At 43.0% G+C, this 72089-nt stretch overlaps 2 protein-coding genes across 13 annotated transcripts in view; both read left to right on the top strand.

Moving 5' to 3' along the window:
• adarb2 (adenosine deaminase RNA specific B2 (inactive)) overlaps positions 1-15493 on the top strand; it is a 240929-nt gene extending 225436 nt beyond the window's left edge. For both annotated transcript variants that reach the window (XM_054765976.1, XM_054765975.1), the window contains exons 8-10: positions 5004-5185; positions 8117-8298; positions 12743-15493. In XM_054765976.1, coding sequence (XP_054621951.1) covers positions 5004-5185; positions 8117-8298; positions 12743-12919 — 541 coding nt within the window. In that variant the 3' untranslated portion in view covers positions 12920-15493. The remainder of the gene's footprint in view (positions 1-5003; positions 5186-8116; positions 8299-12742) is intronic.
• Positions 15494-21327: 5834 nt separating this feature from the next.
• On the top strand, positions 21328-43735 carry pfkpa (phosphofructokinase, platelet a). Of its 11 annotated transcripts, XM_054765594.1 has the most exons (25): positions 21412-21578; positions 23312-23885; positions 24472-24567; positions 25092-25146; positions 25299-25372; positions 26119-26196; positions 27042-27231; positions 27532-27697; positions 27796-27840; positions 27926-28034; positions 29184-29279; positions 30916-31008; positions 31620-31745; positions 31944-32008; positions 32187-32256; positions 32784-32930; positions 34167-34237; positions 34313-34400; positions 36062-36214; positions 37777-37941; positions 38181-38242; positions 38430-38541; positions 39681-39780; positions 41490-41595; positions 42371-42987. In XM_054765594.1, exons 5-25 carry the CDS (start codon positions 25301-25303, stop codon positions 42525-42527), a joined length of 2271 nt encoding a protein of 756 aa, XP_054621569.1. In that variant the 5' UTR covers positions 21412-21578; positions 23312-23885; positions 24472-24567; positions 25092-25146; positions 25299-25300; the 3' UTR covers positions 42528-42987. The 11 variants fall into 11 exon arrangements, with proteins under 11 accessions (XP_054621571.1, XP_054621564.1, XP_054621563.1 ...); XM_054765590.1 differs by lacking the exon at positions 25092-25146 and having other exon boundaries at positions 23312-23881; XM_054765591.1 differs by lacking the exon at positions 25092-25146.
• The last annotated feature ends 28354 nt before the right edge of the window (positions 43736-72089 follow it).

The raw sequence follows: 72089 nt of genomic DNA, 5'->3' as shown, positions 1-72089 counted from the left end.
GGGGTGTTATTTCCTGTCTAGAGGGCTGTAATGATGTTAAAAAGTGTATTTAGAAGGTGCTATACAGGTTTTCTATGCCCTAAGTACCAAAATATTCCATCTATGAATAAGAAATCCTACTTGTGGAAATGGACTTATCACAGTTGGGTTTGGAACCAGTGAATCACAATATGAACCATAATTCTCGGTCTGATATTTATTGTGCCCCCCTACTGAAAAGCAAAAACAGCAAAAATGGAAAAGCAAGCAGAGGAGAAAACGTTTAAAACAATAATAATTGGGGGTGCGTAATCATTATTGGACCAATAATGATTGATGTGAAGGAATTATGATGTCATACCAATAAATCCGATAACATTAAAAATACCTCCAACAACAAATCATTGAAAAACTCTCCGATGAGGTGAGATTACCTGTAATGTGTGGTGAGCAAATCGAGCGCTCCTTTTTTCTCCTGCCTGTGATGTTAACGGCCTGTCGTAACTTCCCCTGAGCTTGGAAACAAACATTACTTTCCAAGGAAGACGTTTTGCATGCTAGTTTTACCAAATGCTCTGCGATGGGGGGGGGGACTTCGAGCACATAAAAAACTTTAGCAGCCACCTGAAACACGAGTGCCGCTGCGTTTGAAAAGTGCAAAAGGTTTGCAGAGACCTCCGTGGCGTCACAGCGGCCGCTCGGAGCGTGTGCCCGAATACAGTGCACCTTGCTGGCCCACAGCAGGTGGCTCCTCCCCCTCTATACTCTGGTTCTCCTGATAGTAGTGATGTCATCATATTTCATTAGGACTAATCAACAAATTAGTTCCAGTCCTTCTTACCTCCAGGTGTGCACTAACTACACTTACATCTCCATTTTTAAAAGTTATCCGTTATGGGCGTCATGCTCTGTGAGTTAGTCTGCATTACAGTTTGGTGAATGCTCTCTTTCATGCCTTACTTCCTGTTTCATGCCTTACTTCCTGCTTCATGCCCTTATTATGGTATTGCCTCCATTTTTGCTCCGTCCTATTTTTTGCTTGCTTTGCCTTTTCCCTGTTGTCTCGCACTTGCTGCTAATTTGTGTTTTGGGGTTATTCAGTTCAGCCGGTAGCGTGAGTTGGCGTCGGCGCATGAAGCGTTGCTGCGTTTGTTACTCCTCGTTGTCGGACCCCTCCTGCTGCACGGCAGCTAGCGTTAAAAAAAGAAACATTTACCTGCATCGAGTCTCATGTCTCTGCATCCAACATGCCGATGCATGAAAATCGTTAGCATATCTACACGGCTTGCTTTACAAATTGTTAGATGTCAAAGTGGCCCCCGTAGCCTTTCATTTTTTCAGTACACGGCCCTCGCTGGGATAAGTGTGGGCACCCCTGGTGTGGAATATTTGTCATATGTCGAGCAAGTGACATCTATGGTGTGAAGTTATTGATAAAAGGACATATGAATGGTGGGGGGGGGTAGCCTCCTCTCGCAGAGCTTCTGTTCATTTTACCAATTTGATCCAGTGGGGGAAGGCTGGAGATGGTGTGATTAAATACACCCAGGTCACTGACAGGGGTGAAAGCAATTACTTTGTTATATATATATATATATATCTGTCAGATATATATAGATAGATCTATTTATATAGATATAAATACGCTATATATACCTGTGTGTGTGTGTGTGTATAGTGACGGAGAAGGGACCCCCTCCTCCTTCCATCATCATCCAGTCTTTGCTGTGCAGCCTGAGCTTTATGTGCTATAAATCATCAGCGTTCATCGTTAAAGCCAGTGGGTCACCAAGGGCCACTTTATCAAGGTCAGAGTGGAGGGTGAGAGGACACACACACACACTTCACTCTTCAAGTGGTCCTGCCCAATGCTCTTCTTGTCCTCTCTAACAAGCATTCTGCACTCCTATTACTTTTTTATCCCCCCTCTTCTGTCAGGACGTGCACTTGATGATGGTTAGTTTAGCCTTGACCGCCGAGGATTGTTGGGATCTTTGCGCTAATGATAAACATTTAACTCACGGTAGCGTGATAGTTAGCGTAGCACCATGACGCTGCCGCACAGACCCTCCTTTTCTAATCACCACCCAAACGCGGACGTGGAGCCGCGTACGAGTCTTCAAAGGTGAAAAAGGCTCGCGTTAAACCAGACCTTCACCGTGATGTCATCATTGTGTCATCACGCTTTGAAAGCCAAAGAAAACAAGCACTGGCGTGGGGTTAGTGGAGTTGGTGTCGTCTCCACTTCTGCTCTGCTTTGGACTTTGGTAGTTTTACATTTTGTTGGGTGAGCCTTTTTTGACAGCACCGGCTGACACGTCTTTGGGGTGGTGCTACAACAGATGATAGCAAATCATAACAAAACCACCTGAAGCAAGATAAGATAAGATAAGATAAGGTAAGGTAAGGTAAGGTAAGGTAAGGTAAGGTAAGGTATGCCTTTATTAGTCCCACAAGGGAATTTGCAGGTGTACAGCAGCAAAAGCACACAAGAGCAGATCAAGTGCAAAGTCAAGGTAATGAAATGAAGGAGTTCCATGCACTGTTTACAGCTGTGCTGTATACATGTTGACCGAGCCACAGCTTTATTGCACGCTTTATTGCAGGGTTAATTGCACAGTTATTGTAGATGGAAGTTTTTGTTAGATGGAAAAGAAAAAGAGTTTTTCAGGTGAAACATAAAAGCTTTCAATGCTAGGCTGGACTCCAAAGGTTCATGAATATCAGGCATTGTTGCCACGTGCTGATAATCACCCAGTTTTGTTTTCTTAAGCAAGGTGGTGAGTTGATGCCCGTTGATGCCCGCTGATGCCCCTGTGCTAATATTTGATTTGACAGCTGGATTTAATTGAGGGTCCTGAACGGCTCTCATATAATGATGATGTCGCCCATCCCGTGGCAGTTTTATGCAGATGATCACATGAGTTTAATAGCTGCGTTTAGCGAGGGTGGGAGGAGAAGGAGAGTGGAGGTGTCCTCGCTCTCTTCACTCTTTAAATTCACACAGCCGAGCCAGATGGCTGCCTTTTCTTGCATGAGATTAGAAGATGTCTCTGATTCACGGTGTCGCTTTCTGGCTAAATTAATATTTCAGGCTGAACCATTTTGGTTTTGGCTGTGTGTGTGTGTGTGTGTGTGTGCGCGCGCGCGCGTGTGTGTGTGTGTGTGTGTGTGTGTGTGTGTGTGGGGGGACAGATTGCAGGTAAAAATGTGGCCACCGCATCGTGAGCCCATTTAGTGATTCCCAGAAAGCCACTAATGTTAATTGACTGCTTAGGAAGTGAAAGGCGCTGTAATGAGTGATTATTAAGGCAGTCAGGGAAGGAAAAAGCCAGTCGTCGCTGTAATTGCAGCCGTGATAAAGCCACGCTGATTAAGCAAAAGACCTGCTAGAAAAACATCTCACATCTCAGCTGCGTGGGTTCCCACCAAAACATACCTGTTAGCTTCATGACAAAGGCTACAGCGGGGCGTCCAAAGCGTGGCCTGGGGGCCATTTGTGCCCGTGGCTGTTTTTTATTGGCCCGTAGCACATTCTAAAAATATTAGTTAATACAATTTAAAAAACAGCAAAAATGGGAAAATAAATAGTAATTTGCTGTAATGTTGCAAGAATAAAGTCAAACTATTAAGGACAAAAAAAAGGACTCTGACATTAAAATGTCCTAATTTTACTAGAATAATGTAATATGAGGAAAAAACATTTTACTTGCATAAAGTTAAACTATTTAAGAAAGATGTTTTTTTTAAGTTGTAATATCAAAAACAAGTTGTTTTTGGTATTACAACTTTTTTTATTAATTGTATAAATTTGTTATTAATTTTTATGACAATTCTTTATTAAGAAAATGTTATTTTAGCAGCATTGTGTTGAAATATTAAAGACAAATATGTTTTTTAAAAATCATAATATGAGAAACAAAACAAAGTTGTCTGTTGGAAAATTAGGTTTAGGAAAAACTTATCTGATGGGAATAAAGATACAATATTATGGGAATAAAGTGGAAATATCATGGGAATAAGTTGTAAATATTTTGGCAATAAAGTGTAAATATTATAGGAATAAATGTAAAATATTATGAGAATAAAGTCCTAATATTATAGGAATAAAGTTAAAATATTATGGGAATAAAGTCATAACATTACAAAAGGTAACTGTATGAACATCATGTAAGAAAAATGTTGAAATATTTAGAAAATTGGAACAAAAACAGCAAACGTGGGGAAAGGAGTGAAGTTGTTTTGTCACCTGCTGAGGTGGAAGATCACGTATAGACTCTCACTTGTTAGCATAGCTCCCTTTTGCAAAGTGGAGAAGTTGCATCCTTTCCTTTTTCCGTGTGGCCCTCGCTGGGAAACGTTAGGACACCCAAGCAAACGTTTGCTGTCGAGAATCCATAAGGATGAGGATAAGCATCATGCTTAGTCCAGGGGGGGCATCGTGACAGGGAATGGTGACTGGTTACCAGGCTAGGGTACTCTTCCAAGATCACCAACTGATCTTAGCAGTTGCTCATTCGTGCCAGCAGGAGGCACCACTGGAGGCTGTTGGGCATCTTCACGCTTCCAAAACCAGAAGAGTGTCACGTCAATTTTGTTCCCCTCATTTCTGTGGAACACCAAACCAAGACAGGACAAACACCCCCACAGGTGATCCCTCCTGCACTGTGCAGTGCATTAACCCCTGCCCCCCTCCCCGGGCACTCACGTATGCACACAATGCTTGTTGGAATCAATACTGATGCACTGTTCTTGTTGGCTGTGCTCCTGGGGGAAATGGTGTGTGTGTGTGTGTGTGTGTGTGTGTGTGTGTGTGTGTGTGTGTGTGTGTGTGTGTTATTCATCACGTCCGACATCAAGATAATGATCAAATTGTCTCTACCCGTCATTGAAGCTTTCAAAATGCTCTCTTTCACTTTCACCCCTCCTCTCCCCCCCAACTGTCACCATCCCTCCCCCCCATCTCGTTCCTCCCTCATCTCCTCCACACCTTCCGCCACATAAAACACTTCCCTTTTGCACAGGTGGAATGTTGTGGGCCTGCAGGGGGCGCTGCTAAGCCACCTGATGGAGCCCGTGTACCTGCACAGCCTCACCGTGGGCAGCCTGCGCCACCCGGGCCACCTGGGCAGAGTCCTCAACCAACGGCAGGAACGTCTGGGCCCGCTCCCTGTCGCATACAGACGCAACCAGCCGCTGCTCAGTGGTACTACGCACGCACGCACGCACGCACGCTAGCAGTACTTGGACCAGCGTGGTTTGCTTTCTGGTTGTCTTGGTTGGTGATCAGTGAAGCTTCGTGCAGCATCAATACTCCAGTAGCACGTATTGATATCCGCAGGGGAGCTAAAGACACACCTCAGGGTCACTGCTCAGGTCAAAAGCCTGGAAATATTAAAATAAGACACTTTTTTGGTATTATTTAAAAAAAAAAAAAAAACGTTTTGATATATTTAAATTGAACACTATTTGTGTTCTATGAAGTGAAAGTGATGAAATAAAAGAGCCTTCAGCCGCTCCTGCTTGGCGCTCAGGCCCTGATTCTGATGATGATGATGATGATATGCTATTAGGCGTAGATTGAGCAGGTGTACTTAATATTGTGGGATATGTTGCTATGATATGTTGCTATGGGCACCGATCCACATATGATACCAGAGTGAGGATGATCATACCTTAGTGCTCATCATGTCTGACTTGACTTGAACGATGACCACAATCACCACCTATGACCTATGACCTATGACCTGCAGTGTAATCTGGTATGGAAGCCATGAGGCGATATCTCCACCTGCTGTGAGAGGTCAGAAGTCAAGGTCACATTATTACGTTGTCTCCTGCACGCGTCCACTTGGACTTGATGACCGAGTGGAGGTCCCAGATCATAGTCGCTATGTTCATGAGATGATGCAACTAACAAGGTCAAAGTTCAGCCTTGAGCAGCAAATGATTGGTGTGATATCACATTGCTGATACCACCCGAGTACCAAGCGGTAGCGGTGTGAAGGCCTGAGGGCTCCTTTTCACGAACACTTCTCCTTTTTCGAGTACTTCACGTCAATTCCAGGATTCGCTGACGCACCACGCCATTTTTGGGGGGGAAGTTGTTCCCAAATGTGTGATAAAAATGAAACAATCCACTCATTCATCTCTGAAACGTTAGTTTGGGAACGGTTGGTGGAAGTCATATTTCATGATATCTGCTGACTTTTGCTCACTTTTTCATCATTGAAGACAGAAAAGTTATTTATTTTTAAATATGTGCTAAAAAAATAAAAAAAAAAATATGCGATAAATTTAGCTATGAAATAAAAAATAAAATGTCTTTTTTGGGTTTAAATCAAGTTGGACATTTTTGGGAGATCTGAGGTTCGCTTTTTCTACCGTTGAAAACCAAAAAAGAATACTTTTTTGAAATGTATGCCGAAAGGAAGAAATATTCATTTAGCTCTGAAAAAGAAAAAAGGGAAAAAATACACCTCCCAAAAAAGGAGACTGGACAAATAAATATATCAAAATAAAAGCATCAGAAAGAAAACATCACTTCTCCTGATGTTATGTTACTCCTACTCAGTACCAGTACTAGTACTAGTACTAGTTGTAGAACTAGTAGTACAAGTACTCCTAACCAGTACCAGTACCAGTACCAGTACTAGTACTAGTAATAGAACTAGTAGTACAAGTACTTCTAACCAGTACCAGTACTAGTACCAGTAGTAGTACTAGTAATAGAACTAGTTGTACAAGTACTCCTAACCAGTACTAGTACCAGTACCAGTACATCATCAAGTACAAGGTACGTTAGCATTATTACGTCTCTCACACCTTTTTACCCCAGAAGCTTCATCACCACCATCATCATCAAGCAACGTGACCTTCCTCTCACCTTCACCTCCTTCCTTTGTGATTCTCATTAACTGAGGAGCGGAGGAGAAGGAGAGGTTAATCTGTGGGATTAGAGGTCACACTTTCAGCATGTCTGCCAACAATCCCTGACGGCAGCGCGTGCGTCAACACGCCCGTAACGCACCCTCACCTCCAACAGGGTGTCCAAAGTGTGGCCTGGGGGCCATTTGTGGCCAAAGCTGTTTTTTTTTTTAATTATTTTAATTTAAAATATCTAACAAGAAAACCAAAATAAATAAAGCAATAAATGGAAACATTTGAAATCTAAGGAGAAAAGCTGGTCCTTTTATTTTGTTAGGATGAGAACATGAACCACATTTTAGTAGCATCAAGCTGAAATATTAAATACACTTTTTTGAAGTCATAATAAACCAAGACAACGGAATAGTTGTCATTTTTGTGGAAAAAGCAGTAATGTTAGCTGCATGAAGTCAAAGGTCACATGAATAAATCATCGTAGTACAAGAAGAACATCTGCAAACAATGTTCCATGTTGATATTATGGGAATAAAGTTAAGTTATTATGGGAATAAAGTTAAGTTATTATGGGAATAAAGTTAAGATATTATGGGAATAAAGTAAAGATATTATGGGAATAAAGTAAAGATATTATGGGAATAAAGTAAAGATATTATGGGAATAAAGTTAAGATATTATGGGAATAAAGTTAAGATATTATGGGAATAAAGTAAAGATATTATGGGAATAAAGTTATGATATTATGGGAATAAAGTAAAGATATTATGGGAATAAAGTTATGATATTATGGGAATAAAGTAAAGATATTATGGGAATAAAGTTATGATATTATGGGAATAAAGTTATGATATTATGGGAATAAAGTAAAGATATTATGGGAATAAAGTTATGATATTATGGGAATAAAGTAAAGATATTATGGGAATAAAGTAAAGATATTATGGGAATAAAGTTATGATATTATGGGAATAAAGTAAAGATATTATGGGAATAAAGTAAAGATATTATGGGAATAAAGTTATGATATTATGGGAATAAAGTAAAGATATTATGGGAATAAAGTAAAGATATTATGGGAATAAAGTTATGATATTATGGGAATAAAGTTATGATATTGGATATTTCTGAAGATGATTGAAGAAGAAAGTAGAATTGTTATTCAAGTGCTGTGTGTGTGTGTGTGTGTGTGTGTGTGTGCGTGTGTGTGCGTGTGTGTGTGTGTGTGCGTGCGTGTGTGCGTGTCGTGCTGCAGGTTTGAGCTGCGTGGAGCACCAGCGTTCGGGGAAGGCGTCGTGCGTCAGCATCAACTGGACGTTGGGCGACACGCAGGTGGAGGTGGTCACCACGGCAACAGGGAGGAGACGCGACTCAGGGATGCCCTCACGCCTCTGCAAACACGCCCTGTTCACCTGCTGGAGACGAGTCCACTGCAAGGTGAGGACGTGACGACGCGTCGCCTTCACGAGGAGAGAAATGTCACGTTTAGTCTGCGCATTGATTTCTTTCTGCTAGCAAGGTTAGATAACGCCTCCGCTGTTTCTCTCAAATCCCATTTTGGGTCCGCATTGTTGTACGTCTGCTTTTATTTCTCCAAACACTGCTGGTGGGAGGTCACTGCGCCATCAAGGTCACCTTGCTGCAAAGTCAACACTTTCTTTCTTTCCATTTTTCTTTTCTCCAATGTCAGAACAAGCAACACTTGTCTAGTAGCAGCACTCGTGCACATTCTCTTACGCTTACGCTGGAACATCACACACACATTTCAACACCGGGGGGGGGCCAAAGTGCGGCCCGGGGGCCGTTCGCACGCCGCAGCTTGTTTTATTGGCCTGTGACCTGACGAGGTCTACACGGCCTGCAATCACACCAAAAACTAAGATAACCTTTCCATGTTCCTCCGAGTACTGTACTGATAGGATAAACCTGCTCAACTAGTCACCTAGTCACCTAGTCACCTAGTCACCTGGCAGCCTGCAGGCCCAACATCAACCACGTCACACTCTACACACACACACACACACACACACACACACACACACACACACACACACAAACAGCCCCAGCATCTTTGGCATATAGAGGATCTTTGACTGGCATGTGTTAGCCATTTCCACATGGAAACGTGTAAAGTGATCAAGTCCAGCCCCCCAGGCCTTATATTTACAGAAAAACACGTGGAATAACCCTGATACAGGACATCCCTAAAGACATATCATATTCATAAAGTACCTGATACAAAAAGTCTTTCATTTCATGATTCATTAGTTAGGAAATCCAACATAAATAGTACATCACATAAATACTATCATAATAACATCAAATATTACAAATACAACTAAATGCTGATTGATATGATGTATTTATATTGTGCATACAGTATATTCAATGGAAGCTGGTGTGTGTGGACACTACGTATCATACGTTCATGTTAATGGACAGTATATTAGTATGACATCATGTGTGTGGACACTACGTATCATACGTTCATGTTAATGGACAGTATATTAGTATGACATCATGTGTGTGGACACTACGTATCATACGTTCATGTTAATGGACAGTATATTAGTATGACATCATGTGTGTGGACACTACGTATCATACGTTCATGTTAATGGACAGTATATTAGTATGACATCATGTGTGTGGACACTACGTATCATACGTTCATGTTAATGGACAGTATATTAGTATGACATCATGTGTGTGGACACTACGTATCATACGTTCATGTTAATGGACAGTATATTAGTATGACATCATGTGTGTGGACACTACGTATCATACGTTCATGTTAATGGACAGTATATTAGTATGACGTCATGTGTGTGTATCATGGAATAGGAAGTGTACGTTCATGCGTGTCATGTTAATGTACCGTATTTTACCATACAACCTCCATTTCACCAAAACATTTTATTATTACCAGAAGATCCATGGCGTCAACACCTTTCTTTCTGCGCTAGATGAAAGTGTTCCCCGGCAGCATAGATCCTTAACAGCAGACCTCTCACTCTCACGTCCATACGGAGACGACGACCATGAAAGTAGAACTATTTGAGCAGCCGACCGAGCCTAAGTGTCCCCTCCGTGATGCGCAGAAGGAGCATGCAAGAGGCGTCCCGTTCATCTCCACAAGAAACTTTTACCTTCTTAACCCCTCCTCACCATCGACCCCACCCAACCCCACCTTTGTCTCTGTGATGATCTTCATTGTTTTGCCGTCAGAGCATAGCAAGCACAGAGGATGTTCAATTGCTTGTGAAATTTAAATGGGGGAGATTACGCAGCTGTTGAAGACACCCCCCACCTCGCCTCCCTCACCTCACAAGCACCTCCCAAATGCATTGGTGCCACCTCATTTGCTTTGTTTCCCTAACTGATGCAACCTTTCCCCTTCCTGCAGCACACATCCTTTTATAACACACCGTTGTTATTATTAGCATGGTTATTATGATTATCATGACTGTTACATTCTTTGGAAGACGTACTATTACAGTATATTATTAGCATGGTTATTATGATTATCATTACTGTTACATTCTTTGGAAGATGTACTATTACAGTATATTATTAGCATGGTTATTATGATTATCATTACTGTTCCATTCTTTGGAAGACGTACTATTATATTATTAGCATGGTTATTATGATTATCATTACTGTTACATTCTTTGGAAGACGTACTATTATATTATTAGCATGGTTATTATGATTATCATTACTGTTACATTCTTTGGAAGACGTACTATTACAGTATATTATTAGCATGGTTATTATGATTATCATGACTGTTACATTCTTTGGAAGACGTACTATTACAGTATATTATTAGCATGGTTATTATGATTATCATTACTGTTACATTCTTTGGAAGACGTACTATTACAGTATATTATTAGCATGGTTATTATGATTATCATTACTGTTCCATTCTTTGGAAGACGTACTATTATATTATTAGCATGGTTATTATGATTATCATTACTGTTACATTCTTTGGAAGACGTACTATTACAGTATATTATTAGCATGGTTATTATGATTATCATGACTGTTACATTCTTTGGAAGACGTACTATTACAGTATATTATTAGCATGGTTATTATGATTATCATTACTGTTACATTCTTTGGAAGACGTACTATTATATTATTAGCATGGTTATTATGATTATCATGACTGTTACATTCTTTGGAAGACGTACTATTATATTATTAGCATGGTTATTATGATTATCATTACTGTTACATTCTTTGGAAGACGTACTATTACAGTATATTATTAGCATGGTTATTATGATTATCATTACTGCTCCATTCTTTGGAAGACGTACTATTATATTATTAGCATGGTTATTATGATTATCATTACTGTTACATTCTTTGGAAGACGTACTATTACAGTATATTATTAGCATGGTTATTATGATTATCATTACTGTTCCATTCTTTGGAAGACGTACTATTACAGTATATTATTAGCATGGTTATTATGATTATAATGACTGTTACATTCTTTGGAAGACGTACTATTACAGTATATTATTAGCATGGTTATTATGATTATCATTACTGTTACATTCTTTGGAAGACGTACTATTATATTATTAGCATGGTTATTATGATTATCATTTCTGTTCCATTCTTTGGAAGACGTACTATTATATTATTAGCATGGTTATTATGATTATCATTACTGTTACATTCTTTGGAAGACGTACTATTATATTATTAGCATGGTTATTATGATTATCATTACTGTTACATTATTTGGAAGACGTACTATTACAGTATATTATTAGCATGGTTATTATGATTATCATTACTGTTCCATTCTTTGGAAGACGTACTATTACAGTATATTATTAGCATGGTTATTATGATTATAATGACTGTTACATTCTTTGGAAGACGTACTATTACAGTATATTATTAGCATGGTTATTATGATTATCATTACTGTTACATTCTTTGGAAGACGTACTATTATATTATTAGCATGGTTATTATGATTATCATTACTGTTACATTCTTTGGAAGACGTACTATTACAGTATATTATTAGCATGGTTATTATGATTATCATTACTGTTCCATTCTTTGGAAGACGTACTATTACAGTATATTATTAGCATGGTTATTATGATTATCATGACTGTTACATTCTTTGGAAGACGTGCTATTACAGTATATTATTAGCATGGTTATTATGATTATCATTACTGTTACATTCTTTGGAAGACGTACTATTATATTATTAGCATGGTTATTATGATTAGCATGACTGTTACATTCTTTGGAAGACGTACTATTATATTATTAGCATGGTTATTATGATTATCATTACTGTTACATTCTTTGGAAGACGTACTATTATATTATTAGCATGGTTATTATGATTATCATGACTGTTACATTCTTTGGAAGACGTACTATTATATTATTAGCATGGTTATTATGATTATCATTACTGCTCCATTCTTTGGAAGACGTACTATTATATTATTAGCATGGTTATTATGATTATCATGACTGTTACATTCTTTGGAAGACGTACTATTATATTATTAGCATGGTTATTATGATTATCATTACTGTTACATTCTTTGGAAGACGTACTATTATATTATTAGCATGGTTATTATGATTATCATGACTGTTCCATTCTTTGGAAGACGTACTATTATATTATTAGCATGGTTATTATGATTATCATTACTGCTCCATTCTTTGGAAGACGTACTATTATATTATTAGCATGGTTATTATGATTATCATGACTGTTACATTCTCCTCGTTAAGCCTGGCATCCTCACTCTCTCTCTTCTTCTCTTTCTCCCTTTTGCTGATTTATTTATTTATTTTTTTTCTCCAGCTGGGGTTCCCGCCGTGCTGCCCAGACGATGGCCATCTTGTTTACTGTCAGGCCAAGATGGCGGCGCGTCCTTACCAGACCGCCAAGCAGCAGTGGTTCCGCTCACTGCAGGAATCGGGCCTTGGCACTTGGGTGAAGAAACCACCTGAGCAAGAACAGTTCCTGCTGTTGGACTAAAGAGTGTGTGTGCGTGTGTGTGTGCGCGTGCGTGTGTGTTAACCTTTATTTTTTTATTAGGGCAAGGTAGGGCCATGATCTTTGCAAACGGCTTTATAACTGCGAGTGAAAGCTGCACACTCACGGCTGTCACCATCATGTGTGTGTGTGTGTGTGTGTGTGTGTGTGTGTGCACGCACGTGGTTCTGAATGGACCACTCCACTCAATAGAAAACCCGGAAGGTCGACTGGACGTGCTGAAAGGAAGAGGAAATAAAAAGAATGGTGTGTTTTTCTTGGTCTCTTTTAAACACGCTTACACACACGCACACGCACACACACACACACCCTCCACCAGCGCCCCCGCCCCTCAGGTGTGGCGTCTGTCAAGAAAGGGTGGGGTAACCTTGAGCGAAGTGAAAGACAGCAGCGGCTATCTTGTCATCAGCTATTTCCGGGCCCCGAGGCTCCCGCAGAGCCGCCGGGAGGAGGAGAGAACGAGACAGAAAGGAAGGAGAGAGAGACGACTGCGTCCAATTACCCGTCCTGTCAGGGTGACGGGTGATAGAGGAAGCGGGGGGGGGCACGTGAGGAAAAAAAGAGAGGGACAGACGATTCGGTGCCATCTCAGGCGACCTTCTTCACCTTTTTCTCGCTTTATCCTTTTGCCCTTTTTCTAAAGATGATGATGGAGGGAACACAAAGAATCACAATAGTATAGAAGGTAAATGTCTCCAAAATATAGAAATACATCCTTATTTGGCACATCACCTGCTCTCACTTTTTAACATCACGACTATTCAACTCAAACTAGATGTTTGCACTCCTCAAAGATCCTCTATATGACAGGACGTCTCTGCTGGTTTTAGGAATCTGTTGGAAAAACACCCGTCAAAGATCCTCGATGACAGAAACAACTGACTTAATCAAAGAAAAACACGTTAAAAAATACTATTTTCTTCACCTCATGAAGGGTTGATAAAACTGTAGGTCACCTGCTTCACCACTAGGTGGAGTAACCATTCTAATTGTGTTCCATTCCCTTCTGCAAAAGATATATATATATATATATATTAAAGAAATATTCTGATTAAATATTTTGGTCTTTACATGGTTTAATGTGCTGACAACAAATTCACACAAAAATTATCAACTGAAATCAAATGTACATTAACCCACGCAGGTCTGGATTTGGAGTCACACTCAAAATTAAAGTGGAAAAAGACACCACCTGTTTATTCCATTTGCTCAACAGCATGTGAAATTGATTGTCAAACTGTGTTGCTTCCAAAGTGGACAGTTTGAATAACGGCGCAGCAGTTTTGACTGAGTGTGAATTGAGTGTTCCCTTTATTTTTTTGAGCAATGTATATATATGTGTGTGTGTGTGTGTGTGTGTGTGTGTGTGTGTATGCATGAGTATTTCCCAGCATTTATGAATACAGGCATACATTTTACAGAAGAGAAATCTCACGCCACCAAACAAAAATGCCACAAAGAGTAGAAATACGTGTGAATGGTTTACGTACTGCCCTCTAGTGGTGGAGCATTGCATTGTTCTGCCTGCCACAGTGTGCTACAGCTAGCTGGACAAGAGATACGTCATTTCTAGTGAATGAATCGTCTTTTTCAGGCCAATGAAGTAAAATTGGATCATTTTCGTTGACCAACTAAACAGAAAAAGTCCCAATTCCAACATTGGGAACCTTGTAATGCGACATTTTTTGCAACATTATGACTTTATTCTCATAGTTTTAGCTGTTTTTGTCTTTTCCTGGGTTGTCTAGCATCAGCTGTACAGCATACGTAACATTAAATGGGATTGGAAACTATATTTTATGTTTATGGAGATGTATACGTACAAATCAGCAGGTGGCTCCAAACTAAATAAATGAAATAAATCCACACAGAGAGCAGGATGGGACACACGTGGAAGGAGAAATGTCAAAAACACTCTGAAACAAAACAAAAAGGCCACAATCATTTCACTTCCCGCTCAGCACGTAAAGTGCACAAATGTTTGCTCAAGAGAACCACGGCAGTGCTCAGGAAAGGAACCGGCATCTCTCTCGCCAAACCAGCATCAACTCTTCATGATTGACAAATAATCTCCATGATCAGTAGCGTTTTATTTCCCGCTTGATGGTTTAAAATTGGCTTGCACTTTGATTGACACCAGCCGGCAGCCAATCAGCTCGGCTCAGCCCATGAGCGAACTAATAGAAGTGGCAACATTGACATCTAGTGGACATTCTATGCTATGACACGTTTACTGAAACTACCGCATTTCATTGCATTCATCAATAAGTCCCAACAGTAGAAGTAATAAAATTCAGATTGGGAATCACTGCTCTTTAGTGTGCCAACAAAACAATATTTTGAATGTAAACCAATCAAGTTTTTTCTTTTTATGTTGATGTCCTGTGCATTCATCATAGCCTTGTACTTGCGTTGAGTGTGTGTATAAAATGTAATATTAGATGTATGAGTGTACATATGTAAATAATGTGTATACGATGTTGGCAAAGAAGAAAGATGAAGTACATCTAGTGTACAGAATATACGCTGAAAGGTGAATGTTTGTACTTGCGTATGTGAATAAAAGCACAGCAGCCTGACTTTTATTCTGCTCTTATTTACCAAATGTAAACAAATGTATTTGACCCCCCCACACCCACCCCAGGAGAGTGTGGGCAGGAAGCATCCTGTTCTCCCCCTCAGGAGAAATTCATCAGGATGGGGAGGTGTATTGTATTGTATTGCAGTGTACTTTATTAATCCCACAGCAGGTAATTCACTTGTTACAGCAGCAAGCAAGATATGCAAGTAAAGAATACAGTGTAAAGAATACATATTGACTACAACATGGTTCAGGTGGTGCAGGTGTTGTAGAGCCTGACAGCGGTCGGTATGAAGGACCTGCGGAACCTCTCCTTCTTACACCGTGGGTGTAACAGTCTGCTGCTGAAGGAGCTGCTAAGGGAACCCACAGTGTCATGTAGCGGGTGAGAGGTGTTGTTCATGATGGATGTCAGCTTAGCCAACATCCTTCTCTCCCCCACTTCTTCCACGGAGTCCAGAGGACCGTCCAGGACAGAGCTCGCTCTCCTGATCAGTCTATTGATCCTGCTCCTGTCCCTGTCCGTGCTGCCCCCTCTCCAGCAGCCCACAGCATAGAAGATGGCTGAGGCCACCACAGAGTCATAAAAGGTCCGTAAAAGAGTCCTGCACACACCAAAGGACCTCAGTCTCCTCAGCAGGTGGAGGCGACTCTGGCCCTTCTTGTAGAGGGCGTGGGTGTTGACGGACCAGTCTAGTTTGTTGTTGAGGTGAACACCCAGGAATTTGTAGCTGTCTACCAACTCTATGTCCGCTCCCTGGATGTTCACCGGTGTGAAGTGAGATGTTTTCCTCTGGAAGTTAATGATCATCTCCTTTGTCTTGCTGGTGTTGAGTTGCAGCTGGTTAAGCTCACTCCAGCTGACAAAGTCCCTGATGACTGTCCTGTATTCCAGATCATTCCCCTCTGAAACACAACCCACAATGGCTGTGTCATTGGAGAACTTCTGGATGTGACACTGTGTGGAGTTGTGTGTGAAGTCCGAGGTGTAGAGGGTGAAGAGGAAAGGGGAGAGCACCGTACCCTGAGGGGCACCTGTGCTGCAGAGTACCATGTCAGACACACATGACGGAGCCTCACATACTGTGGTCTGTTGGTGAGGTAGTCTATAACCCATGCAGTCAGGTGTTGGCCTACTCCCACACTCTCCATCTTCACTCTGAGTAGTGACGGCTGGATGGTGTTAAAGGCACTGGAGAAGTCAAAAAACATGACCCTCACAGCGCTCCCGCTGTCCTCCAGGTGTAGCAGTGATCTGTGCAGCACATAGATCACTGCGTCGTCCACAGATACCAGGCCGGTAAGCAAACTGCAGGGGGTCCAGCTGAGTGCCCACCAGGGGTCGCAGGTGCTGCAGGATAATCCTCTCCATGGCCTTCATCAGGTGAGAGGTCAAGGCAACAGGCCTGAAGTGGTTAGGCTCCTTGGGACGCGGTGTCTTTGGTATCGGGACCACACAGGAGGTCTTCCACAGGGCCGGGACTTTATCCAGGCTCAGGCTGAGATTGAACAAGTGCCTGAAAACTCCAGAGAGCTGGTCAGCACAGTCCTTGAGGATTCTAGGGCTGATGCCGTCCGGTCCCGGGGCCTTCCTTGCCTTACACTTATATACTTATACACACTTATTTGTGGCCAGAAGTAAGCAGTTTCAAACACAAAAATGGTAAAAACCTAAAATAAATACACAGGTGTAACAGTGTGTTGGTGTGTTATTTGCAGTGCGCTTGTATGCTACATTTGTCCTAAAGGCCTTTCCGTAGTCCGGAAGTAGTCACTTGTTATTGAAATGTACAACTTGCCAGTTTTCTTGTGGGGCCTGAGGATGTGTTTGCCTGTAATTACGGCAGTGCATTCTTATGTGTTTTATACATCAACTACAGATGGAAGGATAGAAGCCTCGTTAAGGTTTGAGGCTTTCCTTCAAATTGTGTCGGAACCACTGATCTGTATTATATATCTGGATAGCTCATTGTCGATGACTTGTGAAGCCACGCGGCCGCCATATTGCTACTCACAAGAAACACTTCTCGGACAAGCTTTTGCATTCGTAGTGAACTTCTTTTATTAATTCGGATTGGACACAAATTTTGCCTTAAGATGCCTGCATGTGCAGCTATTAACTGCACAAATCGCCAGTTCAAAGGCTGTGGATGAACATTTCACGTATAAGTATGATTGAAATGTAGATTTATGATTGATCATTTAAGGGTTTTGCACTGTTGATCTCTCAGATATTTTCAATCATGTAAAATTCCTCTGATTAAATGTATGTCCAGAATTGATAGGTTGATATAGGTCTATAATAGCTAAGAGGAAATGTACGTACTTTTTTGTTATATCGTGATATATGTATTTCTTTAAGGGACGAAGGTTGCGTTACTTGAAGGAATGGGAGAATCTCAGTGCTTCCATGATGCTTACCAGGCATTGTATACAGTGCAGTTAGCAAGCCAGTTTGCATACAATTGACCCGGCATGACCCTTCATTTGGATAAACAACCTTTTTTTTTTGCTGCTGAATGACTGACGTAAAAGGATCCATTCATATGATATGTTCTGGAAAATAACATTACTGAACATGCATACCGGTATGTTTGAGATTGCTAACAACGTATTGTCTTACCCAAAGCATATGGTTTTGTTCCAGTGTTGTTGTTTTCTGTGTATGTGTTTATGGTTATTACACATTATGGCTATCACATATTATTCCTCTGGTTTTTGTTCAAATATATTTCTGTATCAGAAAAGAGGTTATTTTTATTTCATAACACAAACAAAAAAAATCATCAAAATGTTAAATGACTTTAAAACTTGATTGATGATTCGTATTTTGCACAGAAGAGAGCATAGTGAATTGTATGAAAGTAAAATAAAAAGTAAAGGATCATGACCATGGATTTTAGTGGAAAAAAGGGATGGGATATGCAGTTCAAATGAAAATCTCTTTCTAGAGGAGTAAAACTATCATTGCTATAGGGGAGTGCTGAGCCAGGGTGCACAGTAGAATTTTGTCCCAAAGGCAATGAGAATTGGAAGGGGAAAAAGTACATTTAATATAGCCAAAAGATAGAGAATAACGTATCAAATGGTTTTTAAGGGACGAAGGTTGCGTTACTTGAAGGAATGGGAGAATCTCCCCGCTTTTTAATGTCAAATATAGATGTTCTGTTAGCCTCTTCATCTGCTTTGTACACTATGTACGCTGTGCCAATGTAGTCAAGATGTGAGTGGTAAGATGGCGTCTCTTTGGCTTCAGTGGCTTGCACTCCGGCGTGCGACGTATGAGCTATCCAGATATATTATACAGATCAGTGGTCGGAACAGATTCGGAGCTTCGGCGCTTCAGTGAAAAACAATATTAGCGACATCTGGTGGCAGAGTGACGTCAAACCAACCTATGTCACGAAACGGAGTGAAGGTTCCTATCCTGGTCACAGCCTTTTATAGCCTTTTTTGAGTGCAAATGCTGCATTTGCACTCAATTCAAGCCAATTCATTGATTACATAGTTGATCAAATATTGCAAATGCTCTTACTGCATTTTTAACAGCACTTACTTGTGATAAATGTACGGAGCCCCGGAGGGGACATGGAGACAAAAATATATGATGGATAAAAAAAAAAAAAAAAAAGAACGAAAGAGACTGTAGTAAACCTGGAAACATATTCAAAATTCCGGGATCAATAACTCCCAAGTGAATGGTTTTAACACAGTAAAACATACCTCTTTCCCACCATGGCAACACAGACAAACAGCTACAACCCAGTTTTTATCAAAACGAGCCGTGTTCTTTGCAGTCTGGCTTGTATTGATCTCTAGGAGAAGCCGGCAGCGACACCGGAGCGCAGGGATCGTCTACAAATGTCTTCTTCATCTGTATTATGGCGGTTGGCATCAATGTTGCCAACTCCTCAGAAAGACAAGTTTCTATTGGCTGTCCTGGAAGGCCATAGATGACGTCGTTGGCTAGTTTGCATGTTTTTTGCAAATTATGTCGTAAGAGATGTAGGATGTAAATATGATAGATTAACATAAGTATGATAGATGAACATAAATATGATAGATTAACAAAGTAAATAAAAACACCTTGATTATGTTAAGAATTACAAAAATGTAAAAGAAGCAACAAGTTGGTGAAAATGGACTTTTACATAATTTACGGCAATTTTTATTAGGTTGTTCATAAGTTCACTTGTGTAACGTGAATGACCACAAAACTCACCTCACACATCAGTGACTCCTTCCTGGTATTACTACAGCAATTAGTTTGGAAAATGTGCTTTTAAATCATTTTTGGAAATTTTCATTAGAATTCTGGTTTGTAAATTCAATTGTGTCACATGTCCGTTCAGTAACTTCACTTCTGTGAAGAGTAAGACCACAACGTTCACCTCACACATCAATGGCCAAGTGAAGCAATGAACGGACATGTTACACAATTGCATTTAATAAAAAAATATTATTTACACAAAATTATTTAAAAGCACATTTTCCCAAAGTCTTTGCTGTCGTGTGAACAGGAGAAGGCCGCTGATGTGTGAGGTGAGTTTTGTGGTCCTACTCTTCACAGAGGTCAATTTATTAACAACCTAATGAAAATTGCCCTAAATTATGCAAAAGTCAATTTTCACAAACTTGTTGCTTCGTAATTATATACTGCTCAAAAAAATTAGAGGAACACTTCAAAAACACATCAGATCTAAACTGGGGGAAAAATGATGTTGAATATGTTTCCTGATAATAAGTGGGTGATGTATTAGTAACAAAATGATGCCACATCATTTGATAGAAATGAAAATGATCACCCTATAGAGGGGGGGAATCAAAAACACCCCAGAAATGAAAGTGAAAAAATGATGCAGCACACTGATCCATTTAGCTAAAATGTCATTGTAGCAACTCAAAATGATTCTCAGTAGTTTGTGTGGCCCCCACGTGCTTGTACGCATGCCTGACAACGTCGGGGCATGCTCCTAATGAGACTACGGATGGTGTCCTGGGGGATCTCCTCCCAGATCTGGACCAGGGCATCAATGAGCTCCTGGACAGTCTGAGGAGCAACCTGGCGGCGCCGGATGGAGCAATGAAAATTAAATTAAATTAAGGATATTGAAGTGGGAGCACAGATTTATAGTCTTGATAGCTTTCTTGTTGTTAGCAGAGGATATTGATTTGAAGTACAGCTTCAGTTTGTTTCCAGCTTTACCACAGTCTCTTTTGCGTTCCCTCGCAAAAGTTTTGCGTTATCTCGCAAACGTTTTGCGAGGGAACGCAAACGTTTTTTTACCCATCATATTTTTTTTTCTCCATGTCCGCTCTGGGGCTCCGTAGATTTATCCCAAGTAAGTGCTGTTAAAAATGCAGTAAGAGCAATTGCGACTGCAATATTTGATCAACTATGTAATCAATGAATTGGCTTGAATTGAGTGCAAATGCAGCATTTCTTTTAACGTTAATGAGTCCTGCCACCTTGTGGTCATACGCTACTACTACACCTAATCTTACATTGGCGTAGAACTGCACTTTATCGAGGATAAGTGTTTCTAATGCTCTGACTCTTTCACGTAAATAAATTGCCACTCGATAATATGTTTGACGTAATAACAATGTATGTGAAATATGACTTTATGGCGGTAATACTAAATGTAAACATGCGAAGTAGTTTCCTGTCAAGGATTCTCAAAGTCATAGCATGCTTGCAGATCCTAAAGACACCGCCCATAACCTCCTCAATCCTTCTTTCTATTGGTTCAGAGACAGTTGCGAATTCTCAATTTCATATCTGATTGGCTGGCGCAAGGGCCTATCACTTCCGCTGTAATTCAATCTATGCAAATGAGCGAATAGATGCGGAACAGAGCGAAGGAGAGCTTAGCAAGACTGCTGCCCTTCACGGTCATTTAGCACAATTTTGTACAGTTTTGTGGCACTTGTGTATAATTGAAGTATACCTATAAGCTGTGAAGATGGCGCAGCCGGACACGAAGAAGATATTCTTTGAGAACCTGTCTGGAGCGGGGAAAGCCATCGCGGTGCTGACGAGCGGAGGTGATGCTCAAGGTAACTGCAGTGACGCTCTATCAAATATCAAATATGACAATGTAGTCAACGCTGTTCAACCACAAACCTCCCAAACCATTCGCCTGTCTCAAATAGCGATGCTTTCATCGAAGTATAACCAAGTGCGTAGCAGTGAAAAGCAAACTAATATTTAACGCATTTGCTGCATTCATTCATTCTGCAAAGCCATCAGCTAGCATGCTAACATGCCAGACAGTATCCTATGTTGCTAATAGCATCACGTCGTCATTTGGGGGCATTTTTGTCGCCTTAAGGGATTTTTAAGGTCGTACTGTGCATTGACACTCCCAAGTGACTACAAATTCCACAAGCAGCCAACCAAGATGTTTGTGTATAGTGGAACATTGACCGGGCCACAGAGCAATGGGTTGTGTTTTTATTGTTTTCAGTGTCAGACAGTGGCAAGTGGATGGGGGGGGGAAAGCTTGTAAACATTTGCATTGTGGGGGATGCCATTTGACGTTTGCAATTCCCGAGTGGGCGAGTGTTGTGGAAAAGTGTATCCTGTGTACGTGATGCGCTGCACGCTATCCTGCTATCCGCCAATGTTGATGACGTCACAGGAAACCCTCATCATCACCAGCTAATTAGCTCTGAATTGGACTCCCAATATTATGCAAATATATAGATGATATTAATAATAGCGACCATTATTACTGAGCCGGTAGTTATAATTTGTGGTGCATGAATTGCCATAAAGGCCTTTTCAGCTCAGGCTGCACACAAAATGTGACTTTGCACATAACTTTAGTACAATATGTACGATGCTTGCTAAACCACATCTGCCAAGTACAAAACCTATTTAAAAATAACGTTGAAATTTTGCGTCTGCCACCATTGGTGAAGCTTTTTTTCCACACTGTGCACAAAAAGTGACTTTGGTAATAACTTCAATATTTGTAAAGATTATAAACAGGTGAGCATGATAATTATCGGGCCGTAAGGCGGGAAATATGACATCATACCGATAAATAACCAATAATTTACAAAAAACCTCCAATGAGGTGAGATTAGCTGTACCGTGCAGGTGAGCAGATCAAGTGCTCCTTTTTTCTCCTGCGTCTGTGCCTAACCCTAACCCGTGACGTTAACGGCCTGCCGTAACTCCCCTGAGCTCACTTGTAAACAATTCAATTATGAGAAAGACATTTTGCGTGTTAGTTCAACCAAATGCTTCATGATGAGGGGAAAAAAACATCAAGTACACAAAACACACCTGAAACACCAGTGCTGTGCTATTTGGAAAAGTGCAAAAGTTTTTCCAGAGACCTCCTTGGTGTCACACCGGCTGCTCGGAGTGTGTGCCCGAATACAGTGCACCTTGCTGGGCCACAGCAGGTGGCCCCTCCCCCTCTATACTCTGGTTCTCCTGATAGTAGTGATGTGATAGTAGTGATGTCATCATATTTCATTAGGGCTAATCAACAAATCCTGATTTGTTCCAGTCCTTCTTACCTCCAGGTGTACACAAACTACACTTACATCTAAAAGAATAAAAAGTAGATATCAAAAAGTTATTGGTACCATATGGGTCTTGAGAAGCAGAAAGTTATTGATACTGGTGTCGGTATTGGTATTGGTTTGAAAAAACAGACATTGTGCATGTCTACTTGTAAAAGCACACGTACAACAATAAACATCTCCCCCAACATTGAAGTGGTTCTCCAGCTGCGTTGTTTTGATGATTAGTTGTTATCTGCCCTCTCCTTTAGTTGTGTCTGGAAAAGAAGAGGATACGCGTGGCTGACAGGAGCTGAACACCAGTAGTGTCAGAGGGCATTATGTCGCTTGTGACTTGGCCTTTTCAGCCACTCTGCACCACAAAGTGTCATTCATACAGAATAAGCAACCCTTACCTACTCTTTCAGTTATGACTGCCCATTTTCCCATGGACTTTTAACTCTACAATGTCTCCCTTCTGTCCTCTGATGATCTTTGTGTTGCTTAGTAACCACCACACGAGCCAGTACCGCTTGGGAAGAAGTTCCTGTGTCGTGGTTTGTCTCCCCCAGTCCTTTGAGTTCCTGTTGAAATCATCCTGGCTGTGACAGCATTTACACCAACCTGACATTTACATTCAAGTCACACAGCAGCGTCTTACTGCTTGCCGAGCTCCTTTGTCTTCACCACAAAACCACAAGAAGCATAGCTGCTGGAGAGACTGGAGGAGGAGCAGGGAAACATTTCACCAAAATTGGTTGCTTTCCACACGGGGAGAAAAAATAGATCAAGGAAGAGGCGGACACACACACGAACAGTAAACAGTACTACACTCAAGCCAGGCAAGTACGTACATACAGTACTACACTCAAGCCAGGCCAGTACGTACTTACAGTACTACACTCAAACCAGGCAAGTACGTACATACAGTACAGTACTACACTCAAGCCAGCCAAGTACGTACTTACAGTACTACACTCAGGCCAGGCGAGTACGTACTTACAGTACTACACTCAAGCCAGGCAAGTACGTACTTACAGTAGTACTACACTCAAGCCAGGCAAGTACATACTTACAGTACTACACTCAAGCCAGGCAAGTACGTACTTACACTACTACACTCAAGCCAGGCAAGTACGTACTTACAGTAGTACTATACTCAAGCCAAGCAAGTACGTACTTACACTACTACACTCAAGCCAGGCAACTACATACTTACAGTAGTACTACACTCAAGCCAGGCAAGTACGTACTTACAGTACTACACTAAGCAAGTACTGTACATACATATGTTACTATTAAGAAAAGTACAATGAAATAATATTTAAAAACATATGACAGCATATTGCAATCTACTCGTTTAATTTCTACTATGTTACCTTGCATTGTTCTTCACAAGGTTAAACTCTTCTGCACTCTGTGTGTATGCTAGTGGCCACGCCTCCACCGACTGAGACAGTGAGACTGTATGACTGACAAAAGGGCTCACTCCGTTCCTGCTGCTGTTCTATGGAACAAATGTGCCAAGGTTATGAAAGCAATGCAGAGAGTCAACCCCCTTCCTGCCTGTTTGGAAGAAAACAGACACTCATGCATATGACAATATATTGATTATCCAGTTGATTTTCATTGATTGTGTGATTAATTTTTTTTATTATTGTCCCAGGTCTAGTGACCCCGAGACAGTTTTTAATCACGTTTTAATCTGGCGAGATCTTGTGACACCACTAGGTGTTGGATGTTTAATTAACATTTGTGCTGACAATAAAAAAAATGCTAATTGTTTGTAGCATTTTGAAATATTTTTGAAGACCAAGCAATAGCATGCAAAATAAAAAATAGTAATAATAATAAATAATTACTTACATAGAATGGGTGTAACTTGTGGGCAAGTGGTTAGAGCAGAGAGTTTGCATAGTGGGAGGGTTTTTGGTTGTGGCATGGAATCATATTCCATTATGGGTGCATAAATGGAATAATATTCCATCATGGGTGCATAAATGGAATAATAATCCATTATGGGTGCATAAATTGAATAATAATCCATCATAGGTGCATCGATGAATCCACACTGCAGCTTCGGTACAGCCATCACCGCATGACAGAAGTAATGACATGTTGTGACACACAAATAAATGCATCATCCCATGCTGTCAACCAGTACTCCCACTGTCAGATATCCATCAGAAGTTCTGATTTTGTATCAGATGAATGATCTTTGCACTTATTGTCATAATCTTCTGTTGTTTGTCCTTTCAGGGATGAATGCTGCTGTGCGTGCTGTGGTTCGAATGGGCTTATATGTTGGAGCTAAAGTTTATTTCATTCGTGAGGTGAGTCCAGCACACCCATCCCTGCTCCGGTCATTGAAGGTTCTGTCACGTTTTACAAGTCAGAGGAGGCTGCGCTCTGCACACACACGCACACACACAGCCTGTGTTCCCACCCACCGTGCGTGTGTGATGGTCTTCCTTGCTCGGCGTTGTTATATAAGTGTCTTGAAACCTTCAAAGGCTTCACACTGAGCTAGTTAGAAGTTATGCACTGGGAAGGAAGGGGTAGTCTGTTATAGTCAGGTAGTTTGAGGCACACACTATTGATGATTATGACGTGAGCAAATGAAGATTCAAGAGAGTTTTATTGTCATGTGCATGGTAAAACAGCAGTTATACTATGCAATGAAAATCTTATTCTGTTCATTCTCCCAAGAAAAGAAAGAAAACACAAGAAAGAATAAGAACATAAAAACATAAATACCAATAAATTAAGCAACAACAACAGAAGAGACATTAATACAAATAAATAATACATGAAGCAGATCATAACACTGCTGTGAGGCCACGAGGCATGATAACTACATCTCTCCATCTTCTCTTCACTGGGAGCACCAGTCAATCTACTTAGATCATACTCCACTGCCAATGAATGTGGACATTTTATTTTTATTAGTAAAAAATAGCTATGCCTTCTACTGTTTGGAGGAGTTGATATAAGCCAACACAGTATTATTATTCATTCAGGTTGTACGGTTCCTTAGCCAATTGTAGTATTTTAAACAATCCTTTTTTTTTATTTTCAGGGCTATCAGGGTATGGTGGATGGTGGGGAGAACATAAAAGAAGCCACATGGGAAAGTGTGTCCAGCATGCTCCAAGTGGTGAGTAATAATTGCAGGAAATGTATCTTTGGGGTGTGGCTTTGTCCATATACAGTAGCTCACATTTCATCACTGTATTATTATCTTCTCACGGCACAATACAGAAGAAATGAAACTCATTTAGAGTAGTCAGTGCACAGCTTGTATATTAGTAAATGTACTAAAGTGAATAGAGCTCACAGTAAATAGTAGCCATTATATTTATTAATTATGGTGGATGTTGAACACCTTGCACTCCTCCACCTTCCACTTGGGGATGCCTCACAGGCACTCAATATGCTTCAGGTGTGGAGACATACTCACCTTCATCTTCAGCTTCCTCAGCAAAGCTTATATGACATCTTGGAGAAGCATATGGCTCATGATCATCTTGGAAATGTGCCTTGCCACTGCCTTGCCTTGCCACCCTGTTTGCCGACTGAGGACTTCATGCTTTGCTTCAGAATGTCATAGTGCATGTTGAAATTCCCTCAGTGAACCACTGCTCCCAAGTGCTCGCAGCAGTCATGCAGCCCCAGACTATGATACTACCACCACCATGCCTGACTGTAGCTAAGACACCATTTGTTTCTTTTACTGTGTGTGTGTGTGTGTGTGTGTGTGTGTGTGTGTGTGTGTGTGTTGTCATTTCCACTGCATAGTAAAACTATACCATATAATACTACTGACTACGTTTTTATTCAGTGCCTACTTTCAAGTATTTCCAAGTTAAATTTCTATACTGTTGTCCTATTAAAAGATGTGCTGTAATAAAACTGGTTGATGAAATGTGAGGTTCTGTACCCCAGAGCAACAAAAGGCCAAAGTAAAAAAATAAAGAGTGTATTGTGTTTTTCAATGGTCAGGGTGGGACTGTCATTGGCAGTGCCCGCTGCAAAGAGTTTCGCACCCACGAGGGACGCTTGAAGGCCGCGCTCAACTTGGTGAAACTTGGCATCACCAACCTGTGTGTGATCGGTGGAGACGGCAGCCTGACAGGAGCCAACCTCTTCAGGGAGGAATGGAGTGGCCTGTTGACAGAACTGGTCGAGCAAGGTAGCATCTTCCATCTGTTCATAGCTCCATTCAGATGTCATGTATTGCAGCAGCAGTCAGATATACACTATATTTAGTGTATATCATGTTGACTGCACAAGAGTGAGAAGCAGAATCAGCTCAAGGTGAGTGAGTATTGTGTAGTTCAGGATTGTTCCTGAGCTCAGCAGTTTCCATGGCTGAGAGCTATGCAGCGTAAGCTATGCTGTTTTGACAACAAACAGAAGTTAGGAAGTTAGGAAATACACCAGAAAAGACAGAGGGCCTTTCATTTGACCGCAGCGTCCTCAACCTTTTTAGGTTCCATTGAGCCGCAGTCTGTTCAGACCTACTCCGCCCTTCACATTGTTGGCATGGTTGGCTCCATTGATAACGACTTCTGTGGAACGGACATGACAATTGGCACTGACTCTGCCCTGCACCGAATCATTGAGGTGGTTGACGCTATTATGACAACCGCACAGAGGTGAGAGCTGCTGTGATTGATTCCAATTCCATTTGGAAACTTGTCCATATTTGCTTGTAAAGAAATATGCTTTAAACGTGTTATGTATGATCTTTCAGTCACCAGAGGACATTTGTCTTAGAAGTTATGGGCAGACACTGCGGGTAAGATTGAAAGACAAACATAATTACGGTAAGTAGAATTGGAAAAACCAGTCAGTTAGTAGTTATTGTCTACGTGTTACCTCAGCTACCTGGCCTTGGTTAGTGCTCTGGCTTGTGGTGCAGACTGGGTGTTAATCCCTGAGATGCCTCCAGAGGATGGCTGGGAAGAGAAGATGTGTGAGAAACTGTCTGCGGTAACACCCCTTTTACTTGTTTCCAATCTTCCACCATAATGACCCACATAGCAACACGTTTTTGCTCCCATTTGGTGAATTGCATCCAAATATCTAGACGTTCGGACATGAACACTAAAAGGTTTGATCTCATCTGGCAACATTTATTACTGTGGGGTGGATCCACATACTGAAAAATCATTTCTACAGTATATATTTCCATCCGTCCATCCATCCATTTTCTATATCGCTTCTCCTCTTTAGGGTCGCGAGGGCATGCTGGAGCCTACCCCAGCTGACTTCGGGCGACAGGCGGGGTACACCTTGGACTGGTAGCCAGCCAATGGCAGGGCACATATAGACAATCAACCATTCACACTCACATTCATACCTATGGACAATTTAGAGTCTCCAATGAAGCTAACATGCATGTTTTTGGAATGTGGGAGGAAACCGGAGTACCCGGAGAAAACCCCCACACACACGGGGAGAACATGCAAACTAATTTTAATAAACCAATCCAACGTGGATATGTTAAGAAATATATATATATATAGACGACAAAGCGTATTATTATCTACATTTCAACTTTTTCTAATGACTTTTTTTTTATTCCTCATTTTTGTTCTTTTCTAGTTGAATTGTATTTTTAGAATGTGCCGCAGGCCACTACAACACGTGCTGTGGGATGCACTTTTTTTGTACACAATATGTTTTCTCGATCTGTACAAATTTCCTGCAAACATTCCAGCTCCTTCATGGCCTGCGTACCTTGTCAGAACACGATCAATAACCTGATTACATCTGGTTGTCATGCATTCGATGACGTAGCTCAGTCTCGAGTGAAGGTATTCCTTTACGATAACGTGGACATTGAAAAAGGGCTTTTATTGTGACAAGTCCAAGGCACGCTTGTATAATAAAATGAGCTGCTTGATATGTCTAATCTGCCAAATAGTGGGATTATTCAATCCAAAATCAAGTGTTTACAATGACATGCTGTAAACTGCAGTGTACGTGTAAGGAACCTTTGCTCAATTCATAAAAAATGCGAGCAAAAACAAACATTAATTTATACTGTTGGTCTTTGAATTAGGATAAAGACACGTTTGTCTTAATTGTTCGATGTCTTGTTCTGCTTTGGCAACATGATGCTGTTGTATGATTCAGACCCGCTCCAGGGGCACGAGGCTGAATATAATCATAGTGGCAGAGGGAGCCATTGACAGGCATGGGAAGGCTATAACATCTAGTTATGTCAAGGATGTGAGTATCTGAATGCAAAGAAAGGGGAAGCCAGGAGCACGGAGGCCTGACTGAAGTACAGCAAGCCAAATGATGCATCAATACAGTAGCATGTGTGTTGAAAAAGATCCTAATCTGAGTTGGCACAGAAGATACAGTGTCCTGGTAGCAGAACAATACAGTAGGCAGGATATTGATTATTAGAAAGAGCAAACATTTGCAAATGTCAAGTCAGCGTCTGGTTGCTGTGCTTCTGAAAGCCCACACACGAGCCACAATCTCAATTTTTCTGTCATGTTGTCTCTCCACCGCATCTGTAGAACCGAGCAGGGATGAAAAGGCTGAATATCATAATAGTAGCCGAAGGGGCCATTGATCGTAGCAACAAGCTTATCACTACAGACTCTATTAAAGATGTAAGTACAGTCTGGCGCGTTCCCTCCTGTGTGACCTCTACCACTTTGTTGCTGCCCTGGTGTGGCTGTGATTTGTCGCTGTCTTTCTGGAATGCTCTAGTAGGGTAAGGCCGCTTTCAGCACCACTACTACTGCTATTACTCTTACAACAGTATTACTCTTAAACTGCATTTAGACCCCACCACAATGAACTATGTTTAGTTCTTTTACATACTGTAGAATGACTGTCCATGTTATTGTGTTATTTCTTTTCATTGACTGCAGAAGCTGTTATCCTGCCCCTGCACTCTGCCTCCTCTAAATGCAACCCTGTTAGTTTTCTATACACCATCCAAAGATGTGGTTTTGCAATTTGATGTTGAATTCAAGTCCCCCCCTGCACATGACTAACATGACTGAAAAATGAGAATGTCTTGCTTGTGCTTTGCTGTTTCCCCTCCTCTTCAGCTTGTCTATTGTGTTTGTATTGTTGCATCATACGTTACAGTGGAACCGCTGAGCTTGAACTCAATCTGTCACGGGACGGCGATCGCATAAATGCAGGCTTCGCTCACACTCGTGGTTTGCTAGTTTGGTTGGCTCTGCATTCACACTGGAAGTTTTGTCATTGGACCGCTAAACGTGAAACCAAAACATGTCACACATGCATAATCATTTACATTAAGCAACATCATTTGGTTACACAAGCATGCCCAAAAAGGATTTAACTCGACTCCTTCTCCATCCTTCCATGACTCATCATTCATTCACACTATATCTTCCACATCTTTTATACAGTATTTCATTTGCTTACATTTTATCATTTCAGTTTGCTTCACTTCCTGTGTAAAGGAAACAAAATAATCAATAAGCAACTGGGAGTTTCAAAATGACAGTATGTATGAATGAATAAACGCTGTAAAATAGCATAATGTGTATAATACAGTAGTATGTGAATGTATACAGTAATGCAATGTCTGTATAATAAATAGTGTACTGCTTTCATTGCTGCTCTACTGCTACGTCACAATCATTTCCATGTCCTGTTCTATGGTCATCATCACACCTCCAAAACTCTGAATGGCGCTCTTGTCAAATTCTAAATTGTATACCGTCCTGGGCGTTCACATTCAAAGGTTCCACTGTAGTTCTATTTGCATTGAAGTGAGTCATGTTGTCAGATATGTGCTATGTTTTAGTGGATATATCAGGAATCAATATGTTGGCACTTACAGCTTCATTTGTCAATGTCATCATTCTAGCTTGTTGTCAAATGTTTGGGTTTCGACACACGAGTGACAATCCTGGGTCACGTGCAGCGAGGAGGGACTCCGTCTGCTTTTGATCGCATCCTGGTATGTCCACAGCTTCAGCTTTTCTGTGTGCAATGCACATGATGAAGCATTTTGGAATGAATGTTTGTCTTTGCTTTAAACTCTTCACTGGAAAGTCAAGCGGTGTCCCTTTAATCCTGTGGTTCTCTATTTTCTGTTATGCCCCCGACTGGGGCACAGATGTTTATGCGCTCCCCTTGAAATACTCTTAAGAAACTGCTAATATTGTAGTGCTGTACAGACTAAACTGTACACTGAAACCAGCAAAAGAGCAGTGAAGCATACAAACGTATTCAAGAGTCAAACTGCATGCTGAGTACGACATGTTGGCTCCCTGCCTCTCACCTCCCCCCCAACAGTTCACTGCGTCCCCCGACCCCCAACCCAACTAATTGAGAATCACTGCTTTAATCCAAGTGTGTCAGCTTTCACGTGAAGCCCATGAACAGATGAACAAAGCCATCTTATTAAGAAAGCTCTGTGCTTACACACCCCAAATACTGTATAAGAGGAAAGCCTCATATTGATGAAAAGCTTTGCCACGGCGGTGGTGTGTAGTAAGAAAGATGTTTTAGTGATGCAGTGTTGTCTCACTGGGTGTGTGTGTGTGTGTGTGTGTGTGTGTGTTGCAGGCCAGTCGCATGGGAGTGGAGGCTGTTCTTGCCCTGCTGGAGACCACAGCCAACACACCTGCCTGTGTGGTGTCTCTGTGTGGGAACCAATCAGTGCGCTTGCCTCTGATGGAGTGTGTACAGATGGTAGGATTGGCCACATAGGCCAACATTTACTATTTCACAGATAGTGTGGAGAGCAAATGTGCAGTGGTTATCAATATGTCTTTGGGTTTTATTTGTTCAATGTTTATTGGGATGAATTGGATTAGCAGTTTGTTCAACAGCATACTTTAATGATACCATGCACATATTACTGCGAATACTTCTGTGTCTTCTCCACAGACTCAGGAGGTGCAGAAGGCAATGGATGAAAAAAGGTTTGAGGAAGCAGTGAAGCTCCGGGGCAGGTAGGACAAGCATTCCAGTTACATCTTTAACTAGACTTATACACATCCATCTGAATTACAGTTTGTGAAAGCATCTCGCATTGTGCTTGGTTATTGAACCTTTGTGTGCAGTTTGACAGTCTACTGTATGTAACATAGATAACAGACTCCACCTCTGAAATGTTGATTTTTACTGCAGGAGTTTTGAGAACAACCTGAAGACGTACAAACTGCTGGCTCATCGTAAACCAGAGTCTGAACTGCCGCATGTGAGTCACCCCAACATGTCCTGATATGTCACTTTGACTTCACAGTCACTCATTCATTCATTTTGTAGCGCTTATTCTGTTCACGAAGCTCCGCACAGGTCTGAACGGAGATTTCAACCTGGGAGCTTCATGTGGTGAGACATTTAAACATAAAGGAAGTGCAGAGATAGATCAATAAGCCCTTGGTTGCGTGCTGAGGACGGGATCATGCCTCCAGTGGATGTTGGAGCTTGCCGCTGTGCCTCACTATGGTGGCAGCTTGGACCAAAAATCAAAAAGTGTGTAGGCAGCACTGCCAGACCCGTGCGGTGCATTTCCCATCATGGGTTTGCACTCCTGCTTCTGTGATAACCATCAAGCACGTACCTGGGGGCAGAACATGGCATATTTATTGATTCATTGTGTAGTGCCTGTCCCTCAGTAGTTAGAACAAAGCTGAAGTCGCTCCAGATGGATCAGCTGATTCAATCAAAATAATTATGGTTCTGGTGTATCTGAAGTAGGCTTGTTTCTTTTGATGCCCATAGAGTAACTTCAACGTGGCGGTGTTAAACGTGGGCGCCCCCGCGGCAGGCATGAATGCAGCTGTCCGTTCAGCTGTCAGGGTGGGCATCACGGAGGGGCACAAGATGTTTGCTGTTAGTGACGGCTTTGAGGGCTTCTACAAAGGTCAGGTAAGTACTGCCATATTTTTACATTTCATCACAGTCTTGACAGGAGGTGTTTATGTTGGGATGGAAATGAAACTGAAATAAAAGGACAAGAGCGTACACCTCCAAACTGGAAACGTCAATCTCCTGCATTATTCAGCTTAATTTAGGGAAAGGTCATATGTCACATTATTGATAATATTCCAAATCCACACCTTGAATGGGTAAGAACCCTTGGCTTCACCTTAGCACGTGTTTCTATTTGGTTCAGTAGTTTATATCAACAAACTATCTCAAATAACCTCCTTTACTTGCGTGATGTCATGATGTCTTAAAGTGACCAATTGTGACAGAGGAGGTGTGGTTGGGGAAGAGGCTGTGGAATCCGAGCATGTCGGCCAAGAGGAGAAGAATGCAGGCAACTCGAGATTTGTGGAATTTTTTAGTAAAAGAAACGTACTATAGTGTTCCTCTGGGATCAAATATCATTTTAAATGTAAAAAGGTGGGACAATCTAATGTGTGAAATTCACGTATTATTCACGAAGGAAGTGAGAACATAGTCGTGTTTACGTGGCGTCTTCATCACGAACAAACATTTCATTGAAAATGTGGGGGATCATCTATCTCAATTCCTCAAGCCACATGCAGTGTAGTGTCACCCTCAACCTGTAGAGGGCATCAGAGGATAACAGACTGTTGAGCACACATTGTGAATGACAAAGATAGTAAAGAATTTACGTGAGGCATGCCTGCAAGCTAGTGTTGTTGAGGCTGAGATGGATGTTGCTGTGTGCTGTGTGTCATGTATTTAGTCTGCTCCACACTGGTAAACCTGGTTACTGGTTACCTGGTTACACACTTCTCCTCTTTTATCCTCTTCTGACCTTTTCCCAGTCAGTAAGCTTCACTCCCCAGAGACGGTGGCAGCACAATAACCAACATTTATCTTCACCAATCTGTCCCCAATTCCACTGGTTTAGTGAAACACCCCTTCCACGCTCTGCGCTGATCCAGCTGACCCAAAGGAAGTGAGACCAGCATGGAGTAATAGATGTCTCTACTTCAGTGCGTAACAGGTTCACTTCCAGCCCTTGTGGAAAAAGAAAAAGGTCCTTTTCTGTTAACATTGTGACCCCCCCTGGAAGACGTGTTATCAGCCTGCAGTCATGTAGTGAAAGACAAAGTCAGAGGAAGTCACTGCTACTACAGTGTGTACTGTATGTTATGTCTTATGTGCTGCTCATTTCTAACCCTTCAGATTAAGGAGATTAAATGGGCTGACGTTGGAGGATGGACAGGACAGGGGGGGTCTCTGTTGGGAACCAAAAGGTAACATGATGATTAGATCATCTGAAGCAACACGTATGAGCCGATATTAACGTGTATTCATGTTTTCTACCCTAGAACACTCCCCGCCAAGCACGTTGGCAAAATTGCAGAGCAGATGCGACTGCACAACATAAACGCACTGCTCGTCATCGGGGGCTTTGAGGTATGTTACAAACATAGATTTTTACGCACAACATTACTAGCTGACTTTGTTCATGTAGAGATGTTAATAGAATACGGTATGATAGTGATGCAGTTGATAAAGATCCTCATCCTCATTGCTGCATCATTGGCAAGTTAATTTATTACTTTCATACTTTATTGATGGAATAATACTACTTTATTGATGTAATAATGGTAATTTATTGATATCCATCTATCCATCCATTTTCTCATATAATAATGGTAATTTATTGATATAATGATGGTACTTTATTGATATAATAATGGTAATTTATTGATATAATGATGGTACTTTATTGATATAATAATGGTAATTTATTGATACAATAATAGTACTTTATTGATATAATAATGGTACTTTATTGATATAATAATGGTAATTTATTGATGTTATGTTCTTCTGTCACTACCGTGCTAGCAAACTTTAAGACCAGAAATGGGATTTATTTTGCTGGAAAGCTAGTAATGATCAAATAGAGTGTTTTATTTTGGAACTGAGGTGACATTTCATTTCACGCTGTTGCGTATCAGTGCTCATCAGTTTAGCTTGACTACGTTGTGAGCGAGTACATGAGGACGTGTGTTTGTGTTGAATGTATGTTGAGTGGTATCTGCCTTCCTGCTCATCATAGGCTTGGCTCCTCCCCTTTGGCACCCTCCACTTGTGTGTTTTCCCTTCCTTGTGGCAAGTAGCACCACTCAAACCATCCCTCCACCCAGCAAAAGCCCCACCCCCTTGCCGACACTAAAGCACTCAGCTCTGCCCTGCAGGCCTTCCTGTCACTGCTGGAGTTGTTAACGGCGCGCGGGAAGTATGACGAGTTCTGTGTGCCCATGATCATGGTCCCGGCCACGGTCTCCAACAATGTGCCGGGTTCAGACCTCAGCATTGGCGCTGACACGGCTCTCAATGCCATTACTACTGTAAGTCATGGGCCTGGCTAACAGAGGAGCTGACTTTAGCCCCACACAAGCGTATCAAACACACATACACACACACACTCCAACATGAGGTCATGTTGGAAGAATCCCTCTTTATTTGGGAGATGTTCCTTTAGAGCAACGCCTCTGGCAGCCTCAGCCTTGCTAAAACATAAATAGACCCAGACGATCTGGACGCCCTCGTCTGTTAGGTAAGTGGTGCAGTGACAGCATTGAGGCATGCTGCAGCGTGTCCATCTCTACAACATGTTCTCCTGCATTGGAAGCATGACAGCATGTTGTCTTCAGCTTGCAATGCATCTGCTTCAATTCATTTCAAGCATTTTCCATCAAGATCACATGCATGTTGGAAGTCTCGATGTCACCATCTGCCGCATTTGCATGTGCACTTCCTCCATGCGTATGCAGGCTACATCAGTACCTGCCTGAGTATAAGCTCACACACCAACATGGCCACCAGCCTCGTTCAGACCTCAAGCATCATTGAGCTGCTCAGGCTCCTCCACGTCTCATCTTTGTCCATCTACTTGACTTTTTCTTATCTGTGCCTTTGCTCGTTCATTCCCACTCTCTGCCAAAGGGAAGCCAGAGCTGCTATGACACACCAAGAGCCGGAATGGCAGATACCGTGTGAAAAAGCTGAGAGGGATGTGCCTCTCTAGCAAGGCTCTAACACCCTTTCAAACACTGCCGCTTCAGGCGCTTGAGAGTCTGCTGCAGCTGTACGAGGCACGCGCTACCTATGAGGAGTTTTGCATCCCGATGTGTATGCTGCCTGCCACCATAAGTAACAATGTACCCGGTACTGATCTCAGTATCGGTGCTGACACAGCTCTCAATGCCATCGTGGAGGTAAGGCGGTGCAACCTCCACTATATCCTTGTAGACATGCTAATTATGCATAGCCAATGCAATTCTCAACTAACTGACATATAGCAAATGTGGGCTAAAAGAGAAAGTCTATACATGTCACACTCATGCCAAGCAGCAGGTGGTGCTATAACACCCAATGCCAAGGCCATTTCAGCCAATTAGAGGCCAGAAGAAAGCATTATCTAAAAAAGACACAATTAGGTGCACTGACTGACTGATGGATTCTGAAGGAAAGAAGTAGAAGTAATGACAATAAGAAAACAATAACAAGCAAAGGTGGACAAATTAGTAGTCATGGTAACTGCTTTTAAATGCTTTAGTTGATGTGGAGCATGCATCCAAAAAGTTACATTTTATTATGTCACAGGTTTACACCAAAAGGAGTAGGAAGAAGCAGAGCTTATTTCACTTCCTGTTTGATGGCGTCCCTTTACGGTTATCATCGTGAAAGAAAAGTTCATAGAGCTTGTTCAGTTTATTGAGTAAAGAAATGAAGGAGTAAAAGTTGAGTGATGGTAATAGAGGTTAGAAATAAAAAGAATAGAAAATAAAGAAGTACAGAAGTAGAACATTGTATAAAGACTAGATACACGGAGAATAGATGAAAGTGACAAACATTGTATAATAAACACAGTCAGTCATGGGAAAAGGTAGACGTTGCTGTCTGCAGGTGATATCTACAACCTGTTTGCTAAAAGAATGTGAAAATATGCCAAAACACAACAATGTGGATGTTTACTACTACTACTAATATTTCATTAATAAGTGAGCCTTTATTCCTTTGTCTCCTCACCATTAAATCATCTCACATCTAATTCCCACGTGTTTATTCCTCTTCACTTGAAGCCAATGCATTACACTGAACTCTTATTTCCTTGCTGTTTTACACTGATGTGTTCTTTTATGTTAATGCAGGACTCCTGCGTGTAGCAAAGAGACTTAGTGCGTGACTGCAAGCATGCTGGCTACTGCATTGCATCCTACTACACCCGTACCCTTTAAAACACACATTACTGTAGTTGCAAAAACCTATGGCAAATATCATGCCATTAGCATTAACACAGCCAAAAATATAAAACATGAAAAAGACCAAATTGGGTCAATTCCATTCAAAGCACCCAAGAATGAAATGCACACATACGAAAGTGTCACATTTCTAAACATATGTAATCATAAGACCTTGAGCACAAGGAATAACTTTCTACCCGGTCTGCAGGCTGTCAGACTGCAAGAATAAAATGATTTCAGTATGACCTCATGCATGTTAGATGCTTGTGTGAACATTTCCCTTTAAATCCTTAGTCCTGCAACATGACTTGTAGCTCCATAAATAAAATCTGTACTGTACGGAGCAGAAGGACAACAGATTATGGGTATCATATTGGACTTGACAAGCAGAAAGGTTTGGGTATCTGTTTGAAGAAAAGACATGGTGCATCTCTACTAATTACCAGTGCAAACATCATAGAGGCTGATAGAGAAGAAGCCAAGTTTGCAAGGATGAACTCGCCTCACTAACACTGCACCTGTGCATGCATCAGACCTGCGACCGCATCAAGCAGTCAGCCAGCGGGACAAAGAGGCGTGTGTTCATCATCGAGACCATGGGGGGCTACTGCGGCTACCTGGCTACCGTCGCTGGCCTGGCCGCTGGCGCCGATGCAGCCTACATCTATGAGGAGCCTTTTGACATCAGGGACCTGCAGGTGAGCAATCATCTACTGAATGCATCACACTGCACCTTCTTGTCTGTCTGCTCTTTGCTGTTCAGCACAGCCACACAACAACAAAAATACACTTTTCTCACATTTTTATGATACTGTACGTCCAAGACAATACCCGTATTAGATTATATTAGATTAAATCTTTCAACGTCATTATTGTTTCTTCTCATTCATCCACTAGATGGCGGCTTTGTCAACATTGATTGTTTGGTTCTTCACAGGCCAACGTTGAGCACTTGACAGAGAAAATGAAAACCAGCATTCAAAGAGGCCTGGTGCTCAGGTAATATACACTAATACATACTACAGTCATATATACAGTACATACTAATACTGTATATGCTAGCCTATGTCCTGATGTGCAACATACTGTATGCATTATCAAGCAGTCAGTCCTGACAGAGCTTCTTATTATCTTTTCTGTGCTTCTACAGTAAATACAAAGCCTAACCTAACCTTTTATTTTGAAGGAATGAGAACTGCAATGAAAACTACACCACAGACTTCATCTACCAGCTGTACACGGAAGAAGGCAAAGGTGTGTTTGACTGCAGGAAGAATGTGCTGGGACACATGCAGCAGGTAATACACGCACTTCTTCACCATCACATCAGCGTTTCCTCCAGCTTTGCAGCTTTCATGAAACACACACATGCACACTATTGCAATCCCTCCTCCACAGTAGCATTTCACAACCACACATGCACTCTGTTGTAATCCCTCCTCCACAGTAACATTTCACAACCACATATGCACTCTGTTGCAATCCCTCCTCCACAGTAACATTTCACAAGCGTTGACAATACATAAACATGATAACAGAGATCCACAAGTCAAAACAAAGACGTGTCATTTCATGAACGCAATCGCTCCTCCACATGCAGCAGAGCAAAAGGTGTGACCGCGTGGAGACAGAAGTGACATTTTAATCAAATATTTCCATATGTTTAATAAATATGCAATAAATGACTTGTGTTGTGATATAGACAACCAGATGTAGTAGTTGCTCTAATGTACAGTAACATACAGTACATGCTATACAATGGTAGGGTTTTGTTGATACTTTTCCTCTTTGCTTTGTTTGTTGCGTGGTGAGATTAGTCAGGATAAAAGTGGATGAAAGATGCTGTTGGTGATCCCTGAGAGACTTTGCTTGTCTGTGCAGCAGAGCATGCCATGCAGGAAAGAAAATAATAAAGCACTGTTGGGAATTCAGGCTGCAGCTAACAAGTACATGCATTTAAATATGGAAACCGTCAAGGGATTACACGATGGAAGCCGCAACACAATGTTAAAGGATAATTCATCAAATGTATCCAATAGTAAAACAAAAGAGAGGAAATGAAATCAATTAGCTTTTATTTTTATGTTTCCATGAAGCATCTTTGAGTACTTAAAAAAAAAAACAGAAGTATACAGTAGTATTCTTATTTGGAGTACTCCTGATCAAAATCTTAAGACCAGTCGAACAATTGTTAGAATTAGCATTTTGCACATTTGGATCTTAATGAGGTTTTAAGTAGAGCTACAATATGCAAAAGCAAGAAGGGCGGGTGAGACCAAAAGCATTTTGAAAAAGTCATTTATTGAAAACAACAATTCAAGTGAAATAGGCTGTTCATCAGTGGAGGTGTATGAGTGAGGTAGAGTAGAAGTATGAGCCAGATGGAGTATAAATTAGTATTTGTAGAGTGTAACTCAAGTATTTGATGTGTTAAAAGGGAGGAGCTCCATCTCCATTTGACCGCAACTTTGGCACCAAGATCTCAGCCAAGGCCATGCAGTGGGTGACCAAAAAGCTGCGGGAGACATTTAGACAAGGTGAGCCAACAATGCCTTCATCCCTGTTAGACTGTGGTAGTCAGTGAGGTGTGGTGTTGGAGTCACTGCTCTGCTGGCTTCTTTTTGTAATCCTGACAGGAAATGACTTGTACAGCATGATGTCCACACATGAAGCTTTTCCCTCAGCTGGCTTCTTCAATGATCCTAATAATGACAATAGTAATAGTGACACTGCATATGTTTAAAGTCCAAATGTGTCTTTCTTTTCATATCCACATGGATGACATAAGATGAAGGTAAATGTATGTTTTATTCTTCACGCTGGCTCCATGACCATCTCCATGTCTCCATGCCACCATGCCCTTTTCTGTCCATCACTGTGTTGCCATGACAACTACCATAGCCACCTAAATGCCACTGCACATACGTTGTTGATGCACACCCCCTCCCTTAATAAGATTATGCCACCTCGCAACACATATTGTTTCCAGAAATGTAATGTATTCATCATAGAAGAAGTGTAATAATACTACAGTACGTCAAGTACTTCCTCTTTGTCTCACAGTGCCCAAACTTTCCAAACACACAAATAACCACGTCACATTTGACAGTATGATTTTACATGCGCATGTTTGACATGCTAGCATTGTTATGGGAAGAACATCCTCTAGTGTTGATGGAAATGTACTCAATATATTCATACAGTACACTACTGCACTTATGCTATGTGAATATATTCATGTATACCAGCCATCTTTCTTTATATACAGTACACTAGTGCACTTACACTATATAAATGTATTCTAGTATACTGGTTACCAGCCATAGAGTATACAGTACACTAGTGCACTTACACTATATAAATATATTCTAGTGTACCAGCCATAGAGTATACAGTACACTAGTGCACTTACACTATATAAATATATTCTAGTGTACCAGCCATAGAGTATACAGTACACTAGTGCACTTACACTATATAAATATATTCTAGTATACCAGCCATAGAGTATACAGTACACTAGTGCACTTACACTATATAAATATATTCTAGTGTACCAGCCATAGAGTATACAGTACACTAGTGCACTTACACTATATAAATATATTCTAGTATACCAGCCATAGAGTATACAGTACACTAGTGCACTTACACTATATAAATACACTATATTCTAGTGTGCCAGCCAGTGTGTACAGTATGCTAGTGCATACAGTATACACAATAGCAAAGAGTAAATAAAATATGCATAATAGTGACATAAGATCATCCAAGTATTATGTTAACATGGTAATAGGAAGATAAACAGTGTTTATGATGATGAAATGGAATGACATTTTTGTGGGCTGATCACATGACCTGCTTTGCTTGAAGCGTAAGAGAGTGAAACGGCAACACAAACACCAAAAGCTTGTCCAGCGCTTTGCTTTCACTCATCTTTGCATCAAACGTCTTTAGAAGCACATAGTTGGCAGCAGGGAGCAGTCCACAGCACCTGTGTTAGCATCAATAACTCATGATTCATGTTCCAATATGCATCACTACACACCTTCCATCCACACAACACCCCCTGCTGGGTCCAGAAGTCATCCATTGTATGATTTCATCACCTGCGTAAGTATTTCTTACAATGCTCATCATCATCATCATCACCGCCACCACCAAGCTATGCTAGAAGCATTCAATACGTCTATGATTCTTTTTATTCTGCATCTATTTGTCAGCAGTGTGATGCTTTTCCCTGCAGGCAGAGTGTTTGCTAACACAGAGGACACTTGCTGCTTGCTGGGGATGCGCCGCAGAGCTCTCATCTTCCAGCCCGTGCTGCAGCTCAAGGAAGACACCGACTTTATGTACGTGTCTCTTCTTCTCACACACGCACACACATCTATCTATCTATCTATCTATCTATCTATCTATCTATCTATCTATCTATCTATCTATCTATCTATCTATCTATCTATCTATCTATCTATCTGTCTGTCTGTCTGTCTGTCTGTCTGTCTGTCTGTCTGTCTGTCTGTCTGTCTGTCTGTCTGTCTGTCTGTCTGTCTGTCTGTCTGTCTGTCTGTCTGTCTGTCTGTCTGTCTGTCTGTCTGTCTGTCTGTCTATCTATCTATCACACTAACGTACTGATGCTGTAAACTCTAAAATTGGCTCTTACGTCATGTCACCACACAAGACCGGCGAAAGACACAACCTTACACCACAGGTGGCAGGGAATCACATCAAACATTCAATAATACAACACAACATCAATATCAGGTAAACACACTGAGAACAAAATACTACAACGTACAACTACTGTTCTGATTGTTCTCTTTGTTGGTGACATACTGTACACACGTCCTTGCTCATGCTGCTAGCAATAGTCATAACAGTGCACATTCATGGTGATAATACTACAGGGTTCATGGTGATAACACTACAGGATTCATGGTGATAACACTACAGGATTCATAGTGATAACACTACATATTCATAGTGATAACACTACAGGATTCATGGTGATAACTGATATATTTGTGATGAAGGTGGGTGCGGTGTCGTGTAGAGATATTTGCGATGAGGGAATAGTTGGACGAGTGAGGTGGTGAAGTGGATTTTGGATGGTGTGTGTGTCGGCAGCCACAGGATTCCCAAGGAGCAGTGGTGGTTGAAGCTTCGTCCGCTCATGAAGATCCTGGCCAAGTACAAGACCAGCTACGACGTATCGGACTCGGGGCAGCTGGAACACGTGGTGCACAACAGGCCCAAAGACACGGACGCTTCCGTCGCCATGTGAACGCATCTGGACACCGCCCACCAGGTCCTGAGTGTGTGTTGGGTGTGAGGTGTGAAGTCCATGTGGTTGTGTAGAACTTCCCTGTTGGACTGCATTAATGACCTTTAACCTAACCTCAGTGTTCCGAATCCTAATAACACACACGTTTATTAGTGTCATGTTAGGTTTTAAATTGCACTTTGTTACTTGTGCACGCGGCCTGAACAGGCCTTCACAGCTGCAACGCCACTGCAGGGTGTGTGTGCATGTGTGTGTGTGCGTGCACGTCAGACTGATGCAACACGGCTGACGTTGCAAAGCAACAGCACTGCTAGCCAGACTCCCACTGACACCTACTGTAATATGTCATGTGTTATGTTATTCATATTATGGCCTATAGGCGCCGCTGTTGTCACGTTGCACAACCATGTTAGACGTGTCATGTTCCCCACACAATAAAAATGAAGTGGAACCCGTGGGTGATGATTTTGTTGTTTTTTATGTGTTGCTGACTCACTAAGCATGCATTTCATTTTTTTTTATAGAGTATAGCTGCTAAATAGCCCACCATGGGGCCAAAGAAAGTTGCAAGTGGCAGCAGTTTGATGAAGAAGGTGAGAATCTCACAGCAAATATGAAGATTGTTAAAACCACCAGCACAGGTGCCAAGTGTTGTGGACCTCCATTTTAATAACAACAGACAGCACTCACATGGGAGCAAACACAAAGTGCAGCAGAAGACGGTCACCGAGAAGTCAGAAGTTACAAACAAACCACAAAGTAGCAAATAAGATACGGGTAATGCTCAACACTATCACAGGTAGCTGACAGCACAAGCAATATTAGCAACGTGGCAGGATGGCTGAGGCGTGCCAGATGCTGGCAAGACGACATCAGTGTGGCACTGAATGAGCAGGCAGCAAGGCTTAAGAAGGGCTTGATTGCTAATTGGCTGCAGCAGACCAAGCAGAGCGAATGACGACAAAGATGCTGCCCCTCACCGTCTTCACCAACAAGTCTTCAATAAAAGGCAAAAGTGATTGTAAGTGTTCATTTATTTATTTCATTCCCGTTAGTTGACGTGGTAAAACTATGTTCTCTACCAAATGTATGTTTGGGGCGTCTGATACAGATTGATTGGATTTACTGTTTATTATTCAATGAAATATTTAATAGTCGTGTTCAAATGTGTATTATCTGTAAGTATCATTAGTACTTTCACCTTGTAATAAAGTTTACATGAATTGTTTTAAAACACGAGGTTTTTTTCCCCTCCCAACACCGAGGAGGTCGTGGTGCTGTAGTTCTTGTAAGAGACAGCAGGGGGTGCCAAAGCACCGCCACACGCTGCTTGTGTGTGGGTTCATTGGGTCCATGATGACACGGACTCCTTCCATCAGTCTCTGTCCACTTTGGCTCCACACCATTTCTCAGATGAGTCTTTTATTACTCAAGCACATGAACTGTCTGGGCGTGCGTGTGCGTGTGCTGCCACAATTAGAAAAGAACATTTCAATTTCCCTCCGGTGTATTAATTGTTGTGCTTTGCGCTTCTTAAGCAGGGCTTTTTTCTTGCCAAGTCACAGTAATGAGACACGATGACCAGCCACTGCTGGGGGGCTGTCAGCATGGGAAATGGAAGAACAACTTCAGAGACACCCTGCACCCCGCCGCTTCCTCACACCCAACACTGCCTACCCCCCACCCCCTCGCATGAAATTAGTAAAGCCGATAATTTGGTTGATTTAAGGATGCAGGGGGGAGACTGAAGGGTCATATGCACATTGGTAATCAATACTAATTAGCATTTTATTTCTCCAGCCTCACTGAATGCGATCTCATTGGGCTGATTAAAGGCTGCAAATAAAAGATTCTCATCAAGTCCCCCCCACCCAGGGCAACTTTATCTTCATTTAATCCTTCACGTGCTTCCGACAAGACTGCAAATATCAAGCTGCCATTGATATTGCAAAGTAGCTTCTTCCTGTTCTTCTTCTGACATTAAAAGCACCTTCCTTTTCTTCACCACTGGCACCATGGCTGCAGTGAAAGGCCCCCAAATCCCATTTTCCAACAAAACAAGAAGTTCAGCTCAACGCTAAAGGCTTTATGGGAGGTTGAAAATATCATAGTCGTAATATTAATAATAATAATAATACACCACAACAAGGGTGCCAGCAATGGCAAAGTGTCATGATAACCATAGAGCAGGGACCAGAACTTATTATGAGTTGGGAAAGGGGCTGTCTGCTCATTACAATTCATCAGCTGGGATAGGCTCCAGCACACCCGTGAGGACAAGTGGCATAGAAGATGGATGGACACGTACACGTGCCAGTGGCTTAGGGCTCCTGGGGTTGCTGTGGGTTAACAGCAAAGATGGTAAAAGCTACAAAAAAAGGCCAAAATGTCCATTTGTTTGTTTGATGAATGGCGCCCCCACAGGGCGGCGTTGGTAAGTTTGCTGTTTGCGGCAAAGATAGAATAAAAATGAATAAAAGAAGGATTTGGTCCAGCTTACGCAAATGAGAGGAGCGCTGGGCGTGAAACAAGTCCAGTCCAGTGGAGTTTGTGTCCAATTTGTGTTGGACGTGAGGATGTGGAGGTGCCAGTGAAGACTGAAGACGAGCACGGAGCCATGAAAGCTCTCACTTCCATTAGCCCCTCTGCTGTTCCTCTATCTACCCACTCAGCCTTTACTTGCTTATTAGCAGCAGCCTGCCGCGTTTGTTAGGGAAGCGATTAGTGAAAAGTACATCCCCCACCCCCCATTGTGATGAGCGCGAGTAAAGAAGGGCGTTTGCGCTAATGAAATTTGCTGTGCGTGGCTTCTGATGTGAATCTTTGCGTGTTGATTTACTTTTCCTGGGTGATAAATGAAATGACAAAGTTGGCTTTGATGCATTGGACTTCATATCTGCCTGACGTCCCCCACCACACATTTCATCCGCATGTTTGCAGCAATGTAATAAAGCCCCCCCGCCCCCGTGCAGTAAACGTGGATTTCAACGTTTCCCCAGTGTGTATTTTTGCGGTTGCGGCCTCGGCCACGCCCTGATGCCAGCACGCGGTCCATGTGACCTAGACGGCGGCGTTCATGGAAGTGACGTTAATGTGACAGCGCTCGCTAACATGCAAAGTCACTGGCAGTTCATAAGAATAATATTAAGTGGCATTAGCATGCAAGGCTGTCTGCCGCGCCAGATGCCACCCGATTTACCGAGCTGGCGCCGCAACCTGTCTTTCTGGGCCGTGAGTGAATCACAGCCGGAGATGCTGCTCAGTAAGACCAGCTTCATTCTTCATGTCTGCCAGCGTTATGCGCGCATACGCTATTTACATTTAGCACTCGCTAGCTCAGACATAAATATCACAAAGAAAGCCGCTTTGGTCGTACGAGTTGAAAAAGATGAATGAGTCTGTTGGTGTTCAGCATGAAAGGAAGCCTGCATGTTGTTTAGGAAGACACGTTAGCCAAGAACAAAAGGCCACATCCCTGAAAGCAGCGTTCTACGGTTTAGCAGGGTTCCTATGGAAGCATTACCGTGTCACTTCCTGTGTCTACGCCCTTATTTTGCAGGCACTTCCTTTCTGTTTGCATTAGTCTTCACGCTCCTTATGACCCTGTGACCCTGCTGCTAATTTAGTAGTTGAGCTGTGTGAGCATTCTTGAACGTCTGCGGTTGGCGGTCTTCTAGGCGCACCTTGAGGTGGGGCTACAACAACACGACGCACGGCCGTTAAAACAGGACTATTCCACGGAAAGAACACACAAATGTCCACTAAAACATTTCAATAAGGTGACTTTTCTGCAACTTTGCCGTAGAAAGTAGAAAGTTCTCTGTCCCCCCCGTCGCAGATGACCCAGCATGCTTTGTGGAGGAAAGATGTCACACGTTGACTTGTTGTCAGGACCACTCCAACAATGACTAAGTTGTGTCATCCTACCAAGTCATGTTGCCAGCTTGCGCGTGATATCAAATATTTTCCAAGCACCCGGCGGGTCGTAGTTGGCCCACCTGCGGGCTGGAGTGCATGCATGCGTTGGCCAGCATGGTGATGGATCTCTACCAAGTATTCAAGTATTCTGTATTCTACCAAGCTTATGTTTGCTCCTCCTTTATTAGCCTTTCTTTGAGGGTGCAAAGGATGTGAAGCACGACTGCGGCTTTAGTGTGCAGGCTGATGCACATAACGTGTTCATCACTGCTAAGCCAATATGGCTTTTCCAGCTTGATGAATCGCTCGCGTGCCCTTGAGCGTAACACACACACACACATGTGTATCACAGGTGTAGCCAATGGCTGGTGGTTATCTGGTGGCAGCCATTAACACTAATCAAAACCTCCTTCACCTGATAAAAGCAGCAGGGGTCATCTGGCAGCAACCAGCAGCTGATTCTCCTCCTCGCCAACCGGCCGAGCTGAAACGAGCTGCCACTGGCGGGACGCGTGCAGGTGATGAAGGGATGCGAGCGCAACCTTCTCTCTTTTTTAGCGTTCAGAGATTACACTGATTGTGTCACGACCGCGTAACAACACCTTGAAATACATTTATTGAACACACACGCACGCACACACACGGCATCCATGGTTTAAGAGGAAATTGAATCCTAAAGATGTTTCCTTCGGTTCCAGCGTTGATTCTGCTGAGTGCAAACGGCACAAACACACAAAACAAGAAAACCCAGAACCAACCCAACTCACGGGAGGCTTTCACTGACCTTCCATTTGTCACTGAAATAGAATTCATGTGTTAGAAAGTGTAGAAATATACCACATAGGACAGCAACAGCTTCCATCGCTTCTGCTTGTTGGTACATAACATGAATAGCGTGTTTAGCGTTCAGTCTTCTTCTGTGGTGGTGCTTTCCCACCTTGCTTCATCGCTAAACCCCAAAATAAACATACAGTAGCTATGCATCTATTCTGTACATCTACATTTCCTTTCACCGTGACAATGCATGTGAGATCTACTGTAGTCATCATATTGATAGTTATTGTGTATGAAATAATGACTAGCGTGTACTCATAACTAAATAAATGACACTTTTCAGATGCACATCAAAATAAAATCCAACAGTAATTTGCTAAAAAAACCCACCAAATCTCTTTCATTGGTTCTTATAAACTTTACATCCTGCCTGGACTCGAACCCGCGTCCACAGATCCCCGCCCAATGAAAGCCGAGCAGCGTGGGCCAACGAGCTCAAAGCCGGAGCCGTTAAGACGTGAGGTTGACCACAGCCACACCATCTGGCAGCTCTCACTCTTGCAATCGTCTACGTTGAGATGATGCTTCTACTAGTTGACTATCTAGTAGTTGCATTCTACTTCTACTTATTGTGTGTCTGTGTGTCCTTCAACAGCTGTAACTCTTAGCATTTAATTAGCATCTACACCCAGCAATGGCAGGGACCCAAACTACCCTGGTAAACGTACCGAGGAGCAGGTTAGCACTTTTCCAGGAACCTTGTAGGAGCAAATGAGCTTATCTGCAGTGGGGGCAGCAACCTAAGCAGGGAAGCACAGCCTTCCTTCTCCGCAGCTTCTGTTTTTCCAAACTTCATGACCATAGTTGCGGGGAGGAACAAAGATAAATGAGAGCTTTGCAATGAGAAGGGCAATGAGAGCTCAGCTTCCTCTTCACCACAACAGACCGATGCAGAGTCCACCCCTGCAGACCGCACCAATCCACAAACCAGTAGAAGAAAGGTCAGTCACATCAAATGTTCATTATTTACTTTCTTTAGCCAAGCTAATGCTAATGCTAACTGGCTAAAAGGGCTAAATGACCTGGACAGACAAGTGGATGTGTTGGTTGTCACCACGAGTGCAACGCTGACATTTATTTTCATTTATTGTGATCTCCAGCTGAAATGGAGCACATGGACTAGTTTGACCACGCCTGAGGTCTTTCTCCTCCAAGACGCTTCCTGGCGTTTCCATGGAACCTTGAAGTGCAAAACACGATGATTACCAGGCGTTTTGCTCCGCAGGTAAGCAAAAGTTGCTTGGAATGTTGGTGGGAAAGCCTGAGTCACGGCCGACAACAAGGCAACAGAAACCCAAGTCACACACAAGGGAAGAATACGTGCGGACTGACTTGAGGATAGCTTTTAGATGAAGCTTCCACACATGGAATTGATGGGATTCCAAGGCTGAATCCTTGCTAATCCAGCTGCCACTTGGGGTTGGAATGTCACATGGAGATGAGGTCACGTCCAGAGTAGAAGAAGAAATCTACTGTACTGTACGTTACTGTCCATGACTCACGTTTAAAGCCACCTCTCAGACGTGTAACAATGTACACCGTTACGCCACTGCCACTCTTTCTGGTGTCTGTGCAGGTCCTGCAAAAGGACACACGCACACACACGCACACACACGCACACACACGCAGCCAGGTAGGCGAGGGTAGCGTATGGATTGGCCATTGAGCGCAGCTCATGAAAGATGCAAGTATGTATGTGAGTGAACGCAGGTCACGGGGGTCAAAGCAACGCAAACTTCTGCACAAACGCTCTGCTGTCATCGTGATTGACTCGCACGAATACACACGGCATTCATCGTCTCAGTCGTCTCAGAGCCGGCTCGCGTCGATGGGAGCCAACGGGGAGCCGTTTGGTGTTCAAGGCGGCATCTCCGTGTCCACCCTGAGTGGGGGAGGGGGTGGGGTTAAACACACTGTGGTGCTCTTAGCGTCGATTTGTTCGTGAGAAATTGGTTTGGCCTATTTTGATCTAATTTGTCTACTGAGGAGGGTCTTTGTTTTTGCTTTGTTAGCATATTATCTCATATTATAATGTATTATATATGTTATAATATGTTATAATATGTTATAATATGCCGCATGCGTCTCGCTGTTCATTGAGGTTGAAATAAATCCGTTTCAGTCATAAACATTTGACAGTAATTCATTTTAAACAATACACATCATTTGGTATTACATTCATTTAAGACAACAATAACATCTAAGGAGCCACTTGGGAGCCAAAAGAACCGGCTCTCTAAAAAGAGCAGACATTTCCATCACTAATAGAAGTCCCAAGACAACATGCAAGTCCGCCCCCTAGTGGCTGTGAGCAGGATAGCGTAGCTACCGATAGCTTGGTTATGCAGCTATGAATAATGTTCAGGAGACGCCATTATTGCTTTTCTTTGACTTTCAGTCCTTTGGCATTAAAACGTGGACGTTTCATAAAGTAGCTGAATCATAAAGCAGCTTACTGCTTGCAAACAAAAAAAAGATTTGGTGCTTTTTTACTTATTCATGCTTGCTTTCCATCCACCATGCAAATAAATCACATCAGTGATTCTCAAATGGTGGGTCGTGACCCAAAGGTGGGCGCAGGTCTTGGCCTGGGCAAGACAAAAAAAGAAAGTAAAGACTTGAGGTCAGTGAATGCACCTCCCATTCTTGTCTGTGCTCACTGCTTGCTAACAGGCCCTTCACATATGTCAGTAGTGAAATGTCCACAATTCAGGTCACTGCTTGGCATGGGGGGGGGGGTGATGGTGCATCCTGCAGTCTAACGTGCTGAGAACCACGGCTGGAGATGCTGATGCTGACTTTCACTTTTGAAGTTCTACTCCACATAAATGATACTTCACAAATAATCCTCCTCATTGTTACTTGAACGAACCTGCTGGAGTCAGAGCACCTGTTCAAAGCGCTGTACACACACACACACACACACACACACACACACACACACACGCACACGCGCTCTTAATGATCTCTTGGAAAGCTGGACTGCTTCTGACCCGGAAGCATTTAGTTATGAAGAGAAGCTGCGTAGAAAGCAGAATGAGGCGTCAGATGTCCTGCATGGACTAAATACCTCTGGAGACTTCTCATCTGCCAAATGAAAGTGCAGACACAATAAAGCTGAAGATGGCAGGAAGTGAAAAGGCTTTCAAGGCTGTGAAGAGTATTTCTTAGTGCTGTGCAGTACTTCTTGAAAGGATTCTTGTTTGCTCACTAACGCCCTCGCCTTCATGACCTGCAGAAGCACGCTGCTTTTTGTCTGCAGTCTTTTCATGCTTTGACCTGAGGAATAAACCACACATGCAACATATCTTCTTCCTCAAACCTACACTGAGCAAGAACCTTCTGCTTCTCAAGATCAATATGATGCCGATAACACATAACTTTTTTATGTCTACTTTTTATTCTTTCAGATGGAAGTGTACTTAGTGCACACCTGGAGGTCAGAAGGACTGCAACTAATTAAGATTTGTTGATTAGTCCTAATTAAATATGATGACATCACTACCACATCACCAGAGTAGAGGGGGGGGAGCCACCTGGCGTGGTCCAGTAAGGTGCACTGTATTCGGGCACACGCTCTGAGCAGCCGGCAAACCTTTCACACTTTCAGGTGTCTGATAAGGTTTTTTGTGTGCGTGATGGGCTTTTTCCCCCTCAGTGTTCAGCATGTGGTACAGCATGTGGTACAGCATGTGGTACAGCATGTGGTACAGCATGTGGTACAGCATGTGGTACAACATGTGGTACAGCATGTGGTACAGCATGTGGTACAACATGTGGTACAACATGTGGTACAGCATGTGGTACAACATGTGGTACAGCATGTGGTACAACATGTGGTACAGCATGTGGTACAACATGTGGTACAACATGTGGTACAGCATGTGGTACAGCATGTGGTACAACATGTGGTACAACATGTGGTACAGCATGTGGTACAGCATGTGGTACAACATGTGGTACAGCATGTGGTACAGCATGTGGTACAACATGTGGTACAACATGTGGTACAGCATGTGGTACAGCATGTGGTACAGCATGTGGTACAACATGTGGTACAACATGTGGTACAACATGTGGTACAACATGTGGTACAACATGTGGTACAACCAGCATGTGAAATGTCTTCTTGAAAGCCAATGTTTGTTTACAGTTGAAGTTACGACAGGCCATCCATTCATGTTTGAAATGATTTTTAATGTTATACTATTTATTGGGATGATGTCATAATTCCCTGATGTCGTTCTGGTAATTATGGTGCCCCCCTGGAGTGGAGTGGTGGGCTGTGAGTGGATGGAGTGCGAGGGTGTCGGGCGTGTATCAGGAGTGGAATTAGTGATGAGTTGCAGAAAAAGTGCAGTAGCGTCCTGCTGCACATTTCCATCCATGCATAATTCCATTTCATATAAGATTTGGAACTAAATATTCATGAATGAGAAAAGCTCAAGGCAAACTTGTTGGCAACTTTCTTTCTCGGGCCTGCGTTGTTTTGCTGCTGGTGTCGTGCAGGATAGGAGAGTGAGGCGTGTGTTACGTTTCATATTGTCTTGTTGCCACCATCACCGCCAATGCACATCATGAATTCCCCGCCTGACACAAAGGCACATGAAGGCGTATTGAAAATTCAAAGAGCGGGCGCGGGGAGGAAAAAGAGAAGGGGGAGGGGATAAAACATTCCCAAAATTAATTTTCATCTCCAGGGTTCATGCATATTTAATAGAGAGCGCTTGAATATCACAGAGTAATACTAGCCTGGCGCGCACGCCGAGGCCACGCTGCCGCCAGAAAATAAACGAGTATGATCGTTGTCATGAGCAATAAGTCTCCGTCGAGCTGGGAAACAAAATAGCCGCAAAAGCTTTGATGACGACGGGAACGGGGGGTGCGGGGGGGAGCAAAGAGAAGCGCTAACAGAGGTTAAACACCGGAGGAGTGATGGCTCCTCTGCAGCTGCTGGGCCTGCACACTCTTTGCTTTGGAAGGGCTGGGGTGGCAGGGAGCAGGGGAGGCTGGGATTCATGTGTGGGGGGTGGCGGGGTGGCGGGTGACATGTGACTGACAGTAAGTGACAAGCCCCGTGGACGCCATCCCATGAGGCTTCCTGTTGCCAACAACCACCTCCACCACCTTTCAGTGAGTAAACATCACACAATCAGCACATGAAAAGCATGCGGCGCCGCCGCCGTCTCCGCTCGTCTCACACGCGTGACGCTGCCAGAAAACCCACGCTCGTACTCGTACTCCTCCGTTTGCAGCTTGTCAACCTCATGTCAACAATTAAAGGGGAACACGCTCCATGTGCACATGATAAGCTCGGGTGCTGCACCCCAACGCACCCGCGGGTGCTGCACCCCAACGCACCCGCGGGTGCTGCACCCCAACGCGCGCCAACACACTATGAAGGCTTTGGTCATCCTGTACTCATTCCACGTGCAGCAAGAAGAAAAAATGAGGCATGAAACAACTTTTTCATGTTGAACAGAAATTTAATTACCAGCCCCCCCCCCCTGCAAGTGCTACCAATTGGTGTGAAATAAAAGCAGGAAGGGAGATAGGGAGAGAGAAGAATGAATGAGGGGGAGACAGGAGCATGAAGGCTATCATATCACACGCAGCATGCATGGATGATCTTCCAGCAGCTGGACATGAACAACACCTGAGAAACACACGACATGCATGGCTTCAAGTAGTATTACAGTACTATTACAGTACTGTAGTATTACAGTAGTATTTCTACTTTTCCTCCACTTGCTATAGAATACATGCTAACATCGTGTCCAATCATTTCTGCTTGTTATTGTACGTGCACGTGTCTATTGTCCACTTGGAAAGTCTACATTGGTTGGTAGTTTGAGCACTCAGTGCCTTGCTCAAGCACGGTACAATAGATGGGCATGAGCTGGCAAGCTCGCTCACGCATGAGCACATGCACGCACAGCATCCTATATAACAGCATCCTAGATAACAACATCCTAGATAACAACATATGTATGTTATGTTTTGTTTTATGTTATGTTATGTGGTATGTGTTATTTTATGTTATGTGTTATGTTATGTTATGTTATGTGTTATTTTATGTTATGTGTTATGTTATGTGTTATGTTATGTTATGTGTTATATGTTATGTTTTATGTTATGTTATGTGTTATGTGTTATGTTTTATGTTATGTTATGTTTTATGTTTTATGTTTTGTGTTATGTGTTATGTGTTATGTTATGTGTTATGTTATGTGTTATGTTATGTTATGTTATGTTATGTTATGTTATGGTATGGTATGTTATGCTATGCTATGCTATGTTACGTTATGCTACACTACGCTACGCTACGTTATGTTGTGCCTTGCCGTGCCATGCCATGCTATGCTGTGTTATGTTATGTTATGTTATGTTATGCTATGCTATGCTATGCTATGCTATGTTATGTTATGTTTTATGTTATGTTTAATGTTGTGCTGTGCTGTCCTGCCCTGCCATCCTCCCCCCCATGATCCCACCCCCAGTTGACAGTGTGAGTGCAATGACAGCTCAGGGACCCCCACTAACTCACCTCAGCCTGTGGAGCTGCGACACCCTGCTTGTTTTATTTCCTGCGTGCTAAATTGAGTCGTAAAGACTTGTAAAAATAATGACAGGCCACGTTTTTGCTTTTTTTTTTTAATTCTTTATTCTGTTCCCCCCCTCCCTTCGTCCCTGCGAGTCCCAGGTGGGCTGTTCAGTCAAGCCATTTAAAAGCTTTGACATGTTAACAAGACACGGGATATTTACGCAACAGCGATGTCAGACACATCTGGAATCACCACGTGCTTTCAGAAGCCACCAATCACTCATCCAGCCGACGTTTGTGGCATCTCTTTATTTCTTTCATCTTCTATTTATGCACTGATCAGCACATGCCTTCATGTACAAACACACCCGCACAACACAGCACTTCAATAGGGTAGTACCACAGTGTGCAGTAGTGTAGTAGTAGTACTTCATTCATTCATTCATTCATTCATTCAGCAGAGCATCCAAATATCTTTCATGCATTTGAATTGCTGCTCTCCTGCTGCTGCTTTTCCTCTCTATGGAAGGATGGCAGTGACAAGCACCTTCTGGTTCACACACGCCCCCACCCCTTGAGGATGAAGGGAGTACTGCAAGCACCTCTGTATGACATTGCTGTGTATTTCATTTGGCCACATGGTGCATCTCTGTGCACTCAGATGGTGCGTGCGTGCATGTGTGCACGTGCGTGTGTGTGTGTGTGCGTGTGTGAGTGTGTAAAGTTGGCTGTCAAACACGCTGGTGTTTGGAAAAGAAAGATATTTGAAAGAAAACGGTGTTTGTTCAGAGCAGTGATGGTGGGGGCGTGTGTGTTTGCACACGTGGGCATGGCAGCCCCCACCCAGGTAGCAAGTACATGCATCTCCTTGAGGATCCAGTCATGTGTGAAGGGGGGACATAGGAAAGCTCTCCACGCTAGGATGTGTTACTTGTCTGCACGGAGCACAGATGATGGTTATTTTCATACGGAGCTTTCAGACGCTCTCCTTCTCGTTCAAAAGCAGAAGTGAAGACGTGAGTGTTGACTGTCGTCCCCCCAAACCCCCAGCCCCCCGGGCGTCAGGATTACCTAGGATTTGGCCCTCGTCCAAAGAGGTCTCTTGTCAGCACTCCACCTCAAAGGCTTGTGGTAATACCTCCATGTCACAGTAAGAACCCTATTGATCTTCCATGCTAGCCAACACAACTTGGGGGAGGTACCTGGGGTCAAAGATCAAACGAGTACACCAGAAGTGCTTCCTTCAATCCATCAGGGATTAGTGACTTGGGACAAAGCAAGAATGCTATAGATGTGTTGCTAGCTACTGTATGAGCTGGGATCAGCAGGTACATGAACACTTCGTTTATGTCGATGTCCCACCAGGCATGAGGCATAGAAAGATGCTGTCTGGCTGCTAATGGAATAGAAGATACAGCATGGACCAACACACACCGACTGTACATTCCTGCTATCCATGCAGAAACAACCAAGCAGAGAGTATGCACTTTAACGTGCAGTATACACGTGCACCGTACACATACAGTATACACGTGCAGTATACACGTACACCGTACATGTACAGTATACACATACACCATACACATACAGTATACACGTACATGTACAGTATACACGTACACCGTACATGTACAGTATACACGTACACCGTACATGTACAGTATACACGTACCCCGTACACGTACAGTATACACGTACCCCGTACACGTGCAGTATACACGTACACCGTACACATACAGTATACATGTACACTGTACATGTACAGTATACATGTACAGTATACATATGCAGTATGCACATACAGTATACATATGCAGTATACATACAGTGTACATGTACAGTGTACACGTACAGTATACATGTACAGCATACATATGCAGTATACATACAGTGTACATGTACAGTGTACACGTGTAATGACACGTAGCGGCCTGTGCTGTGCTCATCAGGACATCCACACGTGCTTTTAGGAAGCTCGCACTTCTTCATGATGGAATCTTCGGGACAGTGAAATGTAGACCAAGAATCATTTAAGAAGCAGAAAGATAGAAAAGATGTTCTGGTGTGTTTGTGTGCTACCAGCAACCATCATCAACTCCAGGAACGTCATTCAAAGGAGCTTCTTATATTTTTGGCACTTTGATTTCATCCCAAAGTAACTCTTTTTATCCTGCGTTTCCATGGAAACAAGTGAAGTTGGGGCAGGAAGGAATAAGCGGGGGGGGCTGATAAGAGAGGGGGTGTGGAAGGGGAGGGATCCTTTCATTTAGGAGTGAAGGGATGAGGATTATCTGTCCCAATGAAGAGAAGGTGTCCTGCAGCTTCACCTCTGTGTCCTTGACAAGTGTGCTCACAAAGGTATTTATGGGCCGCGTTCCATGAATTAGCATCCAATTAGCTACTCCCCCTTGGTGGTGCTGCGAGACACGCTTCCCTTCACCACCCTTCACACCTTCACCTTTTCCCCTTACGTCCAACTCTCAGCGATGGCCTTTCCACAAGAATCCCTCAGCGTGCATGGATGAATGGATGAATGCATTCATTCATGCACTAAACAGCTCAGCCGTCTGCATTTCATGTTTGTGTCATTGATAGCAGCTTATCAATGCCCCCCCCCCACCTCCTCCACTCAAAGCCTCAAAGGGAGCAAAAGTTAAGAATGACTTTTGGGGAGGGAAAGGAGGACCGCAGCCAGCTAAGTGGCCCCACCTGTTTAGGTGGAACCATCAGACCATTTAAACCAGGGGGGGCCATTACGTGGATGGCGAAAGAAATCATGCATTGATTGATTGATTGATTGATTGGATTGGATGTGAATATATTGAGGTAGCGTGGTGATTTCCAACATAGCCAAGATAAATCCAACTTTATTGTCATTCACACACGGCTGCATTTACGATTGGCCATCCTTTCCACAGACAACCATGACCTCTAATGACTGAAGTATCAAAAGTATCGATATTTGGAGTTGGGAATGAAGAGCTGGTATCGGAAGTATAGATATTTCAGTATCAATGTGCAGGTGGTTGATTGCATGCAGGTGTGTTGGCAGGTGGCACTGATGATGATGAAGCAGGCAGGAAGATGAAGGTAAGCAAACAGTTGACTGATAGAATCACAATCCTGATCAATCACTTTTACATTTGACGAAGAAGATGACTTATTGGCGTATTTGCTTATTCTTGCTGGACTTAGGTAACCTCACCTGCAGCGAGCAGTTAGCAGCTAGCCGCTAGCAGGGCAAGCATGCTAGCCTTGGTGGACAGCTGACAATAAAAGGTAAGTAGTTGCAAAGAAGGGAGTCTGGTTTGCAAATAATCATCACTTTTGGTGAGCCAACCAACCAACCAACCAACCAACCTACCTTCTACGCTGCTTATCCTCACCAGGGTTGTGGGGGTATGTCGGAGCCTATTCCAGCTGGCTTCGGGGGAGAGGCGGGGTACACCATGGACTGGTTAGGTGAGTACAATCCATTCTTTATATTTCATTTAGCATATTCGTATTCGTATTCATATTCGTGCTGCTGTGTGGGCACAGCCTTGACTGTTGAATAATGATTTTGGAAAACATTATTTTGAAGTTATTGATGGTATTTCTTGAGTTGTTAGTGAAGCAGTGTTTTGTGCTGCATTGTTGTGTGTGTGTGTGTGCGCGTGTGTGCGTGCGTGGTGGCTTCATTAAGACGGGACCACTGATGGCTTTCTAGGCGTGTGTGTAACCTAACTTTACTTCATGTCTTGCTTTGATCAAGTCCCTAACCTTTCCCACATCTGTAGGTTACCTTTTTCACAGTAATGAGCTTATTAGTTCTATGGGTTATACTTGTATGTTAGCAGGATGTGAGTGTAAATGATGATATGATACGAGTATGTAAATGATATCAAGCCTTACTGTAGGATTGCAAGCCTGATTAGCACTTTTTGTGGCGTTCAACTGCCAACTCAGTGCTGCAAAGTCTGCATGTTTGCTTTTTTTCCCATTTAATCCAACTTTATACTGTAATGAACTTTCTTCCATGATGTAGTTGAGTAATGACAGCAAATGGAAATGTATGAACTGTATTTATGTATCGAAAGTAAATGCCTACACAGCTCTGCAGCTGGATATTGGATGTTTAATCCTCACATGCCATTCACTGCTCAGGTATCCTCCCATCGTTTATCTTCTACTGCTCTACTGTGCCGTGTATCTTTGACTCATTTGCTTTCTTTATTGTCAAGTGCCCTTTGGAGTTTTTAGAAAAGCACTTCTAAATCAAATGTAGTAGTAGTCGTAGTAGTAGTAGTACTCTCCAAGACTGCAGCCAAGAAATGTGTGGTACGGATGCTATAGAATGCGTCAGGTGTGGTACGGCGGGCCGGTGTATATGTATATGAGCATATGAGCTGAATGAGGAGGTGGCTTGGCTTGTGATGGTGCAAAAGGAAAGCGTTGGTGTCTAAACAGGAAAAGAAAGTGGTTAGCAACGTGGACGTCAAGCTGAGCACATGTTCTCAATGGACTGATTCCTAGCGTGACCTTTTATCTGATGGCTCACTAATTGAATCATGTGGTAAATAGATGACGATGGTGGTGGTGATGAGGACAATGAAGAAAATGGCTTTTTTTGCGGGGGGTGTAATGGTAGTAATTGGCTTTAAATGGAGAGCTGTGTGAGAAAAGTCAGACAGGAGGATGACATGAATAATACAAGAAGTAGGCAGATAAACCAGAAGCCCTGAGCTTGCACTAAAACACAACTAACCTTGCAATTATTACTGACACCAGTGAAAATGATCATTATGGGGAGCGTATACACGCCCTTAGTCATGGGGAATGAGCCAGCCAGCGCAAAGGTAATAGCACCAGAGGCGAGGACAGCATGAATTTTTAAAAAGTTTTTCTACTGTAAAACCCCCACATACAATCGCTGTGTGGAAGCCATCACACATCAGGCAGGATGAAAAAGCGATGCTGTTGGGTAGCACATGGTGCATGATTGACATCATCACAATGGGAATAATTGCCACGGAAATAACACTGCCAATCAGGCTGTGCCGTCACTGCGCACGCTAGGGTAACTGGAAACATGGTGACTGGCATCAGCGTGAGCCCCGACAACACCTGTGATGCTACACAATGCCACCGCACGGCAGCTCATCATGCACATGCATATACCACTAACTAGCACGACTAGCACTACTAGTATTACTAATACAGTGGAACCTTGGTTAGTGTCATGAATTCCTTCCTACCCAAACAGATGTTACCTCAATCCATTTTCCCATAAGAAACAATATAAATATCATTGATCCCTTCCAAAAAACCAAAAATGTCAACATTATTGGTAATTGGTATTGGTAATGTTGATCCCGTAATGCGAGCAGGACAAAACGTATGGAAATCCAAGTGACAAGTGAGTGTGGTCACTAGGTGGCAGTAATGACACAAAACATTGGAACATTAGCTTACGTGACATTACCTTAACACTGCATGAAGTCAGCCATGGCGAGTCCCACATCATCAGAGTCAAAAGTTCTCAGTCTGTGTGGAAGTGGTACGTTTTTTTTGGCTTGAGTTTAGAAGAGGTAATTTTGAGGCTAACTGGTAAGCTCACGAGCTTGTTAGATCGCTAGCTAGCGGCCGTCCCAAGTCTGTGCAGCATAAGAGTTGCAATGCGGTGTAAAGAAAGAATAGGAGTGTAAAGGTGTGGGGCGTTATTTATGTCCACAGGGCTCTAGGCATGTTCAACCCTATTTAGGAAGTCAAACAAAACATTCCATTTATTAACAGTGAATCTTGTATTGGAAATTCGTGTAAGTGTGGAACCAATTAACTGCTGTGAAGGAGAGGTTACTGTGCTGTTTGTGTTACAGTTCCACATGAGCCCTGCAGATGGTGGTAATGTGCATTTCAAATTCATAGTGCCCAAATGTAAAGCAACAAAGGAAGTTACTGTATGTGCTTGTGCTGAATAGCAAGATTCATTCCATGATTCTTACACGCTAAACAGCCTTTGCACAGATTGTTTCCTTGATTGAAGGATTGGATGAGTGAGAATGGTGCTAGAAAAGCAGATCATCATCTGTGGGGGAGTGACCATCTCAAGTGCCGCAAGGATCTGTCCAGGCCTTTAAAAGCTCCTCTTCCACCAAAGAGGTGATGGTTGGTTGTTGAAGAGAGCATTACACGAGAATGATTCCAGTGATTTCACATAAGCTATGGATGATGTTGATCAGAGTAGGGTAGTTTGGTGTGGGCGGAGGTGTTTACGGTGTGATGCAGGAACGCGGAGCCATCTTGAGTCATGAGCCTTGTTTGAAATGTGTGCTGTTGTGTTGTGATCGTCTGACTGGCTGAGCAAAGCCATCACAGTCCAGCAGTGACGCTAAGCAGCAGGAGGGCTTTCAGGTCTGTAGGTGTCCCCCAAAGGGAGCCTGACCCCCACAGGCAGCCCTTCTGAGACAGACGGCAGCAGCATCCTGAGATCCTCGCTGTTCCTTCATCCATTTACACTCAATGTCTCTGAGTCCTCCTTAACTTTTTCAGCATGTTGAGATGTGAATCACATTATCAGGGATTAGTGGGCTGCATGGGACTCCATTACGATGCATAATCACCTTCTGCAGACGTGTATAATACATAATACTATTCCGCCCTTTTCCTCCAGCGAGGGCCGGCATGGTGTGAACAGCTGCTGCCTCGCTGTCTTCTTCTGCTCTACTGCTGCTTTATGTCTGCTGCTGCAGTCCGATCCACTGTTAGCCCTGCAACTCATTTGTTGCCCTCATGCAGATGTTTACGTACACTAGCATTAGTAGTAGTAAAAATAACCTTGGAATAGATTTAGATTAAAATAGATTTGGGTCAGAATGATACACCCAGCGTGTGTGTGCTATAAGTGGTCCCGTTCTGTAGCATCCACGCCACACCTGAACTCATCGAAATGGTCCTGAACACTGTCCCCCACCCCCACCCTAAAAGTCATTTTCCTCAACATCCCATTGTGACCTCAAGTTAACATAACCTGAAGTTCACCCCTCCTTACCATTTCCTTAGCACGCTAATCTCCTAGGTGTGTTTTACTACACAACCCCTTTTTGTCCCTGGCTTCACTCTACACCCCGCCCCCCCCAGTGCAGGTATTGGTAACGACCTGCAAGCAAGGTCCCTTTTTAGTGTTGATCCTAATGACAGCAGGAACACGCACACACACACACACACACACACACACACACACACACACACATTGTTCTTACTGGAGCCACAGGGGAATTAGATGATTAAAAATGCTTCTTTGCAGCAACATGACAGATTCTCAGGGCTTTTATGTAAAGAGGTGCTCTCAGGAATATTCAGTGTGTTTAAATAGAAGACGTACACATTTTTTATGCTCTTTTTTTTTTTCTTTCTATTTTTGCAGTTTTTTTTTTCTTTCATTTGACTTGACTAGCCTGATCAGAGCCAATCAAAGCTCCAGAGGAACACAGACTGGAACTTCTGCTTTGCTGCAAATGAGCTTGGCTGATCAAGAAGGCTCAGGAGGGTGGAGTGGAGGAGATGCATGGCACAGGTCCACTGGCAGGCTACCTCGCTGCCTTCAGCGCTAATGGCTGACTGTCCCAATACTTTTGATTGTATTTTAGAAAGTTAAGTCATTTATGAAATGAAAATCAAGAGGCCCATCTGAGGGTTCCTAAATAAATCCCCCTCCTTTTCTCTGTGCCCGTGGATGTCATGTGAAGAATGACGCATCCTCACGCTAGCAAGACTCAACGTAGCTAAGATGATGCGCTTCGTGAATGTGGATTGAACCCCCCAACTGCATATCCATGCAAAATGAATGATGGCATTAATGACTGGGTGAATATCCCACCAGCACCATTGGAGGGCTGGAATGAGACAAATCCCACTTGAATGGAACTCATTTATCTTGTCAACAAATGCAAATGTCCAACCTCTCCTGGCTCATGAAACATCAGCCGCACCTCACCGGCGCTCACGCACGTCGGCCGGTGTAGGATTTCACTCCGCTCGATTCCCAAATCACTTATGGACTTCCAGTCTAGAAGACTTTACAAACTCCAGTTGTCCCTCGTTTATGGGGGTTCATCTGTTCCACACCCCTCCGTGGTAAGTCCATTTCCACCGGCAGGACTCAGTATTAATACATGAAATACTTCTGTACTTGGAGCGTACAAATCCTGGCTTTTTAACATGATTAGAGCCCTCTAGACATGGAATAACACCCCCATAGTCACCTCTACACTCCTATTCTTTGTTTACACCACATTGCTCAACTGTAATGTGTAGGCTAGGCTACACTGTCACTTCAGGGACGCTCGTAGCATATAGCAACCTACTGAGCTCTCTGGTTAGCCTCCAATTTATTGATGTTAAACTTAAGAAAGGCTTTCAAACAGGGTGTGGAAGAACGACAAAGAAAGAAGCCAAAAATTTACCACTTCCACACTGATTGGCAGAACTTTTTTTTTCCCCCCACGCTGTCATTTTGGACATTGCATGGCACTGTTAATGTAATCTGACTACATGCACTGTTAAAGTAATCTGACTACATGCACTGTTAAAGTAATCTGTAATCTGACTACATGCACTGTTAATGTAATCTGACTACATGCAATGCTAGCCCTTACCTTGTTTTAGCCCGTACCCCTTAGGTTTTGCGTGTTCACGTGAATGAGGTGGTGTCCCAATTCTCCTTCCATCGAGGGTAAGGCTAAGTGGTAAAGGGTGTACGGGGTTTTAATGGAATCGCAGAATTGGCCAATAAAAATGGAATCTACTGTTAATCGCGGCATCGTGCGTGCGTGCGTGCGTGCGTGCGTACTGTATGAGTTGTGATTTAGTGCATGTTTTGTTCACGTCAGTCATTGTTTTCGGTTGGCCGCTGACTCGAAATGCTCGAAAAATACATTTGCATCACAAAAATGCCTTCTCAAAAAAATCAAACCTCACCAAACAGTCCGCGTTGCATTTGTCTCCCGTGTCCCTGCACACGGTCACGCGTGCGTTCATGTGAATGTGACGAAGACGCTTGCATCTTCTTCCGCTGTGGAACACGTACGTGAACAAGATGGCCACGGCGCTTCTTCGTGGAAGTAGATGCCAGCGTCTTCGTCACATACACAAGAACGCACAGGCGACAGGGCGCACGAATACGGCGGGAGACAAACGCTGAGCGTTTTGTGAGGTCTGACTTTTTTTTTTTTTTTTTTTGAGAAGACATTTTTGTGATGCAAATGTGTCCATCTTTTGAACGCATATTGTTTTTAGAAGCCAAATTCTTTACTTAATTGTCCCCAGAAACTAAGCGGAACTACGTTCTTCATCACAGAAATCTGACCAGAACTGGACTTGGGAGACCAAGGGGGGGTGTTAGTCACTGTTGATGGGGCTGTCATACAACTTCATGTCAAAAATGTGACACGATACCTTTTTAAGGAAAAGTTATGTAATGTTACTTAATGTCGTGTCTCATCGGCGTAATATTACTGGCACCTGGTGACCAGAATACGACATGTGACTTGTCTTCCATTATGTTTCATAGGCCGTGAAGAACCAGCATGGAGCAAGACTGTCACACGGGTTAGGTGGCTAGCTACCTAGAGTTCCATCACATTAGCATTCATGCATTTTAGTTCCCCCTGAAGGTTAGTGGGGCGGGGGGCACACTTAGCACAATGATTGCCATAGGTTGAAATATAAAAAATGACCTTTGCTCAGGGGTGTGGGTGCCATTAGCTAAAGGTCATGAGCCAGGTTATGGATCACGTTCAGTCCCACTGATCCCAAACTTGTGTTCTTGCAGTGGTAATGAACTTAACTTTCATGACGGCCTTTGGCTTGGCTTACTAGAAAATAAACATGTGCAGTGTTGGCATGTCCCAACCAAGTCATCTCCAGTGCTACCTTGAGTTTCGTTATCAATCTGTTGCAAAATGTCAGTTGAAAACTCAATTGTATGAAAACTGAAGTCATTTTTTCCCATAAGAAATCCCAATGGATCCATTCAATCCCAAAAATATGAACACAAAACACATTTTATAAAGGATAGTTTTACGTGGAGAAAGCCACCTTCCTGTTTTGCCAGGAGTTATTTTCTGAATTGCATAGTGTTCCTCACCCTGCCCATCAAAGGGCTGGCACTTGCAAGTGTCTTTGGCCCCATGTTGGGTTATTTTGTAACCATACTCTGTTACTGTTAGCAAAGAACTCCAGATGTCATGTCAACCGCTGATGTCATAGAGGGGCACCGGTTGTGGGGGACGATGACTTCCTGGTTCAGGTACGTTTTGGGAAAGACAAGTTTACCTACCCTAAGTCAAAAAGCGAATCATAGGAAAGGTGAGGTGTTTGACCATCATGATGAAATTCAATACAGGACCAACCCTGTATCCAATCCAATCAGAGGTGTGTACGTCTGCTAGCGTCGTATAAATTGCCTCAAAGTGGGAGCAGTCCTCCAAAGGTCACAGTAGGTCATGTGCTAATGGGTGTGAAGTTAAGAGTGGGGGTTAGCATAGAATCATGCGCAGTAACTAGCCTTTCCAGTTGTGCAGGTTGTTTGCATTGCATGAATGCGACTTTCACAGAAGCACACCTGATCATGGATGGCATCACGCAACACGTCACGTTCACGTCACTGCCAGCAATATTCCTTTTTCACACTCGGCTTGGACAATGTGTCAACTTTTCCTACTGGAATGTGGCCACAATTCCAACCCCCCAAAATAATGATGCCTAAATGACACGCAGTTTTTTGGAAGGATTTATAATCCATCATTAGCAACTGTCAAATATTAAACATCTCCGATTCTCATCAAACGGACCTCTTTTTCAAATAGTACAACTTTGAGTCTCCGTAAATGTTACACTTTAGCAATCATCTCGTGTGTGTGTGTGTGTGTGTGTGTGTGTGTGTGTCATGGCTTTGCCACGTTGAGTGTTGTTTCTAAAGGGAGGAGTGTTATGATGAATGAATAATTGATGGCGTAATTGGACTGGCCGCTTAGTGGGTCAAGGAAGCCCAAGGTTCTGCTTGTTAAAGAGTTATTATTCTGCTTTGTGTGGCCAGCAAAGGGCAAACAGCAGATCAAATATTCACCGTGAAGAGCGTACACACAATTAGCCCTGACCTAAGGGGGGGCCGACTGCACAAAGTCTCAATGCAAAGTGAAGCACATCTCCTGGCGGTCACCTTGCAGCGCTTGGTCAACATGGCGGCCGGTATGAGCAGGAAGGATGATGCTCATCAGGCTGTGTCAACACACATCATGGAATAGAAATGGATCGGGGGGGGGATGCTGCAATTAAAGAGCAAGGCCTGATGGGAGATGATCACATGAGCGTGGCGCTGCATGTCACTCTTCCATCTGTCTGCTTCCTGTCAGTCTCTCTGACATGGAGATAAATGTGCTCCCCGCCTCTCCCCGCGCCCCCTCCTTAAACGCTGCCAAGGTTTGCATGTTAACTTTTGACATTGCAGCTTGGCCGTCCACGACGGCGTAATCACGTTAAAGATCTTTCATTTCTTGCACACACATCACAGGCAGGTCAAGCGCCGATCCAAGCCTGGCGTCCAGAGTGCCTTGCAGGTGTTGGAGGTGTTTGTCATGGTCCCTTTCAACAGCAGCGCCATGTTGGGGCTGCTTTCAACCTTGAGGGATGACTTTTCCTGTCAGGATGATGTTTTCATTCCTGCAATAACGTATAGCTTGATATACTTTACACACGTCATGACTTGTCATCCAGACAGCTGCTACACTCTACTGGATCATTTGCACGAGATCATCCATTTCTATTTTCACCAAAACGTTGCCTCGGTTTTCAGACTGTCTTGTTTATGCACGTAACTCGTACACCCAACCAAAGCACGCTACGTGTTGCTAACTCACCGCCTGGAATGATTCTGGCTCTGGTTTGGATTCCGGTTCCTCACGATTCTTGATTCCGATGCTTTCAAGAGGCTGGGTCATGAAAGTTTTCATGGTTTTAAATGAGGGCGCTAACCAGTTTGTTTTAGATGAAATGTCTGAACTTTGATGTGAACTTTTTATCAACTTTTCCATGAATTTCTTGAATATAAAAGTTATCAAGGTTCTTTTTACAGGAGTCCACCTTCACAAAGGATGTTTGCTTTTGAAAAGTACGGTAGTATGTTTGCTGCCTCAGCATGGCTGGAAGATTTTTTTTTTTATGACACCCTTACTTTGTCAACACAATTAAATAGGATATAGCCCAAAGTGCTCTTATTTTGAAGGCTGGAAGTGTGCTTTGAGTTGAGAAGGTCCAGAGACGACGTGCGCTAATGAATAAAGTTGCCTAGCCGTAGCCGCAGCTCCCGTCCTTTTATTTACATGGAACTTCCACATCAGCTAGTATCCTGAAACCCTGGCTTACGTGGGCATGTCACATGATCATTTACAGACCTCATTCATTCATTCCTTCACTTCCCGGATTCAGGTTGCTGGGAGGAAGTCAGACGTAGCGCATCGAAGATGAGGTACTGTTATTTCTACACCATGAATGAACATTCAAGATTCAAGATTCAAGAGTTTTATTGTCATGTGCATAGTAAAACAGCAGTTCTACTATGCAATGAAATTCTTATTCTGTTCATTCTCCCAAGAAAAAGAAAACACAAGAAAGAATAAGAACATAAGAAACATAAATACCAATAAATTAAGCAACAACAACAGAAGAGACATTAATACAGATAAATAATACAAATAAATAAGTAAATAAATAAATAAAGTGCTATGAGTGTGTGCGTGTGTTGCGTGCGGCGTGTGTGAGTGCTTCGTTGAGAAGCCTGATGGCCTGTGGGTAAAAGCTGTTTGCCAGCCTTGTGGTCCTGGACTTCAAACTCCTGTAGCGTCTGCCTGACAGTAGGAGTGTGAATAATGAGTGTTGTGGATGTGTGCTGTCCTTGATGAGGTTGTGTGTTCTTCGTAGGACTCTAGATTTATAAATGTCTTGCAGTGAGGGGAGGGCTGCCCCAACAATGTTCTGTGAGGTCTTGATCACCCGCTGGAGTGCCTTCCTATCACGTGTTGTACAGTTACCGTACCAAACAGTGATGGAGGCGGTAAGGACACTTTCCATAGTGCATCTGTAGAAGCAACTCAGGATTGTGGTGGACATGCCAAATTTCCTCAGTCTTCTCAGGAAGTACAGTCTCCTTTGGGACTTCTTCATAATTTGTTGGGTGTTGTGAGACCAGGTGAGGTCCTCGCTGATGTGTGTGCCAAGGAACTTGAAGGTTTTCACCCTCTCCACCTCAGTCTCATCAATAAACAGGGGTCTATGCGGCTCCTTTTCTTTTGTTCTTGGGTCGATGATCATCTCTTTAGTCTTATCTGTATTGAGAAGGAGATTGTTATCACGACACCAAGCTATGACGTCCGCCACCTCTCTTCTGTATGATGTTTCAACACCACCAGTGATCAGGCCGATGACTGTAGTGTCATCTGCAAATTTAATGATGCTGGTGTTGTTCTGGGAGGCCACGCAATCGTAGGTGAAGAGCGTGTAGAGGAGCGGACTCAGCACACACCCCTGTGGGGTCCCAGTGCTCACAATTCTTGAGCTGGATGTGCAATTGTGGATGACATGAATCATGTTGGTGGTGCATCCTCCTTTGCATGATATCATTGTGCTGCATGATATTATTGTGCTGCTGCTTCTTCCCTCGTGCTCGCCGGCCTCTTCTTTGTTGGTGTTCACGTCTTTCTTTTGTTTGGCAAAGTGGGCATCGAAATTAGGAATCGAAATGGAAGAATGTAAATGTTCCCATCGATGCTAACCTACTGCTAAATAACCCGCCATGGGGCCAAAAAAGTTGAGTGGCAGCAATGTGATGAAGAAGGTGAGACTAATTCAAGAAAGAAGTCGTAGTGAAGATGGCGTGACAATAAATGAGAACATGTTGTGGAAGCGGTTGGATTTCAGGAGTTCAATTCGGACAAAAGACCAAGTGAACGTTTGCAGGTTATTTGCTGATTAGTTCAAAGCAGTAGTTGACAATATTGGATTTATTTGACAATAATAAATGAAGAAATAAGATATTGAAAGTTCCACTTTTTGAAACGAACTATTGAAAGAAATAATAGCTAGAGCCGCACCTACGTTTGGTACGCATTGGCAAACGTGCGTAGTGTCTTTATTTGAGCAATCGTATTGAATGAAAGAGTTAATGGTGTTGCAGAATGAATGAATGACGACGTCGTTGAGTGAATGAATGAACAGCCTGTTCAATCAACAATACATTTCACACCATTGAAGCCATTCTTAATTGATGATGTTGCTGTTTTGTGCCTCGCTGTTAACACTGCCCCCCCCACGCCCCCGCCACTGCTGTGAGTAAACACATCCCACTGCTACTCCTGTGCAGTTCTACACCTTCCAAGTACAATGACAACAATGCTTGCATTGCCTGCGTGAAGGCTGCTTCTCCTATGGGACTTCATGATATGTACCAAATGTTGGGGTGAGTGAGGGCACGTTAGCCCCCCCGCCTGCATTAACAAAAAAGATGGAATACTAGCTATTAATGGATTTCTTTTCAACAAAAATGGAACAGTGGCGCTTTGAAATCTTCCTCCTTGCCGCTCAGAGTGTTGTTGGCGCTCAGTGGCTCATCTGGCAAATGTTCTCAACATGACAAGCGCTTTCAACAGATGTGCTGAGACGGGGGCAGGTGAGTGCACCCGTTGTATAAAAAAAGAAATTGTCTCCTCTGGAAGGAAGTGGAGTTGAAAAGCAGGCAGTGCAACACGCGCAGCCTGTTTCTTCTGTCTGCAGTGAAGGGGGCGTTAAAGAACGCTTACGCATTGAAAATAGCAAGGCTTCACCAGGAAGATCAAGTAGAATTTGTACTTTACTGGTGTGGCATGAATATCCTGTGCTGCATCTTTCTAATTAGCCATTCCAGTCCATCTCTGAGATGCTGCTTGGGGCAGGTGGGGGCCATCGGGAGCCTTCTGGATCCCTGCTGTGATGAAAGGCGTGGAGTTGTCGTACACGTTTGATTGGATGCTGTTTAATTGCTACATTCTGGTTGGATGGAGCCCTCTGCGTGGGTTAATTGGAACCCAACCCGGTCTTCGAGCTTGGGGGGATGCATGTGTAACATATGGCATGGGGGGGCTATGTTGCTGATTTGTGCATGGGTGCCCATGTTCAGCACCTTCCTGCATTTAACAGGCTGTAGCAACTGCCACCAAAACCTGAAGGTGCCATCACATTTCCTGGTGAATGACAGCGCTGTACTGTGGTGCCAGGCCGCTAGTTTGTAAAGTTGGAAACTTTCATTCCTTGTAGGTCTAATCCAGATCCGTCGCACCCTTCATTCTTTTTAGATTTTGAATTTGACATGCAGTCGTCCCTCACTCTATCACTGTTATTCAAAAATGAATGAATAAATGCTGGCTGTTCCTGGTTGATGATGGACCATTATTGCACCAAAATATGAACATAATTTGAATTACCGTAAAGCATCGTGTATAAACCGCACTTTTTTTCCACTGGTAAGAAGCAAAAAAACGGGGTGTGGTTTATACACGATGACAGGTCTGTGACCAGACGCAGAAATTGACGAGAAGTCCATTTTAGAATAGCCGTCTGTGGGTCAGACAGTTGCTTTGACTTTAGCGCCCTCTGCTGTACAGTTGCTGAAAATGCTTGTGTATGCAACTAACCTTTCTGACGGCTGTCTGTATTTCCACACAGTGAAACGATCTCTACATACACTGAAGCTAACCTAAGCTTCCAATGTAAAATACAACACAACGTTGGAGGTTATTCAAATTCACACTGAAGCAATGCAGCGTTGTGTTCTGTATAATACATGGATAACTGATACACATGCGCATGCGCAGAACGCCGCTCTATCTTAGGGATGCTACAGCAAAGTTGGGGCGGTGTGACCGGGCCTATACCCTCTCAAAATGCCACGACAATCTTTCACTGCAGCGTTCAAACTCTCCGTCTGCCGGTATGCAGAAGAGTTTGGGAACCGGGCAGCAGGACGGCAGCACGGTGTGGACGAGTCAGTCATCCAGCGTTGGAGAGCGGACATCATCGGCAAGTTGACAGCAAACTTTTCTTACATGAATTCCATTGCAGATGAATTGATGGACGGCAGATTTCTCCTTTCTTCTTCTTCTTTTTGAAGTTGCTTAGTACCTTTACGCATGTTGATTTGAGATGAAAGAGTTGGCAAGCATTTATGAACTAAAAATGTTTTTTTTCCCGCCGTGAGCCTGATAATGGGGGTGCGGTTAATACACGGTGCTTTACTGTATTCAAATAAAAGTTCAATGCAGTACATGACTTTACCTTAACAGTGCAAGTAGCCATGGCATGCCCGACATGATCAAGTGGAAAAAGTGTGTGGAAGTGGTATTTGGCTTCATACTCCGTCTTTGTTCCCACTCTGTTTGAAACCCTTAAATTTAGAATAAATAAATTGGAGGCTAACTAGTTAGCTTGCTAGCATGCTATGCCACTGTGGCTCTCTTGTGTCCCTGCAGTGATCTCGTAGCCTGTGCATTAGCAATGTGGCGTAAACAAAGAATAAAAGGAGTGTAAAGGTGACTGTTCAAGATTCAAGAGTTTTATTGTCATGTGTACGGTAAAACAGCAGTTCTACTATGCAATGAAAATCTTATTCTGTTCATTCTCCCAAGAAAAGAAAAAACACAAGAAAGAATGAGAACATAAGAAACATAAACATATATACCAATAAATTAAGCAACAACAACAGAAGAGACATTAATATAAATAAATAAATAAATAAATAAATAAAGTGCTATGAGTGTGTGCGTGTGTGAGTGCTTCGTTGAGAAGCCTGATGGCCTGTGGGTAAAAGCTGTTTGCCAGCCTTGTGGTCCTGGACTTCAAACTCCTGTAGCGTCTGCCTGACGGTAGGAGTGTGAATAATGAGTGTTGTGGATGTGTGCTGTCCTTGATGAGGTTGTGTGTTCTTCGTAGGACTCTAGTTTTATAAATGTCTTGCAGTGAGGGGAGGGCTGCCCCAACAATGTTCTGTGAGGTTGGGGTGTTATTTCACGCCTACAGGGCTCTAATGTTAAAACCTGTATTTAGAAAGTCATAAACAGGTTTTCTATGGTCTAACTAGTCGGTCTGGAACCAATGAACCACCATGGGCGAGGGTACTCGTTTATGTGCATGAAAGTCATGTGGCTCCACCAGAAAAGAAAGGATTGTTGTCCAAGCAAGTGGAATCCACCGTTTTTGTTGTGAAGTAGTGGTGCATGAGACACGTGCTGTACACCAATGTGCAGATGTCACTTGTGGAAAGGCTTGCTGGTCATCAGTCGTAGGGAAACATGCAGTCCAGCCTCTGCAACAACACGTGAAATGATCAGGAAGCAAAATAATAAAAGGGCAGCCCGGGAACAATTGGCTAATCCAGTGCAAAGCCAGGATCTGGGCCTTATTGACTTAGTGTCAGGATAATCCGTATCATAACCATCTGCCCCGATGCGGTGAAACGCCAGCAGCATATTAGCTGTGTCTCCTATGAGGCTCTGTGGAGTCCTTTAGAAGAGTACCTGTAAAGCCACGCAGCATGAATCCTAACTCTGCTATTGTCTGCTGAGAGCCCAACACTTGTCTTGCTTTCCTTCAACACCTGACACAAGGTGCCGGGATTCTGCTGCCTCCATTTCGACACAAGATGGCTTTGGAAATGTAGCTTTTCAAACCTTGCTAGTAAGCCTACTAAGAAGGGGCTTCTCATCCAAAAGAATAGCAATCTTTCCCCTGTTTCCTTCTCCTGCTCGGTGTTGCGTATGATGCTCCACCGTACTTGGCCTCACGAGGGAGGGTTCCAGGTCCGGGTGGGCAGCGTGATGCATTTTCCAAAGAGGCAGTCGGAAGCTTACAGATGGTTGGCCTGATGTCTGCCCAGGCAGTTATCACTTTCCAGGGCTCACTACGAGGTGGTGGACAACTTGAGCCCCTCCTTGGTGTGCTTCGTTTGAACTCGGGTGCAGAGCACATCAGCCGGTCCAAACATCTGACCCATCTGACCTCCATCGGGTTTGGACCTAAACCAGTAAAGTCATCTGATAGCGGCACATATTCCTCCATGTCGTCTTCAGTAGCACTGCTGCACTCAAGTCCAAACACCAAAGCAAGTTTACAAGTCAGCCTCCATCCATCCAACTTCTTCCGTTTTTATCCGAGGTCGGGTGGCGGGGGCAGCAGCCTAAGCAAGGAAGCCCAGGTTTCTCTCT

The sequence above is a fragment of the Dunckerocampus dactyliophorus genome, chromosome 21 (genome assembly GCF_027744805.1).
Source record: "Dunckerocampus dactyliophorus isolate RoL2022-P2 chromosome 21, RoL_Ddac_1.1, whole genome shotgun sequence".
Lineage (NCBI taxonomy): Eukaryota > Metazoa > Chordata > Actinopteri > Syngnathiformes > Syngnathidae > Dunckerocampus > Dunckerocampus dactyliophorus.
This window is presented reverse-complemented; position numbering and strand designations above follow the sequence as displayed.

Bases quoted from the DNA above. Each gene is read 5' to 3' on its own strand.
- pfkpa (XM_054765596.1), top strand. From the start codon at position 21,485: ATGGCGCAGCCGGACACGAAGAAGATATTCTTTGAGAACCTGTCTGGA. The intron at 26,197-27,041 runs GTGAGTAATAAT...TTCAATGGTCAG, and splicing joins TGTCCAGCATGCTCCAAGTG to GGTGGGACTGTCATTGGCAG. The intron at 27,841-27,925 runs GTAAGATTGAAA...GTGTTACCTCAG, and splicing joins GTTATGGGCAGACACTGCGG to CTACCTGGCCTTGGTTAGTG.